The following is a 72,089-nucleotide window of genomic DNA, read 5'->3' on the forward strand; positions in this document are numbered from 1 at the left end:
AGGCAGGATATAACCCCACCCACTTTGCAAAAGCACAGCCCCCACACCACTAAAGGGATATCAACAGACCACTAACTCACTACCCTGAGACAAGGCCGAATTTAGCCCACAAAGATCTCTCCCACAACACGAGCCCGAGGACAGGAACGAAGATCACGTCAGTGACTCAACCCACTCAGGTTGAGTATAGCAGAAAAAAGCCTGGCACGACGAGATAAACCCCTCCTAGACCCCTCCTGTCTCCAGCTGTTTGCTGAGAAATTCTAGGAACAATAAGGCAGCATGCGTCTTGTGGTCATAGTGTATGTGTAGATATGTACGGCAGGACCAATCGGCGAGATAGGTAGCAGCAAGTCCATGTAATACTTTGTAGGTTAGCAGTTAAACCTTGAAATCAGCCCTAGCAATCAGCCTTAACAGGAAGCCATTGGCGAGTACTGGAGTAATATGCTCAAATTTAGTTCTAGTCAAGATTCTAGCAGCCGTATTTAGCACTAGCTGAAGTTTATGTAGTGCCTTATCTGGGTAGCCAGAGAGTAGACCATTGCAGTAGTCTAATATTGAAGTGAAAAAAAGCATGGATTAGCTTTTATGCATAATTTTGGGACAAAACGTTAAGATTTTTGCAAAGGCTGTACTTTAAATATTTTTTATATGTTCAACAAAAGAGAGATCAGGGTCCAGAGTAATGCCGAAGTCCTTCACAGTTTTTTTTGAGACGACTGTACAACCATCAAGATTCACTGTCAGATCCGACAGTAGATCGCTTCGTTTCTTGGGACCTAGAACCTCTACTTTTAAACTTGGACAAAACAAACAACTTTTTCACCATTCAGTTCCTTATATCTGAAACAAAGGCTTCCATGGTAGGCAATTTTGGGGCTTCACCATGTTTCATTGAAATGTACAGCTGTGTATTGTCTACATAGCAGTAAAAGTTTAGATTGTGTTTCCGAATGACATCACCAAGAGGTAGCATGTATAGTGAAAACAATAGTGGTTCTAGAATGGAACATTGAGGAACGCCGAAACAAACAATTGATTTATCAGAGGACAAACAATCCACAAAGATTAACTGATATCTTTCCGACAGATAAGCTCTAAACTAGGCAAGAACTTATCCGTGATGGCGCCGACGGAGATGGCAGCATCGCGACTAGCTCTTAGGAAACTTTACGTTCTAAACTATTCTACTGTATCTTAGTCCATTCTGTTCTGACGTCGCTTGTCCATATGTATATAGTCTTAATTAATTCCTACTTAGATGTGTGTGTATTAGGTATATGTTGTGTAATTTGTTAGATATTACTTGTTAGATATTACTGCACTGTTGGAGCTAGAAGCACAAGCATTTTGCTACACCCGCAATAGCATCTGCTAATCAGGAGAGGCATTATTACTGCCACTTTTAGAGAGTTTGGCACACATCCGGGGGAAAGGGAGCCATTTAATATGTTCAACATAGGAGAGTCAAGAACAGGAAGAAGCTCTTTCAGTAGTTTAATTGGAATACGGTCCAGTAGACAGTCTAGCAATCCAAAGTTTGCATGTTCAAGTTGTGTCGGGGGCAACTGTAGCATTTTAGCTAACCCACAACAGTCTAGCAATCCAAAGGTTGCATGTTCGAGTCATGTCAGGAACAACTGTAGTATTTTAGCTAGCCTGCGACAGCCTAGTAATCAAAAAGTTGCATGTTCGAGTCGTGTCGGGGCAACTGTAGCATTTTAGCTAACCCACAACAGTCTAGCAATCCAAAGGTTGCATGTTCGAGTCATGTCAGGAACAACTGTAGCATTTTAGCTAACCCGCAACAGTCAAAATCTGTGACACTTGTGAAGGATAGTTTTGTTTTCTTTTTAACAAAAATATAGGCCTTATAGAAATAGGACATGTTAATCACAAAACATAGCGTGACTGCTGAATAACAAGAAAACAGGAACTGAGCAGTGTAGTCACCGACAACTCAGCTCAAACTTCACAACAAACACTTCCGGATATCTGGATCCTGTGTGCTGTGAGGCTGGGACAAGCTTGGGCACCACCGATAGGCTAGCAAGTTTAAACCACGCTCAGCCTCTACTGTGACAGGCCAACTCTAAAGTTGGAACTACATCTGTCACAGTATAAAAGAAGATGTCTGTACAATTTCAGTCAGTTCCCTGCTTTACCCTGCGTGGTGATACAGTGAACCCGTATATACGAAAATTGCATTTACCATTCTGAGCTTATGTTAAATAAAAATACTTAAAGTATATTTGATGACTCTGAATCACATTTTATCCTGATACCAGATTCGATTGATGCGACCTTTTACACACTCAATTATTAGATAACATTATGAATGTAAAAGCGGTAGTACAATATCATACGAATTAGAGGACGTATAGTATCATATGTCTTACCTGTTCGTAAAATAGCATACGAATTGGATGAAGTAACTTATCATACATCTTGGATGTAGATTGCACGTCTTTATCTGAGAACAGGTTACTTGTTGTAACAACAAAGGAGAATTACGAGAAGAATTTACTTTACATTTGACATTATAGTCATTTAGCAGACGCTCTTATCCAGAGTGACTTACAATTAGTACATTCATCTTAAGATAGTTAGGTGAGACAACAACATATCACAATTGTATCAAGTACATTTTCCCTCAACAAAGAATTGAATCAGCGGGTTAACTAAATTGCTACGGTTGTCCTACGACACGACTCAAACATGCATTTGGATTGCTAGACTGTGGCGGATGACGCACACCCAACCCTACTTCCTTTTCTGTCTCAAGTAACTAGACCATCATACATAACAAGGTATCATGTCTTGGAGGTGCTCAGAAATACGTAAAGTACATTTTTGTATGGCTATGAGGCCAGGCTGGACAACAAGGAAAGCAAGAAGAATTTTGAACGCACTTGGGCCCCTGATACATTTGCACTGATTGTCTCTGGTCTTGCAATCTCCACTGTAACATTAGCCGTGTCCCTGTAGAGGCAGAAGGGCACACTCATTGGAATACATAGCATATGTTACAGCAAGCTTACATTGGTTGTCTAAGACACAATAGAGTCATTCCATGTCATTTCAGCAAGCCATGACACCCACCAACTCAGATTGCTCTGACATTGTTTCTGTAGTTAGAAACAGGTAAGATTGGCATTGCTGAAACATTATTTTGTTTAAATTAAATATTATCTCTGAGAAATTAAACTAATTGACTGCACCCAAATTTGCCATTACTATAGGCAAGCGCACAAACAGATATGGGACCAGGCTACTAGTTCGAATTGACAACTACTGCATGGTAAAATAACTAACCCTTACTTTACCACCCTCCACTCTTACAGACTGTGCAACCTCACTGATGCCGACAGCGAGTATGTTTACATGCACACGAATAATTCAATATTAAACTGATTATGGCAGTAGGTAGATTATGCAATAATCATGTAAACACCTTATTCTGTTTATCTTAATCGGCGTACGGTCAACATCGAAGTAAGCATACAACGATTAAAACACCTGGTTTCTGAGCAATCTATTGAATTATTAGGACTTGTAAACCAGTGTTGCCAACTCCTCAGTGAGGAAAGTAGCTATTGGCTGCCCTAAAAGTCGCTAGAAGTCGCTAAATGACATCATCACCTAATTTGCATAATTGGCCATGTGCATGTAATTATGATGGACGCTGTAGGAACGTCGTGGGAGAGACAAAAAGTGAGTAAAAAAACACCCTAAATATGTTTAGAACTACAAATGAACTTTCTTCTGTCGATTCTTGTTTTTTTTAATGTCACAATTCCAACCCTCCTCCTTTATCCGGGCTTGGGACCGACAAAAGTAACCCAAAAGTGACACTCACATTTTATTTTTTATTTTTTAAATATTTMTTTTTTTAGTTTAGTTTTCTTAATTTGGTTTGGTTTTTAACCTTATGGTCCACTTAGGAGCGTACAACAAGTCACAGTAAAACATGAACATTATTAACCATAACCTTTTTTACATTTTTTTTTTGAATACTCGCTAAATATTACCATCCTTACAGAAATCTGTCCATCGATGAGCAAATGGTGGCATCTACGGCTAAATCTTAAAAGCCTCAGTGCATGAAGAGCAATGCCGGTCAAGTGGGGCTTCAAGCCCTTTGTTTTGGCTGACTCCAGCAATTGCTACACCATTGACTTCAGTGTGTACACTGGAAAGTCCAACTCCTCCTCTGGCAACGGACAATGCTACGACGCTGTCATGAGTGTCATTCAGCCGTCCTACTTGGGCACTGGTTACCATCTCTACTGTGACAATTTCTACACAATTCCAAAACTGTTCCAGGATTTATTATCCAGGAAAATTGGTGCTTGAAGACCCTGTTCACATTGAGACAAATGCCCTGACCATGAAATCCCAGAGTGGATCCATAAGGTGGAGGAGGGAGGGCAACCTGCTGTATGTGAAGTGGAATAAAGCCAGCATTGTGTTGATGTGTGGTTGCCAACATTTAAGTAAAACATTTATTTTAATGTGTAAATGTGTTATATATGATATAGTCAGGGCAAAAGCCAGTTGTTACTTATGAGGTTCTGAAGTTGCTAAGCAAACAGGCTGGTCATTAATTATTTTGGGATGTTTTAACTCAGTCGTTCATTATATTCATTCCATGTTGCTATGCTGAACAAATCCTTGGCATGTAGCTAGCTAGCTACAGTAGCTAGCAGAGGTTCAATGATCACGAGAGACAAGAACTTAATAATATATTATAAATAATAATTTAATAAATAATGTATAAATAGGCAAAAAACTGCTGATTATCAAGTCAATAATACAACGTTAACGTTAGTTATGGAGGATAGCTCGGCTAATTACTTTACTTCTCCTTTGCTAGCCAACTACACACAATCAGATCAAGCAGCTGAAATGACAGCAAACTATGCGCATTTGTATTTGTTTTACCTGCGTTTCTATACTGAACAAAAATATAAACGCAACATGCAAACATTTCTAAGATTTTACTGAGTTACAGTTCATAGAAGGAAATCAGCCAATTGAAATAAATTAATTTGGCCCTAATCTATGTATTTCACATGACTGGGCAGGGGCACAGCCATGGGTGGGCCTGAGAGGACATAGGCCCACCCACTTGGGAGCCAGATCCACCCACTGTGGAGCCAGGCCCAACCAATCAGAATAAGTTTTTCCCCACAAAAGGGGGGATAAACAGACAGAAAAAAACAGACAGAAATACTCCTCAGGTTCATTAGCTGTTTGGGTAGCGCAGGTGAAGAAGCCGGATGTGGAGGTCCTGGGTTGGCGTGGTTACACGTGGTCTGCGGTTGTGAGGCCGCTTGGACGTACTGACAAATTCTCTCAAACGACGTTGGAGAAGGCTTATGGTAGAGAAATTAAGATTAAATTCTCTGGCAACAGCTATGTTGGACATTCCTACAGTCAGCATGCCAATTGCATGCTCCCTCAACTTGAGACATCTGTGGGATTGTGTTGTGTGACAAAACTGCACATTTTAGAGTGGCCTTTTATTGTCCCCAGCATTTTTTATTATTTTAATTTTAAATGTAACCATTATTTAACTAGGCAAGTCAGTTAAGAACAAATTCTTATTTACAATGACGGCCTGTAAGGTATTATAAAAGGGAGAAATGTACTTTTCAACAGTTTTGGAAGGTATAGCCTACCTTCCAAAACTCGAGATGACCTCAGGAGAACCGTGGGTGATGAAGATGTCCACTATCACCTTGGAGGTGGCCTCACCAGTCTCGTCCTTGATGGGTATCATACAAAATAAAAAATAAATGTCAGGTTCCAAGCATCCTTTTAAATGGATTACAGAAGGGAATTTAGAGTTAAGCACATTCTCTTCCTTTACTGACCTTGGCATTGTGCATGGTGATCTTAGGCTTGTGTGCGGCTGAGCCGTTGTTGCTTCGAGACGTTTCCGCTTCACAATAACAGCACTTACAGTTGACCGGGGCAGCTCAAGCAGGGCAGACATTTTATAAACTGACTTGTTGGAAAGGTGGCATCCTATGACAATGCCACGTTAAAAGTCACTGAGCTCTTCAGTAAGGCCATTCTACTGCCAAGTTTTGTCTATGGATATTGCATATATATCTGTCAGCAACGGGTGTGGCTGAAATAACCGAATCCACTCATATGAAGGGGTGTCCACATACCATTGTATGTACAGTGCATTCGGAAAGTATTCAGACCCCTTGACTTTTTCCACATTTTGTTAAGTTACAGCCATATTCTAAAATGTGTTAATAAATAAATAAAACATCTCAGCAATCTACACACAATACCCCATAAAGACAAAGCGAAAACAGGGTTTTACAAATGTTTGCTGATTTATTACAATGGAAAAACAGAAATACCTTATTTACATAAATATTCAGACCCTTTGCTATGAGACAAAATTGTGCTCAAATGCATCCTGTTTCCATTGATCATCCTTAAGATGTTTCTTCAACTTGATTGGAGTCTACCTGTGGTAAATTCAATTGATTGAACATGATTTGGAAAAGCACACACCGGTCTGTAAGGGGTCCTACAGTTAACAGTGTATGTCCAAGCAAAAATTCAAGCCATGAGGTCAAATGAATTGTCCGTAGAGCTCCGAGACAGGATTGTGTTGAAGCACAGATCTGGGGAAGGGTACCAAAAAATGTGTGCAGCATTGAAGGTCCCCCAAGAACACAGTGGCCTCCATCATTCTTAAATGGAAGAAGTTTGGAACCACCAAGACTCTTCCTAGAGTTGGCCGCCCGGCCAAACTTAACAATCGGGGGAGAAGGGCCTTGGTCAGGGAGGTTACCAAGAAGCTGATGGTCACTCTGACAGAGCTCCAGAGTTACTCTGTGGAGATGGGAAAACCTTCCAGAAGGACAACCATCTCTGCAGCACTCCACCAATCAGGCCTTTACGGTAGAATGGCCAGACGGAAGCCAGTCCTCAGTAAAAGGCACATGACAACCCGCTTGGAGTTTTCCAAAAGGCACCTAAAGGACTCAGACCATGACAAACAAGATTCTCTGGTCTGATGAAACCAAGAGTGAACGCTTTGGCCTTAATGCCAAGCGTCACGTCTGGAGGAATCCTGGCACCATCCATACGGTGAAGCATGGTGGTGGCAGCATCATGCTGTGGGGATGTTTTTGAGTGGCAGGGACTGGTAGACTATTCAGGATTGAGGGAAAGATGAACGGAACAAAGTACAGAGAGATCCTTAATGAAAACCTGCTCCAGAGGGCTCAGGACCTCAGACTGGGGTGAACAAGACAACGACCCTAAGCACACAGCCGAGGCAACACAGGAGTGGCTTCGGGACAAGTCTCTGAATGTTGTTGAGTGGCCCAGCCAGAGCCCGGACTTGAACCCGATCAAACATCACTGGAGAGACCTGAAAATAGCTGTGAAGCGATGCTCCCCATCCAACCTGATAGAGCTTGAGAGGAACTGCAGAGAAGAATGCGAGAAACTCCCCAAATATAGGTGTGCCAAGCTTGCAGCGTTATACCCAATAAGACTTGAGGCTGTAATTGCTGCCAAAGGTGCTTCAACAAAGTAGTGTAGTGGAGCGGGTTAAGAGTTTCAAGTTCCTTGGTGTCCACATCACCAACAATCTATTATGGTCCAAACACACCAAGACAGTTGTGAAGAGGGCACGACAACGCCTTTTCCCCCTTAGGAGACTGAAAAGATTTGGCAAAAAGTTCTACACCTGCACAATTGAGAGCATCCTGACTGGTTGCATCACCGTAAATATTTTCTTAACTCTATTTCTTGAACTGCATTGTTGTTTTAAGGGCTTGTAAGTAAGCATTACTCAAGGATGTAATCGCTGCCAATGGTGCTTCAACAAAGTACTGAGTAAAGGGTCTGAATACTTATGTCAATGTGATATTTCTATTTTTTTCTATTTAATAAATTTGCTAAAATTCCTAAACCTGTTTTTGTGTTATTATTATGGGGTGCTGTGTGTAGATTGATGAGAGAAAAAAAACTTTAAAATCCATTTCAGAATAAGGCTGTAACGTAACAATGTGGAAAAAGTCAAGGGGTCTGAATACTTTCTGAATCCACTGTATATCATGGTCGCAAGGCATATGAACTAACAGGTTAAAGAGCAAACAATGCAATTATCACAGCACATAGGTTGTAATATGGCTTTTTTTCTGGCTTGACTCTCCTAGTGATTTTACCCAAGCACCGCTACTGCTTGCTAACTGGTTGTAATTATGCACGTGCAGCGTTCAACTAATCAGCAAGTCGGAAATGTCCAAGTTTCCTAGTTCCGACTAATATGTGGACCCGGCATACATCTACGACTTGAAGTGACTTTTCATAGCAGGTTAGGAGCGCAATTTTGCTAACCCTAACCTTTTTCCTAACCTTTACTATTGATATATATTTGTTACTTTCACTTTTACTTCACTACATTCCTTACTCCACACATTTTCCCTGACACCCAAATGTACTCATAGCATTTTTTATGCTCAGGAAGACGGGAAAATGGTCCAATTCACGCACTTATCAAGAGAACATCCCTGGTCATCACTACTGCCTCTGATCTGGCAGACTCACTAAACACAAATGCTTCATTTGTAAATTATGTCTGGGTGTTGGAGTGTGCCCCTGGCTATCCCTAATTATTAATCTGGTTTGCTTAACATAAGGAATTTTAAATGATTTCTTCTTTTACTTTTGATACTTAAGTATATTTTAGCAAATACATTTTACTTTTGATACTTAAGTATATTTAAATCAAACTTTTACTCAAGTAATATTTTACTGGGTGACTTTCACTTTTACTTAAGTCATTTTCTATTAGGGTATCTTTACTTTTACTTCAGTATGACAATTGTTTACTTTTTCCAACACTGCTCTATTCCACCTAGTCAGAACCGCCTGTCTTAACACCAAAATGCCAACATTCAAAGAGTTCATTGGCTAGAGAGGGCTGATGTACCTACCAATCCCCAGATCATTCTTGTTCCAAGTGTCCGCAGTTCAACATGGCAGCGGTGGATGTCATCGTGGACAACTTTGCGGCACTGTGGAGTAAACCGTTTAATCGTGTTATATTGGCTCGGATCTGTTTTGCTATTTCAATAGTGGGATCCTTTGTAAATTGGACACAGCTCGTTCCGGAGACATATTTCAGCAACAGAAGAAATGTTGTCAATATGTAAGTAGCGGTTATCCATTAGCAAACTAGCTAGCCACAATGACAGCTCGATAATCATTGAGGCTGTAGGCTAGCTACCTAAGTTAGCTTACGAAGTGGCAAACCCTTTCGAGCACAGCCATGATTGTGTTTTTTTGTCAAATACTGTACAGCGGATAGGTGCAGACGTTAAATTTAAGTAATGAATGACAAGTGAAAATATGCATTTTTACATAAGTTTAAAATGCATATTTTCGGGACGTTGAAATCAGGTTCATTTTCGGTTCTGAATGAAAGTTGAAAATACGTATTTCCCGGATGTTGGTTCTGAATGAAAGTAGAAAAGACGTAATTGTCTATGTTTGGTCCAAATCAAGGCTGGTCCAGACCGGACAAAATCTGAACCAAACATTAACATCTATGATTTGGTCTGGACTAGACCAAAAACCAATACATGTATACACCAATAAATTGTCATACTTTTTTCATACTACCCAGCTACACAACTTCATCAGGGGTTATTGTGAGCCTATTTTGCAATGTGTTTACACAATGGGAAATGCAAAAGTATTTTGTTTTTGCTATGATCAGCTTGTCAAATATTGTCAGATACAAACTTGAACCACTGATCATGACAATGGGGTGAAATTCTTTGACAACAGTTGTGATTGTCCATTCTATATTGTCCATTTTACTTTGCACTAGAGAGGCGCGCTGGGAATGTACAAGGGACATATGTTGAGCCCCTGCCTTTGACAAAATGGGCACTGCTTATCACTGGGCGGTATCAAAGCTCACCTAAAAAGCCCTTATGCCACTGGTTGAGAGATTGTCGACTACAAAATAATAGATTCCTCAACTCCTTGCCTGTCGACTCAAGTAGCGGAATCGACTCCTAAGATTCAGTATTTTTGCAACAGAGGATACTGAGTAGTTGCTATAGGCTACTTCAGACAATACAATCTCTTACGTCTTCAACGGCAAAGAGAAGGGAGAGAGATGGGAGCGGCATAGGTAGGCAGGTCGGCCAGCAGGCCTACAGTCAGAACTGCGGTAATCAAAATATGTATAGGCTGTCAACGCTGTAGGCTCTCGCAATTTCTTGGCTTGCAATGTCTCTCAAGTTCACTAAAGTAGGGTCTATCAATGAGTAGGCTGAATATTCTACATGCAATAGACTGAACCATACACAGTACAGTATGAAGATAGGATAAAACTGCATCTCCAATAGAAAAGGAAACAGTCACCGGGTCTAGCAGTCGTCTCACGCCAAACTCTGCATATATAGGCCGTCAAATCAAAGGCACTCCTTCAATATAAAGTTGTTTTTCACGAAAATGTCAGTTTGTCGCCTTCACGAGTTTGGAGTAATAACATGTTCAACTACTTAAGACATCGGCCCGAATCTAGGTTATGCCTTTAGATTTCAAGAAAATGTACAACTAAGGCATACTTTTTACTTCTTTCATGGACTTCTCAAACCCCAAACCTCTGCCTGGCCTGTTTGGTGTGTTTCGCAAGCTTTCCCAGAGGTCTTGCGATGTTGTGCCTCTGGATTTAGAAACTCTGTGACTGAACACACTCGCATCTTTCATAGCAAAGATAAAGAGTAGGTGAGCCAGCAAGGGATATTGATAATCTGTGTCTTTCAATGTCTTGGCTTGCAATGCCTTGTAAATTCACCAAAAGTATAGCCTAATCTATAATTTAATATCAATGAGTATGGCTAAGCTACAATACATAGTGCCAAGTGAATTGAAGTTGAACATCGCCAAATGTGTCAGTTGAATTAGGCCTAAATGGACACCCTGGCTGGCTCTTGGTGTCCTAGAGCAATACATCGCAAAGCAGAGCATCCCCTCCAAACTTTTTGGAAATGGCAAGTTCACTTTCTCATCCATAAACACATCTCAAGTGCAAATACTTTTCAGCAGCTCAAATAAGCTGGATGGGTGGGGGGGGGCATGTTTATTAGGAAGGACATCTACCATTGATCGCTAAAATACCATTATGGCAATTAATATGCAGATATCGCTCCACCATTTCCTGGTTGCTAAAATTCTAATAGTTTGCCTAATTTGAGTTAATGTGACAAAACAAGCAGTAGAGTCATTGTACCATCTAAATATTTTTATATATATCCCATCAACAAAAATGTTTTTATTTTCAGTTGTTTGAAGCTGGTGTAGAAAACTAAAAGATTAAAGGAAAAAAAAAACTTAAAGGGGGGAAAAAAGCATAGAAATAGCACACAGAACAGATCTACCGCTTCTTAGACTTGCATTCAATTAGAATGACAGATGTATAACTCACATTTCTATGCGATGTGGTCAGGGTTAGTTAAATGGCAGGGTCAGTTTAATGGCCTGGGGATAGAAGCTGTTTATCAGTCTCTCGGTTGTAGCAGGGTGAACAGGTTGTGGCTCGGGTAGCTGAGGTCCTTGATCTTCTTGGCCTTCCAGTGACACTGGGTGCTGTAGATGTCCAGGAGGGCAGGCAGTGTGCCCCCTATGGTGCGTCAGCCCATTTTGCCATCTTTACATTGTCAAGAAGGAGCGACATGGGGCTAAGATCGCTAGCTACAACAACCCCTTACCAAATTCTTCTTCTAGGCTCACGTTAGACACACGTCGGCGAGAGTTTGCCTGCAGCTATGTATTTACCAATACCTGCAGTCTGGTTCTCAACTGTGTGTGACAGTGCTACCTAAATGACCACTTCCTGTATCTCTTCCAGGTATTTTGTCAAAGTTTCCTGGGGCTGGTCCTTGCTGCTGTTGACCCCGTTCATCCTCTTCACGTCATACAAGAACTTGACCTTTGCCCTCCGGCGACTGAGCTCATTGGTGGTGGCCACAGCCGTTTGGTACACCATCACCAATTTTTTTTCCTACATCAACAATGCCACAGGTACCTGTCACGTTCCTGAATCTGAAGCCATGGATCAAGTCCCTCATGATGACATCACCTCATGCAGGAATGCTGGGGGTCAATGGGACGGCATTGCCATCTCAGGACACTCGTTCATTCTGTCGTACTCTGCACTCGTCATTGCTGAAGAAATGGCACCTATGGTGCACATGGTGAAGAAGAACAGGAATACTGTTTTGGATTTGTTATATGTTTCCCTTAATTGGATAGTAATCATCTGGATATGGATGTTTGTGTGTACCTCGGTGTACTTTCATTCTTTCCCTGAGAAGCTTCTCGGGACAGTTTTGGGGATTGTGCCATGGTTTGTCACATATCGGATATGGTATTCAATGCCCTTCTCTCCTGGTCTCCCATATCAGCCAAAAGAGCAGAGACAACTAGCTTAAAACCAGCACTACTTAGCACTAGGCTAGACCTCCTACTCTCCTACTGTATTGGCTCTGTAACATGTTTGACTGCCACCTTCAAAACACTCACGTTAAAAACATTGACATTCTTCTCACGTTCCAAGTTGACTGTTGCCATTGAAAGTTTTTTTTCTTTTCTTCAGAAAGGTCATTGGACAGGGGGCCAGGGTTGGTTTGCACACGCGGGTCTCGACTCCCTGTGTGGCTGTAGCTGGTGTTCTTAAAATGACACTGATGTCATCCGAGATCAGTGCAGTGCATGGCGTTAGTGCCAAGGCCTATCCACTAGCTAGTCGTCCCCAGGGTTGGGGTCAATTTCATTTCATTTTAGGCAGTAAACAGACTTTTTTTTTAAAGAAAAAGGTGAGCACCCCAACCTAAAGAAAAATAAATTCACCACAACTCTAGGGTTGTGTTATTTTTTTGTATACTTCATCTTTTAAAAGCCAATGTTGTTGTGAAAGCTTTTGCCGTATGTGTATGTAGGGTTGGAGAGTGTCATTTTAGTGTTAGTTCATTTTCAGTTTGTTTCAATTCTCATTATTTTATTTGTGTGGAAATGTATATTGGAGAGAAATATATAAAGTAATCAATTTTAGTGGCAAATGTAGTGGGGAACACTTGAGAATGTTTACAATTAAATATAATTTGTTTGTGCTTTGCCAACTCATTTTATTGTAACACAACCCTCCAAATAGAAATGAGATCAGTTCTTATGTGGTTGTTCCACCTAGCTATCTTAAGATTAATGTAGTAACTGTAAGTCGTTCTGGATAAGATGCTATCCTAACTTTTTTTTAATTTAATTTTTATACAAATCATTAAGGACAACATGCAATTTTTTCCAGAACCAAAAGAATCTAATCATATTATGGCTACTACTAGCTGTAGGCCTATCTGTTTATTCTCAGCACTACCAAGGGAATATTCAGCATGATGTGCAAGTAAAATAAAATAGATTTTTAGTAGGTTGCCTGACAATGCATTATAACACTTCATAACCAGGAGAATTGTGTCTGTTTTGCTTGGCATTGCGAAAAAGCCATATAGTACAAAATAAGAGAAAATGCATTACATTCAATCATGTTGAAATAACAATTCTGTAAACTGCAAGTTACGTTTTTCATTTTCAGAATTTATTTTTCCTTGATGACAACTGAAAAAATTAAGGCTTATGAACAGACATCATCAAAAGCACTAAATAAATGCATATTTATAAATATAAAAATAAAAAATACTATTGTGAAATATAATGGCCACAAATGACAACTAGGATTACTCAACTTGTTGAATTCCTTGGCTCGAGAGTTATGTGAGCCATATGAAATAAATACATAATTTGCAGGAACTCAGTTTTAAGAGGCAGTGAATTATTGGTAACAATGGTGCTTGTTATAATGAAACCTAGAAAAACACTGACAATGATAGGCTAGTTATGGAAATGTAATTTCTCAATTGGTCTCTGACATTACACCCAGTGTTAGTGTTAGTTTATGTATCTTTAGTTTATGTAAGTGTTAGTTTATGTATCGGTGAAAGTCCCAGGGGAAAAAAACACAAAATAAGGTGGATTGTAGACGCACTTGATTTTAACTACTGTATGGCTAATAATGAAAGCCAGTGTATTAGTTGAGTACTAGGCTAAATGTAAAATGTGTTAACTTGCTTACTTCCAGCAACAACAAAAAAGCTCAAACTTAATATTTTCAAACCTGTGCCATTTTATGTTATTGTTGTTATACAGGCAGCTACTGGTGTCAAATGTTCTTTCCATTACATAGATCTCCAAAGCTCAACATGAAGAAAACGCCAGACAGTTATTCAGTTGTGAATGTTTTCTTCTCACCAACAAACACCCAATGTGATGAGATGAACTGTGACGTCTCAACTTCCTGTTTACAGATGAACTTGTAGGGCTGGTTTCCCAGACAAACATTAAGCCTATCCCTGGACTAAAAAGTTATGTCAATGGAGATTCTCCGTTGAACATGCTATTTAGTCCAGGACTAGCTTTAATATGTGTTCAGAAACCGGTTCCAGGTGTGTCTTGACAAGTATTCAAAGTGAAACCTTTATGTGAATCCAAAATTACACCCTATTCCCTACATAGTGCACTACTTTTGATCAGAGCCTTATGATTACACCCTATTCCCTACATAGTGCACTACTTTTGATCAGAGCCTTGTGGCCCCTCGTCAAAAGTAGTGCACTACATAGGGAATAGGGTGCCATTTAGTACTTAAACATAGATATCCCACACAGCTGACACACTGTTAATGAAACATTGGTCATTGTTTTTCAGGCATGCAGTCTGTTAATAACCATACTCACGGTTACTCTGTACACTCAAAAATCTTGCCTTTTCCTAAAATTACAAGGAAGAAAAATATTCTTTGTCAAAGTCTGCTGCCCATGACTTCACAATGAGATTTAACTGAAGATCCAAGGTTACTCTTGTCTTCTCCTTTAATGCTCTCCTGTCACCTCACTTCCCTCTGCCATTTTGAAAAGGAGGATGGGAGGAGGACATGAGGAAAGACTATTGAGAAAGAGCTATTTCAGTGGCAAACCAGAACTGGATCTTCCTGTCTTGTATGTTGTCTTGTTATGCATTGAGTGTCAAGTTACTGTATGTTGTTTTATTTTTCTACCCAGACCTTATTTAAATTGAAATAAATCCTCGTAGTTGTACAATGTAAACCCTATTGACATTCAGCTGTGTACATGCTAGCACTCCTGAACAGAGGGGAACATTGTATAGGTCAGTTAGACTCCAGAGGATTTGGGTTGCAAAATTCTGGGAACTTTCAATCAACTCCCTGGTTTTCCAGGAATCCTAGTTGGAGGATTCTGGATTTCCTGCTTATTCTCTCCTAATTCCGGGAATCCTGGAGAGAATAAGCAGGAAATCCGGAATCCTCCAACTAGGACTTCTGGAAAAACCAGGGAATGTGTTGAAAGTTCCCAGAATTTTGCAACCCAAATCCTCTGGAGTCTAACTGACCTATACAATAGTTTTCTAAGAAGAGGTTTAGTTTAAATGGCTAGTCATACAAGTCATGAAAAAAAAGCTTGGATTATTGAACTAAAACTGGTGCTGCTCAATGTTGCTAGGATCAAACCAACCATGTCAGCTATTTATGTGACTATTTAACTGAACAATGTATAATTTCATAGTCACTCTGTATGGACACTGTCAAAAGCCACTGAGTGATTCCTCGCTCAATATTGCGGACGGCTCAATTGACCCTTATAGTATTTCTCTATCAGACCCATCCTCTCTGACTTTAAAGTCAGAGATCACTTCATGATCAGCTCAAGCCTGTGGTGTGAGAAATGACAATCACATTTTATTAATGAATGAATTGATGGAGTGCATATACTCTCATAGTGCTTTAAAGGGAGTGTCTCTATATGGCTGAGAGTGTCTGTATACAGTCCCAATTCACTCCTTACCCCTTTCCTTTGGCCAGATCCTTCAATGTTTGCATATCTGAAGGGTCTGGATTGGTATAAACAGTGGTGAAACTTACAAATCTGCAAACAAGAATTATGGTCAAGGGGGAAAAGGAAAGGGAGCGAATTGGGACTGACTGGACGTCTCACTATCTTCTCATCTGGCAGTTTCTGGCAGCACAGGAAGTATCAGAAGGATTTAATAAAATAAACCAATGGCCAACAGCGGCATAAAGGGCAATAGGTGAACGCCAAAACTGTGATGAAAAACGACTTAATAAAACTATAGTGACATGCAGGGTGTGGATGAGCCCCACTTTGGATATGGCGATGCAATGTCAAAACATTGTCTGTCTCTCTCATGTGTAGGGAATATGACCCTAATGATCGTTAAAAACATACAAATAAGTGTTCCGTTAATTAAAATAACGGGATAATGCATGCCTCCAAAATGAGCTGATTAGAAAGTAATACTGTAGGTTAATAGAGATCTGATGAAGGGAGCCAGAAATTAAATAGATGAAGGCATTGGAATACCAGAAAAATGTGCTGTTAACAATTCCTTTGTGTATGGAATGTTCTTATCTTTGTTCACCTAGGTAAGTAATAGTGTTCCCTATATAGATTCATATTTTCCTCCTGTTGTAAAACATTACAGAAAAATTAAAACATCACACAAATACACAGACATTTAAGACATGGAGGGGGGGTGTTCACTACACATATTTCTTTTTTAAAAACCAATAGGCAAAGTATCCCATCCCTCCCAGAGAACCCATGAGGAAAGAGGCCCCGAAAAAAGATGGTGGCTTCTTTTTTACCATTCGGAATGCRTTRGGTAGAACTGCTGACAGWAGGGTTGTGTGGATGTCGCCCARAACYTTKCGGAAAGCGTAGCGTTTTTGCACCCGCTCGAAAAAKGACTGGAGGTTGGGTCGGCTGCCGTCCTCCCAGTATTTCTTTGAGAGTCCCAAGAACTTAAGCCTGTGCAACAAGGCTCCCAGGCAGACATCAGCTAATGTAAATTCAGGTCCACATAGCCACAACTCACACTTTTGACCTGCCAAAATAAAACATGCTACTGTAGCAGAGTGGTACAAAGTAGCATGGTCCCAGATCTGTTTGTGCTATCTTGCCAACTGCAACTCCTATGGTCATATAAGACGGGACAAACAGATCTGGGATCAGGCTAGGAAGATGAAACAGAGTCGCCATGTCCAAATACCCATACTAAATAGTATGCGGAAAAAATTTAAATAGTAAGCCGAATACGTCATCTAATGCATGATTGCGTTGACTCTCGCCATTCGTTCATTTTGGTACAGCTTGTCAATTTATCTGATTATCAGCTGTTGTCGGAAAAGAGGAGTGAATTCTACTAGATCAAATGGTTGAAATGAATGTGCAGTTTAGGTATGTCATGCGGTAGTATAGGTATTCGGACACGGCCACCATGTTTGATAATGTAATGTCTGAACTGAAGAACATAAACATCAGTAATAATCTGCACTCACCTTCATACTCGATTTTCCTCTTTTCCAACTCGGCCTCTACCTGATCTAGTACCATGGCCAACTCTCCAAGGATCTTCTTTAGGTACGTCACATTATCGTGGTCCAATATTTTTGCCTGTGAGCACAAGAACAAGCTCATGTTACATGTGTACAACCCATCAATATGTCTGTCTATGCAGTCTCGTATTGTCGCTATCCGCTCATAGGTGAAGACCACAGAAAACATTGGTGGACAACATCTGCCAAGAGACTGGTCTCAGAACAGAGCGCCTACCAGCTGTCTTGAACAACAGACAGCTATGGCATGTCTTCGTCTGGGGTAAGCAAGCATCTATATGTCCCCTTGAAATACAATAACAGAGTAAAATAAACCTATTTGTAACAGTGTAACTAATAACAATGGAAAATAAAGGTACTGACTATAGGGCCGAGCCAAGCCGTTAAAAGGAAATCATTTTGTTTTAGCCAGCAGATTGGCCCTGGCAATGACAGCTATCCATGTTGATTCATTATGGGTCGATACAGAACTAGCACAGACCCTGACACAAGCAATTAGGGTCATTTTGAAATATCTATCCTACATCACACTGAAACATTATAAATAACAACCACGTTGGAATTGCTCTGCTTAGTAATAACTTACTCAATAACTCATATTGCTTGATGTTTGTGTATAGTATGTGACAATATGAGTCGGACCATTATCAGGTCATCTTAACAATCTTGTGAGGCCATTTCATTTAATGAAATCCTAATATGCCTCTAACATACAGAAACACATGCACACATGTAACAGTATAACTTTAGTACGTCCCCTCGCCCCGACACGGGCGCGAACCAGGGACCCTCTGCACACATCAACAACTGACACCCACGAAGCGTCGTTACCCATCGCTCCACAAAAGCCGCGGCCCTTGCAGAGCAAGGGGAAACCCTACTTCAGGTCTCAGAGCAAGTGACGTAACCGATTGAAATGCTATTARCGCGTACCGGCTAACTAGCTAGCCATTTCACATCCGTTACACACACATAAATGGTATATAGGGCGACTGGAAAAGTCTATTGTTGCTATTGCATTATATCAATCATTGTTTCGCTCTTTTTACGCTTCTCGTGCGGTGTGGTGCCATGCTAACCCTAACCCTGTCTAGGGTCATGCTAACCCTAACCCTTCTTGTGCAGTGTGGTGCCATGCTATCAGTCTCACCATGAGTTTCTTCTGCTTGGAGAGGTATGGCTCTGTCAGCGTGGGTTCCTCGTGGTCCAGCTTCATCAGCTCAGACGCAGCATTGGCTAAGTGTCCTGAGGACAGAGAGATAGAGACATTAATGACTCCTGGATGAAATACTGCTCTGAGGTAAGAGACAATAGTCAGTGACTATCGGAGGAAATAGTCATTTGAAACCCTTCTGTGGTCTAAAGTAGTACCAAAACAGAGAGTGGATGTTCAATAACAACAAATTATAACTAGTGTATACTTTCCTACATACAAGAATATAATGTGTTAGAAATACACAATTTACAAATGCGCAGAGACCCCATAGACTATTCTGTTTTCCTGCTAAATCTTCATTTGCCAGCGACAACCAATTTCAGTTAGAAAATGTGAGAGATAAATCAATAAAGTGTTGTTCATGAAAACACATGAATGACTGATTAAAAATATTAACATCGGTGAACTTCCTCAAACAAATAAACAACAAATAAAGCATCAATATGATTTAACAGACAACACACTGGGCAGGGGGATCTCTGGTTAATTGATTCCACTGCAGGGTTTAGGCCGGACCAGCCTTTTTCTTGATTTACACAAACACGTCCATGAAGGAGCAATGCAGTGCCTGCAGACTCAATTACCCAATATCTCCTACAGGGAATTAATGACATTGCTTCCAAGAACTTTGCTGTGATAAGGATTTTAATTTTAAACAAGGTCAAATTGGACAGCATGATTTGGTTGAGACACAACCTGTTAATCGGAAAATGTTGTGAGAATGCTGAGTAGTGCATTATTAATGGAAAATTGCAGATACTATCAATCAAATTTATATTAAATAATTATATGCAATATTATATTGAATGTTATTTACATGTGTGTTTTCATGTCCTGCATATTCTACAGCAATATTTCTCATGAATTGTGAATGGGGTGTTCCCACTGTCAAACACAGAATTCTGACTTGACTTACTACGTATTTCAGCGGTGGCGTACTTTGGGATCATGGAGTCTGTGGTGAGCTCTGGGTGCAGGATACAGCCGTGTGTGTAAGCATCCATGGGCAGGCCGTCCAGCAGCTTACGGTACTGCTGCACACACTCGTGGACAGGAGAGCCAGCATCGGGAATCAGCTGGGCCACCGTTTCTACAAGGACACCAGGTTCAAACAGACAGAGGTGTGTACAGCACTGTGACATAATTACACATATAGGAGCGTACAGCATTCTAACATATTAGGTCTGTAAAGATACAGCACTGTATACCAACTTCAGCCTTTACTTTATGTGCAACAGTCCACTTAACATATCACAAAGGATAACAATGGTGCATTAGGGGTATTTTCCTGTGAATGGAGTACACTCAGCTACAAAACTGTTTCTGAGAATGGGATCCATAGGCCAATAGACAGAAATAGAAGCAAACATTCCACCATATTAACAGATAGCTCTGTGTTTTTACTTTAAGTTAGGACACCATAAAGGTAGGCTATGGGCTGGAGAAGGCTTACTGATGATGACTGATGATTTGGAGTGGGGACACAGGAAAGGCCCAGGGATATTCCAGTCTGTGCTGTTTCTCCGGTTGCATGGCTCTAGGGTGGAGGACGATGCCCGGGGCTGCACCTGGCGGAGGGCCAGACTACTGACTAATCAGTCAATCACTAACATGTTGACCTGGGCATGGGTGTGGCTGTACGTGCCCTGGCCCTGGAAATCTGCTGGTGCTCTCTGCTGCAGCGCTAAGCAGTACAGGGGTGTGAATATCAGAGCAGGCTCCTTAAATCAGTTCTTAGCACAAACAGGGGGCATGGCCTTGGCTTGGGTACACAATACTGCTGGACCGACATGGTGATGGTGCACAATGAAATGTCACACAGGAGAGAACCCAATGATCTCTGACTGTGTTACTGCTCAGTCACATTTACACTCTTAGAAAAAAGGTGTTCCAAAGGGTTCTTCGGCTGTCCCCATAGGAGGACCCTTTTTGGTTCCAGATATAACTATTTTAGGTTCCATGTAGAACCCTCTGTGGAAAGGTTTCTACATGGAACCCAAAAAGGGTTCTACCTGGTACCAAAAAGGGTTATTCAAAGGGTTCTCCAATGGGGACAACCAAATAACCCTTTTAGGTTCTAGATAGCACCTTTTTTTCTAAGAATGTATCAAGCAAATGGGCTACAGCTGACAAAATACCAAAACAAGATTCTCCCTGAGAAAGCATAAGGAGAGCATACGGAAGGCTTAAGGCTCTTAGCTATCATAAAAGACTATGTGATTTGGCAGTGGATTACACCTTGCTGGAGGTAGGATTTCACCTGGGTCCACTACACTATAGGGTAACTTGAGTTGCCTTGGCAGGAGATTCTGTCCACTATAATAGGATTTTCTCTGCTGCACCATCTGCACTTCCTAGGCAAGCTCCATCCCCTTTGGCAGGGTGCATTAGAAATTACACAGAGTTGAGAAAATATCTGTAAATCAAGCTGCTGAATGACAAAATATCCTCTTTAGAATGAGCATGAGGTCTGAGTCATGTTCATTAGGCAGAAAGCGTTTTCCAACGAAGTGAAACGGTGAGGTATACCACTGTGTGAACTTGTCAAATAAGCAAATGCTAAACGCTTTGCTACACTGTACCCTGCTGAACACGAATCTGTTATTAAATTCGTTCATTAAAAATATCAACTGAAAATAATGGAGATGTCATAAAAATAGCTACATTTGTTTAAAGTAAATGGGCTTCAAAGTAGCAAACGGACATTAATGACAAGAGCTGGGTTAGGATATTGAGCAACCATTGAACAATAGCCTATCCGTTGCCTCTGAAATCTGAAATCATTGTACAGTAGTTGGTAGCTATAGCACCAAGCTTCTCTGTCATGGGGGGTGAGCATGCAGTATCTCCATCTGAACTGAGAAGTCGTCCTTCATCCATAGGCCATGTTCAATATCCCCTCCAGCCTTCCTGGGGTCATCCTTTCAGGTCATTACATAACGACCCACAATCACCAGCACCTAAAATGACCCATAGGACCATGATAGGACAAACGACATACATACTTGAATTACACTTCCCTGATGAAAAACAGCAACATTTTACCAATGTTTATAAACCTTAAAATAGCAACGTTAGGCTCAATAGAAACCTTAAAATATTCCTAATCTTTGCTATGCAGCCGCCAGCCAGTCACTAACTTCATGGACGATCATTGATCCTTGAGCTGCAATGAACCATATAATTGGCCAGTTAGATGTATCTCTGACATGTTCATAACTGCACCTAATATGAAAAAATGGTTGATAGAGATCAGTATTCTTAAAATGTGCATACTGTTTCCTATGCAGTCCATCACTGACTAACATCATCAACAAAAGAGATCAAGTTAGTCTGAAAAGCAATACTTCTCCCAAAGTAACCGTGAAGACGGTATACTGTTTTACTATGCAGTCACTCACTAAACATCATGGACACCGGAAGAGATGAGTAGTCTGAAAAGCAATACCCCCTCCCAAAGTAGACTCTATTTACTCAATGATCTGGTTGTAATAGCAAACTTAAAAAGACATAAAAAAAACTATGAAAATAGATCAATAGTAATGTCAAAAGCAATACCTCCCCCAAATTCAGTCTCTAAGTAGTCAATAACCTGGTAGATACTGTTACAGTCACTAATAAAGATACGAGTAGTCTGAAAAGCAATACCTCCAAAGTAGACTTGGCCAGGGTTCTACATGGAACCCAAAAGAGCTCTACCTGGAACCAAAAGGTTTCTACCTGGAACCAAAAAGGATTATTCAAAGGGTTCTCCTATGAGGACAGCCAAATAACCCTTTTAGGTTGTAGATAGCACCTTTTTTTACAAGAGTCTATACTCTATTATCTGATTGTATACTGTATGCTATTCAGTCACTACTGTAACATCATGGATGAAAAGAGATGAGTAGTCTGAAAGGCAATACCTCTCCTAAATTAACCTTAAAAAGAGCATGTGCAGTCACTCGCATCAGATCACACTGCAGTCACTCGCATCAGATCACACTGCAGTCACTAACATCAGATCACACTGCAGTCACTCGCATCAGATCACACTGCAGTCACTCGCATCAGATCACACTGCAGTCACTATCATAAGGTAAAACTGCAGTCACTCGCATCAGATCACACTGCAGTCACTATCATAATGGAAAGAAATCAAGTAGTCTAAAAGGCAATACCTCCCCCAAAGTTAGCCTCTAGGTACTCTATGATTTGGTTGTAGTCTGAGACGATGGTATCTCCGTGGATGAAAACAGGCACCTCCTCCCCCAGGTTGAGCCTCATAAACCAGGGCTCATTGTGCTCGGCTATAGGGAGACTCACATCCCTCTCTTCACACAGCAGACCCTTCTCATTGATCACCAGACGCACCTAGAGGAAGATTAACACAGAGAAACACGGCGAACAGAGACACAAGTTACATCTTCGTCTCATAGCTTGACTCTTGTTTGTATGTGTTTTTGTGTTTTAGTACAATCAGTACTCTAATGGTCTATGTTATTAAAATTTTATAACACATAAATGTGCTTGGCAAGTTACTCTGATAGAGAAACTCATTCAGGTCTACAAAGGTTAATATTCAAAAGCAAATTGTAATTTGCTTTTCGTAATTTGGCTTATTGCTGCTACTTGTAGTCTACAATGTTTTGTTGAAGAACAATTAAAAAAGAAAACAATGATATCTCTATTTCTAACCAACTGCACACCTTAGAGCAGGGAACCCTGCTCTACCTACACAAGTACAGGCATAAAACAGGCCGTTAAAAGGCCTTAGAAGAAGTAACAGTCATGCATCATTGCCAGACATAGGCCCTACATCTTTTGTTTTCCTATCCCCAGGCAAAATAATGTTTTGTTGAGCTCAATATGAAACAAAAATGGCTTCTGTGAGGCAGACAATATCCATTTACAGTGTCTATTTAAAGCCATGGAGATGCATGGAGGGTTATTTGTAGAAATAAGATGAATGAATGTACAGTCAGCGCTTGACTTTGGCAGGAGCTCACCGGAACTGAGTACCGGCAGCTCAAATTTTCTACAGTTCGAGTTCCTGTTACTCTCATATAATATTAGCTCAAAAGTATTGTGGAGCTCCTGCACCTAAATGTAAACAGTACCGGCACTCATCTATTTCAGTCCAAGTCAAGCACTGTGTACAGTAGATCACACTATGGAGGTGAGGGGGCCATGGAGTGAGAAACATTGGACTTTTGTTGTAAACTTGTAACAAAACATCACAAAGTGTGAGTGCACCGACTGAGTAAACAGTTAGTATAGGAATTGTTACCACTCCCGTCTAGTACAGGATAACCTTGCGCAAGACAGAACAGGAAGACCTTGTAGCTCGATCAATTTACTGTATAATTATTATTTTTCCAAGAATACTGCAACAATTCCCATCACTGATTACGTATGTATTAGCATGAAACCTCAACTTTAACAGTGACTGGAGTAGATGACTATAGAGAAGGATTAGGGGATACAATCAACCAGACCAAGTGATTCAACAATGACAAATATTTCTCAATCATATTTATCTCTTAATAAATGACATCATCTCTGGTTGCAGCAATTGTATCAATATAATTGCTAACCAGACAATTAATGACACCCTAACATTAACTCGTCATCATAAACTGACATGGATCCACTGACAACCTCTGACATCTGAGCTTGAACCACCAGAGCCACAGATAGTTATAGAGATCTCTATATCTTACTCAGAGAACTTCTGACACCCGAGTTGGACTCACTGTCATCTGAGTTGCTGACTGACAACTGAGTGTTGACTACTGTATAGATCTAGCAGTAGAGACCTACAGGCTCTGAGTTATACTATCGTGACGAAAGTGTAAATCTCCAACCTGCTGCAGCAGTTTAGAATGACAGTGGAGTATTGATCTTCAATGGCTTCCAAATATGCGGTTACATTAAGTTATCAAACTCCCGCTACAGTCATTCCTCTTGTGTGCACCAATCCATAATTTACTGTATGACAGATGGATCAGTGATCAAAGGAACTACTGTATGAGATAACTATTCAGAAGTAGTTTAGATATCTTGATGCATTTCTAAAGACAGCAAGAAAAACAGGTTTGTACAGGGTAGTGCAATGACACAGCCATTTTCTGTCTGTCTCAGCTATATTTGCAGCATATTGGACATCCGCCTTAGTCCTCCTTAGATAAAGAATCCATATGGATCATGTGAATTGTGCAGGGACATACGCTACATGACCAAAACTATGTGGACACCTGCTCATCGAACATCTCATTACAAAATCATTGGCATTAATATGGAGTTGGTCCCCCCCCTTTGCTGCTTTAACAGCCTCCAATCTTCTGGGAAGGCTTTCCACTAGATGTTGGAACATTGCTGCAGGGACTTGCTTCCGTTCAGCCACAAGAGCATTAGTGAGGTAGGGCACAGATGTTGGGCGATTAGGCCTGGCTTGCAGTTGGCGTTCCAATTCATCCCCAAAGTGTTTGATGGGGTTGAGATCAGGGCTCTGTGCAGGCCAGTCAAGTTCTTCCACACTGATCTCGACAAACCATTTCTGTATGGACCTCACTTTCTGCAAGGTCGCATTGTCATGCTGAAAGAGGAAAGGGCCTTCCCCAAACTGTTGCCACAAAGTTGGAAGCACAGAATTGTCTAGAATGTCATTATATGCTGTAGCGTTAAGATTTCCCTTCACTGGAACTAAGGAGCCTGAACCATGAAAAACAGCCCCAGCTCATTATTCCTCCTCCACAAAACTTTACAGTTGGCACTAGCGTTCTCCTGGCATCCGCCAAACCCAGATTCGACCGTTGGACTGCCAGATGGTGAAGTGTGATTCATCACTCCAGAGAAAGCATTTCCACTACTCCAGAGTCCAATGGTAGTGAGCTTTACACCACTCCAGCCGACGCTTGAAGCAGCATTCCCCAAGAGAGGATGGCTTTCACTTCAGCAGTAATAAATTCATGAACTTCTTTGAGGAAAAGATCATGATCATTAGAAAGCAAATTACGGACTCCTCTTTAAATCTGCATATTCCTTCAAAGCTCAGTTGTCCTGAGTCTGCACAACTCTGCCAGGACCTAGGATCAAGGGAGACACTCAGGTGTTTTAGTACTATATCTCTTGACGCAATGATGAAAATAATCATGGCCTCTAAACCTTCAAGCTGCATACTGGACCCTATTCCAACTAAACTACTGAAATAACTGCTTCCTGTGCTTGGCGCTCCTATGTTGAACATAATAAATGGCTCTCTATCCACCGGATGTGTACCAAACTCACTAAAAGTGGCAGTAATAAAGCCTCTCTTGAAAAAGCCAAACATTGACCCAGAAAATATTAAAAACTATCGGCCTATATCGAATCTTCCATTCCTCTCAAAAAAAAATGAAAAAGCTGTTGCACAGCAACTCACTGCCTTCCTGAAGACAATGTATACGAAATGCTTCAGTCTGGTTTTAGACCCCATCATAGCACTGAGACTGCACTTGTGAAGGTGGTAAATGACCTTTTAATGGCGTCAGACCGAGGCTCTGCATCTGTCCTCGTGCTCCTGGACCTTAGTGCTGCTTTTGATACCATCGATCACCACATTCTTTTGGAGAGATTGGAAACCCAAATTGGTCTACACGGACAAGTTCTGGCCTGGTTTAGATCTTATCTGTCGGAAAGATATCAGTTTGTCTCTGTGAATGGTTTGTCCTCTGACAAATCAACTGTAAATTTCGGTGTTCCTCAAGGTTCCGTTTTAGGACCACTATTGTTTTCACTATATATTTTACCTCTTGGGGATGTCATTCGAAAACATAACATTAACTTTCACTGCTATGCGGATGACACACAGCTGTACATTTCAATGAAACATGGTGAAGCCCCAAATTGCCCTCGCTAGAAGCCTGTGTTTCAGACATAAGGAAGTGGATGGCTGCAAACTTTCTACTTTTAAACTCGTACAACACAGAGATGCTTGTTCTAGGTCCCAAGAAACACAGAGATCTTCTGTTGAATCTGTCAATTAATCTTGATGGTGGTACAGTCGTCTCAAATAAAACTGTGAAGGACCTCGGCGTTACTCTGGACCCTGATCTCTCTTTTGACGAACATATCAAGACTGTTTCAACGACAGCTTTTTTCCATCTACGTAACATTGCAAAAATCTGAAACTTTCTGGTCAAAAATTGATGCTTTTGTTACTTCCAGGTTAGACTACTGCAATGCTCTACTTTCCCGGCTACCCGGATAAAGCACTAAATAAACTGCAGTTAGTGCTAAATACGGCTGCTAGAATGCTGACTAGAACCAAAACATTTGATCATATTACTCCAGTGCTAGCCTCCCTACACTGGCTTCCTGTTAAGGCAAGGGCTGATTTCAAGGTTTTACTGCTAACTTACAAAGCATTACATGGGCTTGCTCCTACCTATCTTTCCGATTTGGTCCTGCCTTACATACCTACACGTACGCTACGGTCACAAGACGCAGGCCTCCTAATTGTCCCTTGAATTTCTAAGCAAACAGCTGGAAGCAGTGCTTTCTCCTACAGAGCTCAATTTTTATGGAATGGTCTGCCTACCCATGTGAGAGACGCAGACTCGGTCTCAACCTTTAAGTCTTTACTGAAAACTCATCTCTTCAGTAGGTTATATGATTGAGTGTAATCTGGTCCAGGAGGTGTGAAGGTGAACGGAAAGGCACTGGAGCAACGAACCGCCCTTGCTGTCTCTGCCTGGCCGGTTCCCCTTTCTCCACTGGGATTCTCTGCCTCTAACCCTATTACAGGGGCTGAGTCACTGGCTTACTGGTGCTCTTCCATGCGTCCCTAGGAGGGGTGCGTCACTTGAGTGTGTTGAGTCACTGACGCGGTCTTCCTGTCTGGGTTGGCGCCCTTGGGTTGTGCCGTGGCGGAGATCTTTGTGGGCTATACTCGGCCTTGTCTCAGGATGGTAAGTTGGGTTGAAGTATCCCTCTAGTGGTGTGGGGGCTGTGCTTTGGCCAAGTGGGTGGGGTTATATCCTGCCTGTTTGGCCCTGTCCGGGGTATCATCGGATGGGGCCACAGTGTCTCCTGACCCCTCCTGTCTCAGCCTCCAGTATTTATGCTGCAGTAGTTTTATGTGTCGGGGGGCTAGGGTCAGTCTGTTGTATCTGGAGTATTTCTCCTGTCTTATCTGGTGTCCTGTGTGAATTTAAGTATGCTCTCTCTAATTCTCTCTTTCTTTCTTTCTCTCTCTCGGAGGACCTGAGCCCTAGGACCATGCCTCAGGACTACCTGCATGATGACTCCTTGCTGTCCCCAGTCCACCTGGCCGTGCTGCTGCTCCAGTTTCAACTGTTCTGCCTGCGGCTATGGAACACTGACCTGTTCACCGGACGTGCTACATGTCCCAGACCTGCTGTTTTCAACTCTCGAGAGACAGCAGGAGTGGTAGAGATATGCTCAATGATCGGCTATGAAAAGCCAACTGACATTTACTCCTGAGGTGCTGACTTGTTGCACCCTATACAACCACTGTGGTTATTATTATTTGACCATGCTGGTCATTTATGAACATTTGAACATCTTGGCCATGTTCTGTTATAATCTCCATCTGGCATAGCCAGAAGAGGACTGGCCACCCCTCATAGCCTGGTTCCTCTCTAGGTTTCTTCCTAGGTTTTGGCCTTTCTAGGGAGTTTTTCCTAGCCACCGTGCTTCTACACCTGCATTGCTTGCTGTTTGGGGATTTAGGCTGGGTTTCTGTACAGCACTTTGATATATCAGCTGATGTAAGAAGGGCTATATAAATACATTTGATTTGATTTGGCATTGTGCATGGTGATCTTAGGCTTGTGTGCGGCTGCTCGGCCATGGAAACCTATTTCATAAAGCTCCCGACGAACAGTTAATGTGCTGACGTTGCTTCCAGATGCAGTTTGGAACTCGTAGTGAGTGTTGCAACCAAGGACAGGCGATTTTTACGCACTACGTAAAAATTCCCATTCTGTGAGTTTGTGTGGCCTACCACTTCGCGGCTGAGCCGTTGTTGTGCCTAGACGTTTCCACTTCACAATAACAGCACTTACAGTTGACTGGGACAGCTCTAGCACGGCAGACATTTCCATGTAGAACCATCTGTGGAAAGGGTTTTACCTGGAAGTAAAAAGGGTTCTACCTGGAACCAAAAAGGGTTCTCCTATGGGGACAGCCGAAGAACCCTTTTGGAACCCTTTTTCTAAGATTGTAAGTATAAAATATACTCTATTTGCCTGTCTACAGGCCACATATACAGCTGCTGAGAGGACAGAGTAACCAGGGGATCCTAACATTCCTTGTTCATTATCTCAACATGAATGCCCCATAACTATCATTAAACCAACCTCAATGAGAAGACGGTAGACTTTGGCTAATATCAAATAAAATCAAATGTTATTTGTCACATACACATGGTTAGCAGATGTTAATGCGAGTGTAGCGAAATGCTTGTGCTTCTAGTTCCGACAATCCAGTAATAACCAACGAGTAATCTAACCGAACAATTTCACAACAACTACCTTATACACACAAGTGTAAAGGGATGAAGAATATGTACATAAAAATATATGAATGAGTGATGGTACAGAACGGCATAGGCAAGATACAGTAGATGGTATAGAGTACAGTATATACATATGAGATGAGTAATGTGGGGTATGTAAACATTATATTAAGTGGCATTGTTTAAAGTGGCTAGTGATACATTTTTTACATCATTTTTTACATTATTGATGTGGCTGGAGTTGAGTCAGTATGTTGGCAGCAGCCACTCAATGTTAGTGATGGCTGTTTAACAGTCTGATGGCCTTGAGATAGAAGCTGATTTTCGGTCTCTCGGTCCCTGCTTTGATGCACCTGTACTGACCTCGCCTTCTGGATGATAGCGGGGTGAACAGGCAGTGGCTCGGGTGGTTGTTGTCCTTGATGATCTTTATGGCCTTCCTGTGACATCGGGTGATGTAGGTGTCCTGGAGGGCAGGTAGTTTGCCCCCGGTGATGCGTTGTGCAGACCTCACTACCCTCTGGAGAGCCTTACGGTTGTGGGTGGAGCAGTTGCCGTACCAGGTGGTGATAAAGCCCGACAGGATGCTCTCGATTGTGCATCTGTAAAAGTTTGTGAGTGCTTTTGGTGACAAGCCAAATTTCTTCAGCCTCCTGAGGTTGAAGAGGCGCTGCTGCGCCTTCTTCACCACGCTGTCTGTGTGGGTGGACCAATTCAATTTGTCCGTGATATGTACGCCAAGGAACTTAAAACTTTCTACCCTCTCCACTACTGTCCCGTCGATGTGGATAGGGGGGTGCTCCCTCTGCTGTTTCCTGAAGTCCACAATCATCTCCTTTGTTTTGTTGACGTTGAGTGTGAGGTTATTTTCCTGACACCACACTCCGAGGGCCCTTACCTCCTCCCTGTAGGCCGTCTCGTTGTTGTTGGTAATCAAGCCTACCACTGTTGTGTCGTCTGCAAACTTGATGATTGAGTTGGAGGCGTGCATGGCCACGCAGTCATGGGTGAACAGGGAGTACAGGAGAGGGCTCAGAAACGCACCCTTGTGGGGCCCCAGTGTTGAGGATCAGCGGGGTGGAGATGTCGTTACCTACCCTCACCACCTGGGGGCGGCCCATCAGGAAGTCCAGTACCCAGTTGCACAGGGCGGGGTCGAGACCCAGGGTCTCGAGCTTGATGACGAGTTTGGAGGGTACTATGGTGTTAAATGCTGAGCTGTAGTCGATGAACAGCATTCTCACATAGGTATTCCTCTTGTCCAGATGGGTTAGGGCAGTGTGCAGTGTGGTTGCGATTGCGTCGTCTGTGGACCTATTGGGGCGGTAAGCAAATTGGAGTGGGTCTAGGGTATCAGGTAGGGTGGAGGTGATATGGTCCTTGACTAGTCTCTCAAAGCACTTCATGATGAGGGAAGTGAATGCAACGGGGTCGGTAGTCGTTTAGCTCAGTTACCTTAGCTTTCTTGGGAACAGGAACAATGGTGGCCCTCTTGAAGCATGTGGGAACAGCAGACTGGGATAAGGATTGATTGAATATGTCCGTAAACACACCAGCCAGCTGGTCTGCGCATGCTCGGCTGGGGATGCCGTCTGGTCCTGCAGCCTTGCGAGGGTTAACACGTTTAAATGTTTTACTCACGTCGGCTGCAGTGAAGGAGAGTCCGCAGGTTTTGGTAGCGGGCCGTGTCAGTGGCACTGTATTGTCCTCAAAGCGAGCAAAGAAGTTGTTTAGTCTGTCTGGGAGCAAGACATCCTGGTCCGCGACGGGGCTGGTTTTCTTTTTGTAATCCGTGATTGACTGTAGACCCTGCCACATACCTCTTGTGTCTGAGCCGTTGAATTGCGACTCTACTTTGTTTCTATACTGACACTTAGCTTGTTTGATTGCCTTGCGGAGGGAATAGCTACACTGTTTTTATTCGGTCATGTTTCCGGTCACCTTGCCCTAGTTAAAAGCAGTGGTTCGTGCTTTCAGTTTCACGCGAATGCTGCCATCAATCCACGGTTTCTGGTTTGGGAATGTTTTAATAGTTGCTGTGGGTACGACATCGCCGATGCACTTGATAATAAACTCGCTCACCGAATCAGCGTATTCGCCAATGTTGTTGTTTGACGCAATACGCAACATATCCCAATCCACGTGATCGAAGCAATCTTGAAGCGTGGAATCAGATTGGTCGGACCAGCGTTGAACAGACCTGAGCGCGGGAGCTTCCTGTTTTAGTCTCTGTCTATAGGCTGGGAGCAACAAAATGGAGTCGTGGTCAGCTTTTCCGAAAGGAGGGCGGGGGAGGGCCTTATATGCGTCGCGGAAGTTAGAATAACAATGATCCAGGGTTTTACCAGCCCTGGTAGCACAATCGATATGCTGATAGAATTTAGGGAGTCTTGTTTTCAGATTAGCTTGGTTAAAATCCCCAGCTACAATGAATGCAGTCTCAGGATATGTGGTTTCCAGTTTACATAGAGTCAAATAAAGTTCGTTCAGGGCCATCGATGTGTCTGCTTTGGGGGGAATATATGCGGCTGTGATTTATAATCGAAGAGAATTCTCTTGGTAGATAATGCGGCCGACATTTGATTGTGAGGAATTCTAAGTCAGGTGAACAGAAGGACTTGAGTTCCTGTATGTTGTTATGATCACACCACGTCTCGTTAATCATAAGGCATACCCCCCCGCCCCTCTTCTTACCAGAAAGATGCTTGTTTCTGTCGGCGTGATGCGTGAAGAAACCAGCTGGCTGTACCGACTCCGATAGCATGTCTCGAGTGATCCATGTTTCCGTGAAGCAAAGAACGTTACAGTCTCTTATGTCTCTCTGGAATGCTACCCTTGCTCGGATTTCCTCAACCTTGTTGTCAAGAGACTGGACATTGGCGAGTAGTATGCTCGGGAGCGGTGCGCGATGTGCCTGTCTTCGGAGCCTGACCAGAAGACCACTTCGCATTGTTTAACTTAAATGAATGCAGCATCTCTAATGCCTGTATTGAGTGGAACCACGACAATGAGCCTCATGTTTTACTAGTACTGTTGAGTGACAACAGGCAGATCAGCAGTAGCTTCCAGAGAGGCTCGTAGCCAATATCCTAATGGTTGACAGACTAAATCACACATCTTTGCCACATGGGGAGTGGAGCAAAGCTAGCTGAGCACAGTCCAAACAGCTGTGAGAGTGGATGTCTCATCAGGTGCAGAGCAACACTGGCCCATGTCTGCATTGCATGATATTGCACAATGATTAGTAACTTACCATATCATGGCATATTGGTGCTAGGTGTCAATCCTGGTTTCACTATAATTGTATGTCGGGAAAGGTAAAAAATTCTGTCTCTACATTCAAAATGCGTAATATAGATTTGGTCTACACCTTTCATTGCCAATTTACATGTCCTTCGGGGCTGGAAATGTAAGCATTATGCCCGAGTATCGAAACATACTGTAGGCCTATCTATTACATATTCTGTACATTGAAAAGCACATGCAAAGAGGATAGAATAAGATCAAAATGAGGTGGACATTATTTTTTCACAGAAAATGTTAGATGAGGCAATAATCTCAGACTTTGTCATCCGCCTGTTGGTTAAATTGACAGTTAACTCCTAATCTGGAAAGCTGTTGATAATAATGAAAGGAGATTGAAGCTCTGTTATAATACAACATCTCTAACAGAGGCCCCACGGCTGTAGGGGTTTAAGTGGCACTAACTCAAAACGCTGAGATGTCAAGGCATTGATTGAGCTATGGTGGTCTGCAGACAACATGAATAAGATCATGCTCTACACATCTGAAGGGAAAGATCTCTGTTTCATAAAGACTCATGTGGGGTTCTACATACCATTTGAATAAAAATGGCCAAGTCTATTGATATATTTCAGAATAACTTACAAGCGCTGCCCTGAGAGAAAGCCACAAGGAGGGTTGAAATGTTGCCTTTCCTTTGTTTTTCACAGAGATACCTAATTTTACATCAATTATTTAGATTTGTCACGTCGGACCACATATGCGGTGTAGACTGATTTCTCATCGATGAGGGAAAAACTGTCAAAACAGACGTCCTGTTAGAATTAGACACCATCTTCTTCTCGCTGAATCATCCATTGTTATATAATATTGATCACCTATCCAGCTATAGCCTATCTATCTCGTATAAACCAATGTCAAGGAAAATGTCCACACATGCTGCAGACGTTTCATAACGTCTCGTATTGGAAATATTGCCAGAATTAAATAATTTCTAACACAGACCTATAACATTATATTTCAAATAATTCTTATCGAATAACACATTTACCTCCTATAGCAGATATGACATGTAAGAGAGAGACACCCCCATTTCGTTTTCATGATGTCTGTGTGTTACCTTTTGAGAGATGAAAGACTGCGTCCAGTGATACAAAACAAGCTTGTCTTTAGAGAAATTTGGTTTCGACTCGATAGCTGGCTCTTCGCTTTTCTCTCCGTCTGTCATTTCACCGTCTTCATCCAAGGCTGAGATGGGCCACCAGCTACAGTTGGTGGGGGTAACATTGTTGGAAGACGCCATGACAGAGGGGTTTGTGCGTATGAGAGAGAACCAAGGGAGGGGGAGATGGAGGAGGGAGGGAGGGACAGAGAGGAAAGGAAAGAGCGAAAGCGCAAAGGATGTCAGCACCACGAACTGAGCATCATCAATTCAACGCGATGTGGTATAATCAGTTTCGGACAGCGCCCGGTTCTGAAATCTAGATCTCTTTCGATAAAGGTAGCTTGCAAAAATGGTACCGCGTAATCCACAGAACGCTAACCCTTAATAACTCAAATATGTAAATACGTTTACGATTAAATCAATGTGTAGACTATCACACACGCACAAACATGCGCGGTGGAACCCCTTGCTAGTGATGGGAGGAGGGTGCATTTGACAAGAAGGTCAAAGTGCTCTCTATTAGAACAGGGTGTCGGAGAGCAGTTAATTAAAGACCTTAATTAAAGAAAATATTTTTGAAACAATAAATAATAGTTTCCAACATTGATAGTTGCATTAAAACTCACCCAAATGAAAATGTGTTTAGGTGGAAATAAGATACAGCCCAATCCCGCGAATGATAGCCCAAAAATCTCCATTGAATTCGTTGCAGTTCATGTGTTAATTCCACATACAAACCCCCCAGAATGAATGCACATGTATAAAGCAATTTTTATGTTTTTTGTGTTTTTGAACCGCAAATATTGCAATGATTGATCGGTGCCAGTAGAGGGGGCGACATAACATGTTTGGGCTGAGCAATCAGGATCTGAGTCACTGGACTATAGTGCCAAAAGATATCCCAAGCAAGCCTCAAGGCGGCGTAAAGCTAAGTGTGCAAATCAAGTGAACGAAGGGTTGTGCAGAATATGAAATGTTTCAATAGAAATTCGGCCACTGTAAATGGCAGAAATTCAAGTTTTAAGATGCGTCAAATGAATAAGCAGTAAGGCTGTGGTTGCAGCTAAGTTTTAGTACAATTTGGTTGATTATTTGTAGCTTACTTATTTCCCATCCAAGTCGTTGTCTATTGGTCCCAGTAAGGGGAATACTTACTGTATTTTAGCAGTGCTACTATTTAGCAATTACTACGCTATTACGCCATCTTTTTAATATTTCGACATTTTACTTTCACCATACGTTGTTGGTGGTGCACAATTGGTTGACGCGTTAAATAGAAGATTGGGGCCTATTTTAAATGCACTAGATTAGAGTATGTGACTGTAGATAGACCATATGCACGCCCAACCCCGAAGTGGCAAGTGATCTGGCATCACTCCTTGCAGCAGCGTAAGGATTGGGTTGTATTTTTGGAACAGTGTGTGTGGATCTGGTCGCCTTGTTAGGTCTGCTAAAACATTTCCAATAGCACCAACTGTTTGGTGATAGCAGCGCCAGTGAGGGGAGGCAGGGACAGGGAAAGGGGCTTTTCTATGGCCACCTTGGAAAGCCATGCAAGATCCCTGGCTCAACCAGAAAAAAGAAGACATCCAAAAACAGTTCAACTAAATAATCGCATATTAGTTTTACCTCTGGGGGGAAAACAACCGTAACAAATCTTACTCAGTCAGCACAGAGCCTTTATGAAGTTCATGACTCTGAAATCGAACAGCGATCAACAGAAGAAGAGTACTGAAATAATCAAAGGGAATAAGAGATAATTAAGTAGACTAAAATGCGCGCCTGAAACAAATTGATTTGAAGTGTCTATAGAGTGCAAGGCTACATGGAAAATACCCCCAAAATATTCAAGAACAATACAAAGAACATATTCTAAACACAGTGTCAAGGATCTCTTAAATCGTTTTATATGACAGGTGAAGGCGGATCCATTCTGACAGAAGATATTTTATCTTGACCAAGATTTTCAAAAAGTCATTGATTTGACTCCGCCTTTAAAACTCTTTTTTTTTTGTCTGCAGTCACAGAAGGGAAGGTATGAGTGGAGGTCGTTTTGAATTTGATGATGGTGGAGCTTATTGTGGTGGTTGGGAAGGTGGCAAAGCCCATGGGCATGGGATCTGCACCGGACCTAAAGGACAGGGCGAGTTCTCCGGCTCCTGGAATTACGGGTTTGAGGTGGTTGGAGTCTACACCTGGCCAAGCGGAAACGCCTATGAAGGCTTCTGGTCGCAAGGGAAGCGCCATGGTCTAGGAGTTGAGACTAAAGGACATTGGGTTTACAAGGGAGAATGGACTCATGGCTTCAAGGGGAGATATGGCTTGAGGCTGAGTGTTGGTAGTGGGGCGAAGTATGAAGGAACGTGGAATAACGGATTGCAAGATGGATATGGCACAGAGACCTATGCTGATGGTGGTATGTTTTTTATTCCTTTATTTATATGTTGTCCTGAATCTGGTGGAGTACTTCCTACACACATCATGTACTTCCTAGACACATCATGTACTTCCTAGACACAACATGGGAATGTTGCATTTGTAATATGTAATAACTGTGTAATAACAATAGCACATCTATTAGCCTCATTGACATTTGTCATACCTGACATTTAACATTTGAAGAAGGTAAAGGGTAGTGGTAGTTAATTACGTAGGACAGGTATGCAATTTTGGTTTATGCTGATATATCCAGGTGCAGCTGAGAATATAAGAGCAGGAATATGAGTGATTATCAACAAAGCACAGTGTGCTATACACTACAGTACAATACTAATGTTCCATTTGGGTGTTTTATGAGAGAATGAGTGACTCAAGCTTGCAGCAGTGAACCAAGAAGAGGAACCCAAGTGTTGCTGCAGATGGTCTATTGGGATCTTGCCCATTCCTAAGGGCCTCTTGCCAAACGATAGTGGCAGCGGATGGCACATTAGCAGTGTGTGTCCATACAAAAGTGTGTGCTATGTTGTGGGTAGTTAAGCTGTGTTTTTATGTGGAAGTTATTGTTTCAATTGCTGTCACACAAACGAACACCCCTTCAAACACACACACAAGAAGTCATGGGCCTAGAGTAAAAGTGCTGATCTAGAATCAGGTCCCCCACTGTCTATGTAATTGTATTCATTATGAGCTAAAAGGAAAAACTGCACTCCTAATCTGAGACATTTAATGGGCCCCAAAGAACCGGTGAGAGTAAATGAAAGGAACAGGAGGAGAAACACTGATTGCTCTACTGTTGAATGAACTAATAGTCAGAGGAGTTGGCAAACACACATACAGTAGAGATCTAGGACCAAGCTATATTGTCCTCATACTGGCACTACACTTGAACCTGCTGAGAGATCACACCAATGATATTGGTGGCATTGCTGTCTGTTTCAAGCCCCTGATGCCCTCAGTAGCTGACTCATCAGTTTTGGGCCCTTTTGATTGGATGATTGAGAGGTTCTGACACCATGTGTCAGGAAGTAATAATAGCCCAGCAGACGGCCTAGCTATAGCTACAGCCGATGGCATCCAGACACATGTCTGATTTTGCATGAGAGACCCATGATTAGTTTGAGTCACATTAATAACTTTAGTTGAACTACAGACTTTCCAACTACCCTGAACAAAAATATAAACACAACATGCAACAATTTCAAAGATTTTACTGAGATACAGTTCATATAAGGAAATCAGTCAATTGAAATAAATTCATGAGGCCCTAATCTATGGATTTGTTGGTCGCAGATATCTTTAAAAAAAAAAGGTACGTGTGTGGATCAGACAACCAGTCAGTATCTGATGTGACCACCTCATGCAGCGCAACACATCTCCTTCGCATAGAGTTGATCAGTCTGTTGATTGTGGCCTGTGGAATGTTGTCCCACTCCTCTTCAACGGCTGTGCAAAGTTACTGGATATTGGCGGGAACTGGAACAGGATGTCGTACATGTTGATCCAGAGCATCCCAAACATGCTCAATGTGTGACATTTCTGGTGAGTATGCAGGCCATGGAAGAACTGGGACATTTCCAACTTCCAGGAATTGTGTACAGATCCTTGTGACATGGGGCCATGCATTATCATGATAAAACATGAGGTGATGGCGGCAGATGAATGGCACGACAATGGGCCTCAGAATCTTGTCACGGTATCTCTGTGCATTTAAATTGCTATAGATAAAATGCAGTTGTGGTTGTTGTCTGTAGCTTATGCCTGCCCATACTATAACCCCACCACTACCATGGGGCAGTCTGTTCACAACATTGACATCAGCAAGCCGCTCGCCCACACAACGCCATACACGTGGTCTGCCGTTGTGAGGCCACTTGGACATACTGCCAAATTCTCTAAAACGATATTGGAGGCGGTTTATGGTAGAAATTAACATTAAATTATCTGGCAACAGCTCTGGTGGGCATTCCTGCTGTCAGCATGCCAATTGCATGCTCCCTCAAAACTTGAGACATCTGTGGCATTGTGTTGTGTGACAAAACTGCACATTTTAGAGTGTGCTTTTATTGTCCCCAGCACAAGGTGCTGTGTAATGATCATGCTGTTTAATCAGCTTCTTGATATGCCACATCTGTCAGGTGGGTGAATTATCTTGTCAAAAGAGAAATGCTCACTAACAGGGATGTAAACAAATGCGTGCACAAAATTTGAAGAAAAATGTGTGCATATGGAACATTTCTGGGATCTTTTATTTCAGCTCATGAAACACTTTACATGTGTTTATATTTTAGTTCAGTGTATGATACCTACTGTGTCAAACCGTATAGGCTGACTATGCCAATGCACTTCACAGTGCAGGAAAAAGTTCTGGTTACTTTATTTTACTTTCAAAACAAAACCACTCATCTTGTCTCACTGTTGAAGTGCTTGCAATTATATAAGGGTGATCATTTGGTGTGAGTTAAACAGCTAGCCCAAACATTTTCAATCAAATCAGAGGACGGCAAAGCTTAATATTTTATTGGCTATTTCTCCAGATGTTAACATATCTATCAATTCCCTCTCTTGTCTTTCCAGGCACATTTCAGGGCCAATTTACTGGCGGCATGCGACACGGGTACGGAGTACGTCAGAGCGTGCCTTACGGCATGGCGGCGGTGGTTCGCTCCCCTCTCCGCACTTCCCTCACATCCCTCCGCAGTGAGCAAAGTAATGGCACTCTGCTCCAGCAGGACGTCCCCGTCATCATTGCCACCAACGCCGCCGGCCAGGAGGCCCGAGTCACCACACCCACCCAGCTGGGACCCTCCCGGGGTGGCTTCGCCCTCACGCTCCAGGTGGACCCAGACGCCGTCAAGCCCAAGAAGAAGGGCCTGTTCCGAAGGGGGTCTCTCCTGGGGAAACTGAAGAAGTCTGACTCCCGTACTTCCTTATCCAGCGTGAGGAGTAAGCTAAGCTTCCTGGGAGCGAGGAGCGAGTCAGCGTTGAGTTCAGCAGCCAGCGATGTGGCCAGCGATGCCAACTCCACCATCAGTCTGGGAGATGAGAGCCTAGCCGGGGCAGAGGATTTCCCCCCTGTGGAGGCCGACATCGATGCCACCACCACAGAGGTATACATGGGGGAGTGGAAGAACGACAAGCGTTCAGGCTATGGAATAAGCGAACGTTCCAGTGGGCTAAAGTATGAAGGCGAATGGCTGGACAACCAGCGACACGGCTATGGATGCACCACCTTTGCGGAAGGAGGGAAGGAGGAAGGAAAGTATATGAACAACATGCTGGTGAAGGCCATGAAGAAGAGGGTTATCCAACTGAAGGGCAGCAAGATCAGGCAGAAAGTGGAGCGCAGTGTGGAGGGAGCTCAGCGGGCGGCGGCCATCGCCAAACAGAAAGCAGAGATCGCTGCCTCCAGGTATGGAAAAGACCATGCATATTCATTACTGGGATAGACTAGGTGATCATGATCAGACACATTTTCAGTAACACTTCAGTAGCACCAAAATAACAATCACACTTATTCAACCCATTGTATTATAAATATTTATTGTCTATGTATAATCACTTTCCTTCTTAAAAAAGAATACTTTTAAAATCCTTCAAGTACACCACATTTCTTCTCTATAACAACTCACCCTATGCCTTTCCTCCCACTATTCCTTTTAGCAATTCACCAAGAAATGCACCCACAAGAGCAAGGCTCTGCTTCAATGTCAATGTTCAATGTTTTAGACACTGATGCCTACCTCTGCATAACAGTACATGGACAGGAGGGCTACTGTATGGCACTGAATGGTAAAAATAGGTTGATGATGGCAAATAAACACGCCATTGAGTTAGATCAGGTTCAGCAGTTGCAGGTGTTGTTCCTGTGATTTCTCTGGCTGTGGTCACAATAGGAGTCATAGAAGACAGAGAGAAAAAAGTTACTTCTTCTGTGTGGAGTCATTATATACAGCTTGTAACAGACTGAAGAGAAAAGGACAATGTCTGTGTGCCACCCTGTCTCATCTAGTCTTATTTGAAAGTCTTCTGCAGCAATTTTTTCTGCTTCTCTTGTGTGCTATACAGAGGGCAACCGTTGTAGTAGAAGGTTGTTCCTTGACAAATTGGCACCACTGTTCGTTGACAGCACAGTGCCTCAAACCACGAAGGCCATTCTCTTCCTGCAGTGTATGGGGCAAAGTCAGCCATGTCACACAGAAATCAATGTCAAGTTCGACAGCGCAAGCAATGCCGTGGTTCCAGTTTATTGTGCAGCCCCCTTGGCAAGGTAAGGGGGATCTCAGGGAACCAAACATACTTTTTAGAGAAATGCCCACGTCACCATTACACCAAAGTCTGATTGATTATGTGACATCCCTCTTACCTCTGTCATTTGTGTGTGACGTTAGGCATTGTGGCAGGAAATCATTATCTGCAGTGCACTTCAATTTATATTGATACAGTACACTTTTGAGAGAGGGTGTTGGTTGAGACTCCCCTATTTTCTTAAACTGATAGGGAAGGAAATCTCTGAGACGTCTCTTTACAATTAAGTTTTGATATCAGAATAGGATTTTGTTCTTTGTTTACTGTAGGCCGGCTAGACCTAATTTGTCCATACATGCTTAGGCTACCAACACAGAGAAACCCAGTCGCTGACTTTCAAGATGACAGAGGTTTCTTTCGTGCCTCACCATAGAAGGCAGCAGCTTTTAGATCTACTGTAAGCCACAGCAGCACCTGAAATAAGCCCTGTGTTTACAACAGTAGGTTTACATCCCAAATGTCACCCTATTGCCTTTATAGTGCACTACTTTTCACCAGGGCCCATAGGGCTCTGGTCAAAATTAGTGCACTTACATTGGGAATAGGTTGCCATTTGAGACACATACTCAGGCTGATGAACTGCAGATCCTGTGCTGACTCCTAGACAGATGGAAATCTAAATATTTTACCACAGAGACAAGCAGTATTACAAGAATTATGGGCCAAACGTGTTTTGTATTGTTTTAAGGCTCAGCTACATTATCTTCTAGACAGGCCTAGTCCCGAAGACTCCATGAATAGACATCTGAAACAACCAGAAGCCTTTTGAGGACTTACTGTGGAAACCGACACTTAGTGGATTAAGGACACCACAGTGGTTATAACCTGTCTGGTCTCTTGACTTTTTCATCAATGGATGAGGTCAAATCTGATTGTCCCATACATCCAGCTCATTTTAGTGGTACCCAGAATCTCCAACAGCCAGTAATGCAATAGTGATTAAAAAAATTATAATTCTACTTAATCATATTGCTACTCTGGAAACAGTCATGAGAAGATTGTCACTTGTATTCTAGAAATAGAACCGGGAAGTGATTGAATCACCCGTATATCCAGAGGAGTTTTCCATTGAAGCATTCTGCTCTGTTGTTGTGGGGTGGAGAACAGGGCAGGGCAGCTAGCCAGGATGGTATCCTTTTGCATGACGTGAACCATGTCCCTGACAGCAGAGCAGCAGTGCTCCCTGTCCACTGCACAGGCAACAGCCAAGGTGCCAGAGGCCAAACAACCAGCAGCCATTGTGATTAAGTCAGGGGTTTATAAATACAACCTATTTATTCAGCCTGGTCTCATAGTATAGACGTATCATAGTAAATGTAAATCCGGGACAGTCAAATTACTAAGATATGTTACGTTTGGTATGGTTACATAAGACAGCAGTTTACTTAAGGCAAAAATGAGTGTGGTTGGTCGGAGTGGATGGGTGGGCGTATAATGCGAACGGCTAGCAACCCAAAGGTTGGGTGTTCGAATCTCTTCACAGACAACTTTTGTATTTTAGCTCATTTGCAACTTTTGAACTACTTACTACTTCTTAGCTACTTTACAACTACTTAGCATGTTAGCTAACCCTAATCCTAACCTTAACCCTTTCAGCTAACCCTTCCCCTAACCTTAACCCTTTAACCTAACTCCTAACATTAACCCTAACCTTAACCCTAAGCCCTAGCCTAGCTAGCTAGATGGCTAATGTTAGCATTAGCCATCTAGCTAATGTTAGTCACAACAAATTGGAATTCGTAACATATCATACGTTTTGCAAATTTGTAACAAATTGTACGTTTGCAAATTCGTAACATATTGTGCAAATTGCAATTCGTAACATATTATACAAATTGAAATTTCAGAACATATCATACGAAATGGATGATGGACATTCACAAATTAATACATACCATACGAAATGTAACATATCATACTAAATGGAGTGTCTGGAATTTACGTACAGATTTATAAGAAATGCTTTGAGACGTGGTTGGTTTGAGACACTCAGCCGCCCGCAGGTTAGGTTAGTTAATGCTCCCTCTCTGCCCCCATGCCTCCCTGCCCTGACTTTTAGTTAATATTTTGAGTTGTCCCTGGTATTGTGTGTGCGCACATGTGTGTGTCTGATGTGGGCTGAGTCTCTTCAGAGTATCTGAAGGTAGAAGAGGCCACGGCTGTCTGGGACTGTCTGGGTGTAAATGACGCACAGAGAAAGAAAGGCCTAGTGTCAGTACTCAGTACAAATTGGAGCCCTGACTGGCTGGCTAAATAAGGGCAGGCACACACTGTTGCTGTATCACAATCACAAGGGAATGCAGGCAACAGCTGATTGCTGTTGCTCTCCCGTCTTCCTTCATCTTTCCTGCCCAGTCACAGTCAGCCACAGCCAAAGGATGTTTTCTCTGCTAAATAGTCTACGCTCTGTCTGACACGGTAGACTAGTAACGTCACATCATAGTTTACTGTAGAAGTAGTACATCTGTAAAACAGCTCATCAATGAATTAAACAACCAAGTCTTGCTTACTTGAATGACTACAGGCTTGCTTCTTAAGACCTAAAAATGTACTATGTTTATGGTGTTAGTATCCTCAACTAAACCTGAAGACAACTTTGTGGTCTGTTGGAACAGTTTGCTAACCAGTCCCCATGCAGTGACAAGGCTTTCAAATAGGTTTTAGAACTTATTGACTGGTATCTAGCAGACAAGAAACCAGACCTGGGTTTAAATAGTATTTGACATAATTTCAAGTACTGTAGCTGGGCTTAAATGAGCTTGCCTGGCGCAATACAAACCTCACCTATCTGACATTGCAGGCAGGCTAAAGCAATCAATAAAAGTATTTTAACAATTTCAAATAGTGTTTAAACCCAGGTCTGCAAGCAACACATCATGGACACTACAGCAGTTAGTAGCCTGGCGGACAGGCAACACATCATGGATACTAGAGCAGTCAGTAGCCGAGCAACACATCATGGATACTAGAGCAGTCAGTAAGCTGCAAGCAACACATCATGATACTAGACAGTCAGTAGCCGAGCAACACATCATGGATACTAGAGCAGTCAGTAAGCCGAGCAACCACATCATGGATACTAGAGCAGTCAGTAGCCGAGCAAACACATCATGGATACTAGAGCAGTCGTAGCCGAGCAACAATCATGGATACTAGAGCAGTCAGTAGCCGAGCAACACATCATGGATACTAGAGCAGTCAGTAGCCGAGCAACACATCATGGATACTAGAGGCAGTCGTAGCCAAGCAACACATCATGGATACTAGAGCAGTCAGTAGCCTAGCAACACATCATGGATACTAGGGCAGTCAGTAGCCTACGCGGACAGGCGACACTTCATGGATAACTCCGGCAGTCAGTAGCCTAGCAACACATCATGTGTACTAGAGCAGTCAGTAGCCTAGCAACACATCATGGATACTAGAGCAGTCAGTAGCCTAGCAACACATCATGGATACGAGAGCAGTCAGTAGCCTAGCGGACAGGCGACACGTCATGGATGCTAGGACAGTCAGTAGCCTAGCAACACATCATGTATACTAGAGCAGTCAGCAGCCTAGCGGACAGGCGACACATCATGGAAATTAGAGCAGTCAGTAGCCTAGCAACACATCATGGATACTAGGGCAGTCAGTAGCCTAGCGGACAGGCGACACATCATGGATGCTAGGTCAGTCAGTAGCCTAGCAACACATCATGTATACTAGAGCAGTCAGCAGCCTAGCGGACAGGCGACACATCATGTAAATTAGAGCAGTCAGTAGCCTAGCAACATATCATGGATACTAGGGCCGTCAGTAGCCTAGCAACACATCATGGATACTGGGACAGTCAGTAGCCTAGCCGACAGGCGACAGATCATGGATACTAGGACAGTCAATAGCCTAGCAACACATCATGGATTCTAGAGCGAGCAGTCAGTAGCCTAGCGGACAGGCAACACATCATGGATACTAGGGCAGTCAGTAGCCTAGCAACACCTCATGGATACTAGAGCAGTGGAGGTAAGAGTTTGGCATGTACATTCCCACTGTTGAATCAACATTGTTTCTATGTCATTTAATCCAAATAATTCACCGTGATGATATTGAATCAAGTGGGAAACTGATTGTTTTTGTAAAAAAATCTTCAACGTAAGGGCATTTCGTATTTTTTTCACTTTTAAACATCATCTAATGACATGGTGACATTTTCCACATGTGCCCAGTGGGTTTTGCCTCAATGCAGCCAATCATATGATTAGTAAATATGAGTGTTTGGGATAACACTGTCTATTCTAACCGTTGTACTGTATGTACACTCCCTCAAAACCCATTTAGAGTACATTGAATGTCTATTGTCAGAATTAATGTGATGCTGAAAACTGTAAAGTAATGAGACAAACTTTTACCTGACTACATTGTCAGCAGTTCTCATGTTCACATTGTTTCAAATCAGAAGAGGTAATGAAAGTCTAATGTTGGTGTCCTTTCACCCAGAACAACAAACAGATACTGTATCGCTTGACTGCTCAGTCAACTAGCACATCCATACTGCTAGTAGTACTATAAAACCCTCCCACTGGCATAAGTTCAGGACCTCACTCATCTGCAGAGCTCCAGTGACAGGCACAATGACAGAGTATCTGTGACTGTCGTGTGAAGTCTGAGCTGTATCATGACGAAAAGCAGACTGACCTAAATGTAATGTCCAGGGATAGTCATGGCTAATGAAGGCTTTTTAAGGAAAATTACATTAGCTATTATTTTTCAAATGAATGTCAAGCTAGCTTTATGTGAATGTTTAAAAATATATACTGAACAAAAATGTAAACGCAACATGTGAAGTGTTGGTCCCATGTTTCATTAGCTGAAATAAAAGATACCTGAAATTTTCCATACACACAAAAAGCTTATTTCTCTCAAATGTTGTGCACAAATTTGTTTACATCCCTGTTAGTGATCTCCTTTCCCAAAATAATCCATCCACCTGACAGGTGTGGCATACCAAGAAGCTGATTAAACAGCACGATCATTACACAGGCACACCTTGTGCTGGGGGAAATTAAAGGCCACACTAAAATGTGCAGTTTTGCCACAGATGTCACAGATGTATCACAATGCCACAGATGTATCAAGTTTTGAGGGAGTGTGCAATTGGCATGCTGACTACAGGAATGTCCAACAGAGCTTTTGCCAGGGAACAGGCCTCACAATCGCAGACCACGCCAGCCCAGGACCTCCACATCCGGCGTCTTCACCTGCAGGATCGTCTGAGGATGGGGGGGAGGTGCTGAGGAATATTTCTGTCTATGACAAGTTTGTGACGACCGACTCAGTGTCTTGCTTTCACTGGCCTCTTGCCCTCAGAATAGTGCATAGGTATTTAGGTTGCAGCTTCACATAGACTTTGTTCAACAAACTTTTTGAAGTGAACCAATGAGTAGAGGACCACTATGTGTGGTAAAACTGCCTTGGTTCAGGAGCAGTGAGCACTGATAATTCTGTAGCCTGGGCCCAGATCTGTTTGTGCTGTCTTGCCAACTCCTATGGTCATTGTCGTGCAATAGGAGCTGGCTATACAGCACAAACAGATCTGTGACAAGGCTACGTAAAACCACCAGTGCAGGCTGGTCCCAGAACTGTTTGTGCTGTCTTTCTTGCCAATTCCTATGGTTATTACCGAACCATAGGAGTTGGCTAAATAGCACAAACAGATCTGGAACAAGGCTACCATCAGTAGTTCAGAAGCAATATACTAGCATTGGTGGCCCTCTCCTCGTCGGTTCACTTCACACAAACAGATCTGGGATCAGGGCCTACACTGATGGTTTACTTTACAAGCTATCTAAGAGGACTGTGAGGAGTACTGCAGGTAGTCAAGAAGCACCATCTGTCATGACACTCCTCCCACAGAAAGGCACAGCAATGCCTGGCAACCCAACAGAACGGCCATTTTAGGAACCTCTAAACACTACACACCAGGTCGTGTTTGTTATGTATTCCTTGAAGGAGCCTGTCGTATCTGTCAACTGTTTACATTTTAGGTATATACTGTATGTTCATTGAAGTCCCACTACACTCACTATACTGTTATAACGCTACACTGCTATAACTGCCATTCTAGTCTAGAAGAATTGAATTTGTTTAAGTATTCATTTTGAGTTTTAGTGTTCAAGAGTTTGTTTTATATTAAGATACGTCATATCCTAGTTCATAAACTTGTAAACTGCAGATGGGCTTGTCAGCTGTTCAACCGAACAAACTCTCTGCCTCTCTGTTTGCCGTTTTATCAAGACTTCAGCGTGTCTGAGACTACTGTATAAGAAACAGTGAAGAAGCCCTTAAAAGAGGGATTGTTGACTTAAGAGCAGACAGTTGTTGATCTACTGTACTATATAAAGACAGGGATTCTCAGCCTCCTCAATGTAATTATTCTGTTGGGGAAGTGCTTCCACATAATTAGGAATTAGAATACTAGAATTTTTGGACCATTCTGGAACTTTGAGGGTTTATGACATAGACCCTCTAGTAATTTAATAGGATCTCTCAACCTGGTCTCATAGACTAGATGTAACATAGTAAAGTCAATCCAGGACACTCAAATTTGAATGTTGTGTTTGGTATGGTTAAGGGTGGTTGGTCGGCTTGGATGGGTGAGGGTATAGCGCAAATGTCTAACAACCCAAAGGTTGCGTGTTCGAATCTCATCACGGACAACTTTAGCATTTTAGCTACTTTGCAACTACTTACTACTTTTAAGCTACTTTGCAACTACTTACCATGTTAGCTAACCCTTCCCCTTTAACCTAACCCTAATATGAACTGTAACCTTCACTGTAACTTTAACCCCTAACCCTAACTCCTAGCCTTGCTAATGTTAGCCACCTAGCTAACATAAGCCATCTAGCCACCTAGCTATTAGCCACAAGAAATTGGAATTGTTTTGCAAATTCGTAACATATTGTACTAATTGCAATTCGTAACATATAATATAATACAAGTTGTAATTTGTATTAAACATTTCATATGAAATGGATGATGGACAGCCACCAATTAATACATACCAAATGAAAAGTGAAATATCAGACTAATTGTAATGTCCTGGATTTACATTTACTATGTTACATCTACCCCTGAGTCCAGGTTGGATCTCTATGGTGCTGCCTACCCCTCAAAGTCTTCAAGTGGATGGATCTATTTAAAGTCCCAGTGTAACGTTACAGTATGTCAAGTATTCACGGAGTCATCACAATCAGTAAGCCTGGGGTAGATATCAGTAGCATTGAACCCCGAACACACTCACTCCTTCACTAGGGTTTATAATAACATACTCACTCCTTCACTAGGGTTTATAATAACACACTCACTCCTTCACGAGTGGTTTATAATAACCCTGTGAGGTAACCAGAGAAAAATAGAAGAGAAAGTGTTGGGCAGGAGGAGGAGTCTCTGTAGATTATGTTTAAATACAGTATACATCTTGAAGTGCTGTCAAGGTCCAACATTTGATATACATTTATTTAATGCAATATTATGTAGCCATTATGCCACACAGACACATTGTGCAGACACGATATACTGTATATGCATTTTATTTATTTTTAAAGTAGTACACAGCAAATAGGTCAACTTTTTTAATGGAGTACCAGCAGACTGGGAATGTTAATTTATTGCATTTGCCTCTTATACAGTATTCTAATTAAGAAATAACTTAATTAATAAATTCACATGATAAACTAATACTTCTGTGAATATAACATACAGGATAACGTCCCCTGGCGGTATCTCGTTGTCTGGGTTGAGGTGTTAAAGAGTCATTTATTTCTGTTCCAGTTCTCCAACGGCAGAATAGGACACCCTCTCCAGCTAATACTAATAATAAACCATGCAACCAACTCAACTCCACACAACAGCCCTATAAAATATGTTTTTAAAGATGAAATATTGTAAACAATAATCTCTGTAGTATTTTGGTCCATCTGAGTCTGGTTTTGGATTGTTACAGTAACGTTGGTTCTTACAGCACAACCCCTGAGTTTTTGGTTCGTATCAGTATTCATCTCTTGGACTAAAGGGCTAGCTGGCTATAAGGCATGGGAACAGACTTAAGTGTTGGGGATGTTCTCTTTGCTTTTTATAGTCCAGCCAAAGTATCTTTGCAAATAAATAGGAGGGGAATGAGGTCTATGGGGTGCTTGGGTTTGCAATGGCAACAGTGATCACCTAAAACCTAGTGAAAGGGTAGCAGAATATCCCAATCATTTTCACAGACAATTGTCATGATCAATGATCAAAATCTGATTAACAATATTTCAGCTTTTAGGTCAGATCTGTTTATTTGAACATTTTAATATTTGATCACGATGACGTAAGTAGCTACAGATTTAGCCATTGTAAAGTTTAACAGACAGGGTTCACTAAAGATGCACTTTTGTGGTCCTTTGCTCCGCTAGGAGCTATAACCTCTTGAGACCCAGCAATACATTTTTGTCCTGTCTAGGGGACATTTGTTTTTGGTCCATAACTCTAAAGCCACACATGCCACTGTGTACCTTTTAGAGAGGATATTCTGGTCTTTTCAAAGATATTTCATATGTGGGGTGTCACCGTGTGTAATTATTAATTTTGTGAGTAAAATTGTTTCTAATGGGTAAATATCTCAGGAATAGTTTGGTGAGTTTTTAGAGAAGTGTAATAATTTTTTCACATTAAATAAGAGCTTAATAAAAGCTTGTTAATACATGTCCTCTGTAGTGGAAATCAGGATGCTCTAACTATGTTTTATACCCACTGTCCCCATTTACTGTAATACTAAATGTTTCATAATTACCATCAACTGAGTCCTAATGGCCAATACAGTGCACATACAATAAAAAGTAATTACAAATATTTGTTCAATGTATTTTTCTTTGTAACATGTTGTTTTTCACCCCAAACATTTATGTGATGTAAAAAAAAAAAAGTATATATACAGTGCATTCGGAAAGTATTCAGACCCCACATTTTGTTACGTTTACAGCCTTATTATAAAATGGATTTTATTTTTTAAATCTCATCAATCTACACACAATACCCCAGAATTACAAAGAAAAAAAAAATCTTTAGAAATTGTGCAAATGTATTACAAATAAAAAATGGAAATATCACATTTACAGAAGTATTCAGAACCTTAACTCAGTACTATGTTGATGTACCTTTGGCAGTGATTACAGGCTCGAGTTTTCTTGGGTATGACGCCACAAGCTTGGCACACCTGTATTTGGGGGAGTTTCTCCCATTCTTCTTTGCAGTTCCTCTCAAGCTCTGTCAAGTTGGATGGGGAGTATCACTGCACAGCTATTTTCAGGTCTCTCCAGAGATATTGATTGGGTTCAAGTCTGGGCTCTGGCTGGGCCAGTCAAGGACATTCAGAGACACTCCTGCATTGTCTTGGCTGTGTGCTTAGGGTCGTTGTCCTGTTGGAAGGTTAACCTTCGCCCCAGTCTGAGGTCCTGAGCGCTCTAGAGCAGGTTTTCATCAATGATCTCTCTGTACTTTGCTCCATTCATCTTTGCCTCGATCCTAACTAGTCTCCCCATCTCTGCTGCTGAAAAACATCCCCACAGCATGATGCTGCCACCACCATGCTTCACCGTAGGGATGGTGCCAGGTTTCCTCCACACGTGATGCTTGCCATTCAGGCCAAAGACTTCAATCTTGGTTTCATCAGACCAGAGAATCTTGTTTCTCATGGTCTAAGAGTGCTTTAGGTACCTTTTGGCAAACTCCAAGCTGAGGACTGGCTTCCATAAAGGCCTGATTGGTGGAGTGCTGCAGAGATGGGTGTCATTCTGGAAGGTTCTCCCATCTCCACAGAGGATCTCTGGAGCTCTGTCAGAGTGACCATTGGGTTCATGGTCACCTCCCTGACCAAGGCCTTTCTCCCCCGATTGCGCAGTTTGGCCAGGCGGCCAGGTCTAGGAAGAGTCTTGGTGGTTCCAAACTTTTCAATGTTTTGAAATGTTTCGGTACCCTTCCCCAGGTCTGTGACTTGACACAATCCTGTCTCGGAGCTCTACGGACAATTCCTTCGACCTCATGGTTGGTTTTTGCTTTGACATGCACTGTCAACTGTGGGACCTTATGTAGACAGGTGTGTGCCTTTCCAAATCATGTCCAAGCATTTGAATTTACAACAGGTGCACTCCAATCAAGTTGTAGAAACATCTTAAGGATGACCAGTGGAAACAGGGTACACCTGAGCTCATTCGAGTCTCATAGCAAAGGGTCTGAATACTTATGTAAATAAAGTATTTCTGTTTGTTTTTTGTAATACATTTGCAAAAATGTATGGGGTGTTCTATTGGGGCTCCCGAGTGGCGCAGTGGTCTAAGGCACTGCATCTCACTACAGACACCCTGGTTCGAATCCAGGCTGTATCACAACCGGCAATGATTGGGAGTCCCATAGGGCGGCGCACAATTGGCCCAGCGTCATCCGGGTTTGGCTGGTGTAGGCTGTCATTGTAAATACTAATTTGTTCTTAATTAACTGACTTGCCTAGTTAAATAAAAGTTAAATACAAAAATACAACAATTGTGTGTAGTTTGATGAGGGAAAACATTTATTTAATCCATTTTAGAATAAGTCTGTAGTGTAACAAAATATGGAAAAAATCTAGGGGTCTGAATACTTTCCGAATGCACTGTATATAGTATATCAGGAGTATAAGAAATAAGTAAAGTAAGTCATTATTAGGTTGGGTTTGTGGATATTGAGTAAATTAGGCTTTGTTTGTTTCCCTGCAGGACGACCCATGCTAAGGCCAAGTCAGATGCTGCCGATCAGGCTTCCCAGGCCTCCAACCAGGAGTCCAGCGTCGCCAGGGTGGTGGCCAGGGAACTGTCCCCTTCCTTTTATCAGCCAGGTATGTGAAGTGGACTTCTCAACTGTATGATCCAGGGCATGATACTGACAAGAGATACAGTACCCAAGAACCTGGATATCCAGGCTTTCTCACATACCTTCCAATAGCCAAGTGCTGTACAAGACTTGGAAGAACAGTAAAGCAATACTTTCAAGAACAGTATTGAAAAGTGAATTGAACGATATTACAATATTTTAAAAGCGAAGTAAAGTCCTGTTCAAGGTATCTAGCATCTTGCTGTACAGACCGATAGAAAGATCTGTCTTGCTGCTGTTTCTGTTCTTTGCTTGGCTGAGGTAGGCTCTCTGCAAGGGTAGTCGCCTTTGAAGGTCTAAAAAAAGAAGCGTCTTACTTGGGTAGAGGGATCATATCAGTTTCCTTACAGGTCTGTCAGTGGCCTAGGGCCACACAGTGTGCCCCTGCATTTCTTTCTCCTCTCAGTCACTCTCTACCCACACAGGACACCGTGGAGTGCTTAGCAGATCTAAAAAGACACTGATAACAAGTTGTCACTGACTGTTGAGTGCCTGCCTGAAATGTCTGTGTCTTATGGTACAAATGGGCATACCCCACTGTGAATTCCACCATCAACTATCACTCACACAAAGCTGACAGGGAGAAACATTGCTAGAGGATATAATATTTCCCAGATTCTACCTGCAAGAATTTTCCTGGATCTTCTTGAATGAAAAATTGGGAGCTAAACAACAGTATGTGATCGATCTTTTCTCACTCCATCTATTAGTCTTTTTGTCTGGGTCCGTGTTTGCTTGCCTGCACTTTAGGTCAGATAGTAAGTAGTTACATCAGAGCCTGTAAATAGAAGGCTCTTACAAGTCAGTATTTCAAATCCTACCATGCAGAATTATGTTATAGGTTGTACATCAAGAACCAGCTAGCAGTTCATATTTCATTAGGCCTATATTACAGACTCAACTTGTTTGGATTGGCATATTGCAATTCAGCTGTCCACTAAAGTACCATGTTTTTTTATCAGACTGTGAAAATGAGAACTATGAATAATCAATCTTTATGGGATCTTTAATGGGATCAGCAGTTGCTCTGTTTTCTCAGTTCAGCTGTAGTCACCCCACATGAGGTTTTCTAGCAAGACATTCCTTGGGTGACTGGAACTGGACTGTGTTACAAGCAGACAGAGTAGCTACAAATACAAATAGAGACCTTGGTGATACCCCTCAAATAGAGACCTTGGTGATACCCCTCAAATAGAGACCTTGTGATACCCCTCAAATGAGAGCCTTGTGATACCCCTCAAATAGGAGCCTTGGTGATACCCCTCAAATAGAGACCTTGGTGATACCCTCAAATAGAGAACCTTGGTGATACCCCTCAAATAAGGACCTTGTGATACCCTCAAATAGAGACCTTGGTGATACCCCTCAAATAGAGACCTTGTGATACCCCTCAAATAGAGACCTTGGTGATACCCTCAAATAGAGACCTTGGTGATACCCTCAAATAGAGACCTTGGTGATCCCTCCAATAGAGACTTGTGATACCCCTCAAATAGAGACCTTGGTGATACCCCTCAAATAGAGACCTTGTGATACCCCTCAATAGAGACCTTGTGATACCCCTCAAATAGAGACCTTGGTGATACCCCTCAAATAGAGACCTGGTGTATACCCCTCAAATAGAGACCTTGTGATACCCTCAAATAGAGACCTTGTGATACCCCTCAAATAGAGACCTTGTGATACCCTCAAATAGAGACCTTGGTGATACCCTCAAATAGAGACCTTGGTGATCCCCTCAAATAGAGACCTTGTGATACCCTTCAAATAGAGACCTTGTGATACCCCTCAAATAGAAACCTTGTGATACCCCTCAAATAGAGACCTTGTGTACCCCTCAAATAGAGACCTTGTGATACCCTTCAAATAAGAGACCTTGTGATACCCCTCAAATAGAGACACCTTGGTGATACCCCTCAAATAGAGACCTTGTGATACCCCTCAAATAGAGACCTTTGGTGATACCCCTCAAATAGAGACCTTGGTGATACCCTTCAAATAGAGACCCTTGTGATACCCTCAAATAGAGCCTTGTGATACCCCTCAAATAGAGACCTTGTGATACCCTCAAATAGAGACCTGTGGTACCCTCAAATAGAGACCTTGTGATACCCCTCAAATAGAGCCCTTGTGATTACCCCTCAAATAGAGACCTTGTGATACCCCTCAAATAGAGACCTTGGTGATACCCCTCAAATAGAGACCTTGGTGATACCCCTCAAATAGAGACCTTGGTGATACCACGGAAAATCCATCCTTCACTGTCTCCACTTAGCTAAACAAATTAGTCTGATCTTTATCTAGTCTGATCTAGTCTTACATATTGGCCAAACTGGCACAGCGCGTGCACCATCGTGCGCATGTTGATTTTGTGTGTCCCCACCAGACGCTTTCATGGCACGAAGGTTAAAATACCAAAAACAACTGTGAACCAACTATATTAATTTGGGGAAAGGTCGAAACACACATGAAACATTCATGGATGTTTAGCTAGCTTGCTGTTGCTAGCTAATTTGTCCTGGGAGATTTGGTTTGTTATTTTACCTGAAATGTATATGGTCCTTTTTTTCTGGATCTTTGTAGAATTTTGACCCATTTTGAGTCCAAAAAAATCTTGTGCTCTCTACTCTGACAATCCACAGATAAAAGAGGAAACTTCGTTTGTTTTTCTTCAATTAATCTCTCCTCGTTTATCTTTCAATCACCCATGTGGGTTAGTATGCTCGTGAAAACCAATAAGTAGATGGAAGAGGCGGGACTTGCAGCTCATCAAGCGTCTCAAATAGAACCAAGTTCCATTTTCGCTCCTGGCTACGTAAACGCCCGTGAGCAGTTTTGATAATTTGATTGAATAACACGTATGTGTACATTTATCTTGCAACGCTCGCCGCTCACACAACGTGGCCAGTCTAGTCAGGGTGTTAGCTTGTTGTTGAGATTAGTCTCATCAACCTTAACATTTATGCATGTTGTTCCACAGGCCCAGAGTACATGAAAAAGAGAGCATTACAGGAGATCTCAGAGGCCAATGAGCACACAGACCCTATAATGCATGAGCAACTGTTAGCAGAGCAGCCACTGACACCTGCTGAAAGCCCAATGCTGCACGACAGGCCTGGCTCCACTCCAGCCTGCACACCCTCCCCCAGCCCGGCCATCACCCCTCCAGCATCCAGGCACTCCAAACAGGGCAGCATCAGCAAAGAGGACTCCCATCTGCTCGGCCCTGCTGGCTGGAACGGGGACAAAGGTGGTGGAAGTCGGGGGAGCAGCCGTCCCAACAGCAGAACCAACAGCCGACCCACCACCCCCTCGTCCAATGTGGCCACCACCACTTCCGCCCCTGCCACTGCTCCCCCTGAAGAGTGCCCCACTTCTGCCCCCATTAGCAGCCGGGGGAACTCCCGCGCCTCCAGCCGCCTGAGCAACAAGATAGAGCAGGGCTCCGACCTGGAGATCAAGCCCCTGGAGAAGACGATCTCTGATGCCAAAGTGTCCGACGCTACTCCCTTGGTAAGGACCAGTGTCACCTACTCAGAAGGACCAGTGTCCTTGGTAAGGACCAGTGTCACCTACTCAGAAGAAGAAGTCCCACCCCCTCATCCCGCCTCCAAAGAGTCTTCCAAAGCTGCCGTCACCCCCGAGCTTAATGAGGCAGAGCCCAAACAAAGAACAGAGTCGGTCAATGAACGACCAGTGTCCACTGTATCTGAGAGCAAACCAGGGTCCAGCACTCAGTCTGTTAATAAAGTGTCACCCAAGCCATCGCCGTCACCCAAGCCATCGCCAAAACGAGAGGCCAGTCCGGCTTCCAAACCTGCCACACCTGCACCCAAACCAGCACCTAAGGTTGAACCCAAAGCGGAGGCCAAGCTGATGAAGAACATGGTAAAGAGCCCAGGTGCAAGTGAAGTTACAGAGCTAGATGAATTTGAGCAGGTAAGGCAATTCAAGCAATTAATATCTCATGTAATGAACAGTTTTGAGAACAAATTCAGTCAAATGAAGACTCTTCTTACATGTTCTGTAGTACATTCTCCCATGACCTGAGTTCTAAAAGTAGACTCATAGCATACAGTAGGTCCTCTCTCTCCTCTAAGTGCAAATTTGTAACATGATGTTACTCTGGAGACTGTTTACTGCCATTGGTGCTGGTCCTTCAAACCAGACTAATCAGACTCCCTATCTCAGTAACCTCCCCTCCTCCTCTACTCCGTTATGTTAATAATTACCCCTCTAGTTATGTTTGTACATATTCTAAACAGCATTTATTTTTTGACTAACACAATCAAGACAATTCTCCCATTTCTGGTTGGGAGCGTACAAGTGAAATTATGAACAGATTACATGACAAACATTTTCCTCCAGCAACCAACAGCTACCATCAGTAGCTCTGAGTAGCTAAGAAAATTCCTATTTTGTCATCCAGATGACCAATTCCCATCAATGAAAATATGTAAATAAACATAGGTGACTGTTACATAGGTGTTTACAGAAGCAACAGTTGTTTGTTCGGAATTATTATGTAGATTTTAGATGCTGTGCAGACTAGGGGTTTGACTGGTATGTGAGCCCTAAGCAGTCTGCCCTATAAGGCATGTATTCTAGGGGAGGTTTTCCAATAGCCCTGTGTTGAAAGGGGCTTACTGCATATGAGAACCTACCAGTCGGCCACAGCTGATGTAGACAGATTGTGTTCCTTATAATGCAGCAGCTTCTCTCCCCGTCACCACATTTAAAAAATGTTCTTACTAGAGTCATTACAGAATTGCTACACAGGAATAGATGCAGCTTCATTGTAAAATGCTACCATAAGGATCATTGAGATTTTTGTTCATCCCATTCATATTGCTGATGTTTTATAGATCTATAGGAGTTTAAAAGTACTTTACCGGCATATTCATTGTTCTAACAACATCTGCTGCTATCTTGACTGCTACTATCTTGAACAGGTCTGTCTTGCAGAATTTATCACAACATGATAAACCTGTGTAAATAAAGGTTAAATAAAACATTAAATATATCTACTCTCTCTTTTGCAGGGTCCGAACACCATCATGATAACCATGGTGATTCTGCTCAACATTGGCCTGGCCATTCTCTTCGTACACATCTTGTCATGAAACTCTGTCGACCCAGGTAACTAACACAGCTCTCTGACTGTCCTGCCAGTTACAGATATACACTGAAGGCACCTGTTGCTTTTGTTTCAAGCAGTCAAAACACAATGGCGCTCAACTTCTTACCCTTGCAACATGTAAGGAAATGTCTGTTTGATCTGATTACACCAAAAGTTACTGTTTTGACTCTGAGGTACTTCAATGTGATAATGTTGATGAGACATATTAACTTGTCTTCAAATTTGTTTTGTCTGCTTGAACTTTTCCCCACAGGTCACCAGCTTGCATTGGTGTTGAGGTAAGATTGCCCACATTTTTAAGCAAGGATCATCCAGAACAAAGAGTCTACCAAGAAATTCAAGCCTTATATGGAAGGAAACTGACAACAGCTTCTCCACACACAGCCTCTTGTGACTGTGTTGAGGCTCTTTGAGGCCAAACTGATTTTCAGTCTTGGAATATCTGGAGCCGAATTGAAGGACATATGAATCCATATGAATCGAGACTACAGGACATCAATGAATCTGAATGTCAGGAAGAGGGTCTGAATGGACACTGTGCTTGTAAAGGGGGGATCCACTGGTGAGTTTCAGTATCTACACTGGAGATGTTGTTGCATGTTATACACAAGTTAAGTCTACGCTATCAAACGGCTTAACACCGACAGATTAGAGTGGTTGTTGACTGGACAGGTGAGGTTGTGTTCACACAGTTAGCCCAATTCTGATATTTTTTCCTCTAATTGGTCTTTTGACCAATCAAATCAGATCTTTTCACATCAGATCTTTTTTTTTTTTTTTAGATGATCTGATTGGTCAAGAGACCAATTAGTGAAAAAAATATCAGAATTGGGCTGTCTGCCTAAACGCAGCCTAAGTGTCATTAAATAATTAGTTATGTAATTAGATATTCATTTAACTGATGTCTTGTCTATAGAAATGTAATCTCTTGGAAAATCTCAAATAAACTGAATATCCATCACTAATTCTTTCCTTGAAATTTAGTTTGATAGATCAGCGTTTCCCAAACTTGGTCCTCGGGACACCAAGGGGTGCACGTTTTGGTTTTTGCCCTAGCACTACACAGCTGTTTCAAATAATCAACTAATCATCATTTGAATCAGCTGTATAGTGTTAGGGCATAAAACCGAAACTTGCACCCCTTGGTGTCCCGAGGACCGAGTTTGGGAAACGCTGAGATAGATGAAGACAGTAAAGATTAGCTGTTTGGGAGGGGGGGGTAATACTCAGTGTTCCAATTTGTTTAGAAAAAATATATATTATGCCAACATTAGATTATCTGTTTTCTTTTTTTGCCATATTCTCAACTTTCTTCAGTAGACATCAGTAAAGACATCTCACAGTCTCTTTGACGCAGTCTCTTTGACATCACAGGGCTCTTGTAAGACATGAAATACAGAATATTGATTCGGCAATGCCTGAGAATCAGTGATTTTTTTAATGGCAACACAACCCACCACAGCAGTGCAATGTCATGTACGGTTATGTTTTCACATCAATTATTCGCTTTCCAAGGCAAATGTTTGAGTGTGTCACACTGCACTTGTGTTTAAAACAATATCTGTAACGGGAGTGGTACTGCACTAATAAAAGGCGTTGTATAATTCAGTAAGAGGTTTTCAAATGACACAGAATAGAGGATACATTTTAGGACTTTAACCAGTGTGTGTGGTATTGAATTTCTGGTGTAATGTCTACTGTATGTAAACTGTTTTCTGTTTGTCTGATCAAAAGTAAGGTAAAGCACCCTATTTTATGGTTTGATTTCAATAAAAGCATGACTAAATGAAGTCACAGTGACAAATGTGGGTGGGTGGGGGGTCAATTCTGTCAAAACAATTGGGGAACATTTTGTGAAGATTTTGAGAGGGTAATTATTTGAACAAATGGGTTTGCTTTGTTAGAATGTAATTGTGAGCAGTTGTTTAGGGATTTTGTTGGTCTGTATGTTTGAGTAGGTCACACTATTTAAAATGCATTTCATTCAGAACAAACAGTTTGCGCTTCAAAATCAATTAAGCAGATTTTCCTCCCAACTTTTGTAAGCATCTGGGCACTGTTTGTTTGTGTGTGTGTTTTTGTACCTTTTTGAAGTACACATATTTTAATCTACGAAAGTATTCTGTTGTTGCATTTTTGAGTAATATCCAATCCCACATATATATATTTTTGTTGTTGTAGAGTCAATGAGATTATACCTCATGTTTGGGGGAGAGAGGAAAATGTAGCGTATTTTAATGGAGATCACTCTGAGATTGTGCACTCTCTAAATCATTATTCCTAGCTTTATTTTACCTATTGTCCCAAAAGGTTGTCTTCGCCTCAAAAGATGATTGATAAATAAGTGGGAAAAGATATTTGAAATAAGGTACTCTTGCCAGTTTCCTGGTAATGTAAAAGAGGACTCTATTTCTATAGATCTATTTCCTTACTGTTTCAACTCCCCGCTATGGACAATGCACTTTCATTATATCATGGTCATAACTACATAAGACTCCCTACCAGTTTCCTTACTCTCCATGACATTATTTTGTAAAACATCAAAAGTTTCTGTAACATATTTCATTGCAATAATACACTAAAGAGGCCCACAATCAGAAGTGGCTTTAGTTTGACCCAGGAGCCAACATGTATTTATTTAAAAAGCTCTTAGATGTAATGTCCCCTGTTTAGTGCACCTGCGTGGTTCTGGTACCGGTTTCGACTGCCATTTTCACTTATAAATCAATCTGTGGACACCATAGATTGAAATGGCTTGCATTGAGTGATAGCCCTGGTTCCCACGGACACCGTATTAGATTTTCTGAGTGTGTGTGACGAAAGATATGAAATCTGAAACCACTTGAATCTGGGATGCCCCTCCTTCCATTTAATGCGCTCTCTCGACTGTCCATCAACTCCTGGCTGAACCTTATGTCAAAGCAACTGACAAAGCACATGCCTGCAATCCTTACATCATAGCACACCAGGAGAGTGGTTTCATCACTGTAGCATATTCAGAGATCGATTTATAGCCATTCATCTAAAATTATTCATGGATTTTAAACAAAAAAACACTTTCTCTTTGTCATAGACAAATACTAATATGAGAAGAAATATTAACAAGTTCAGGAAGCAAAGCTAGAGCTCTGTGAGACGTTCACTGTGATGAGGGCAGATGTTTGATCAAGAGAGACCTATAGAAAACTTGCACATTTTCTCTAACACTAAACATAAAAATACTGTACACTGCATGACCAAAAATATGTGGAAACCTGCTCGTCAAACATCTATTTCCAAAATCATGGTCATTTATATGGAGATGGTCCCCCCTTTGCTGCTATAACAGCCTACACTCTTCTGGGAAGGCATTCCACTAGATGTTGGAACATTTCTGCAGAGACTTGCTTCCATTCAGCCACAAAAGCATTAGTGAGGTCAGGCACTGATGTTGGGCGATTAGGCTTGGCTCGGAGTTGGCGTTACAATTCATCCCAAAGGTGTTCAATGGGTTTGAGGTCAGGCCTCTGTTCAGGCCAGTCAAGTTCTTCCACACTGATCGTGACAAACCATTTCTGTATAGAACTCACTTTGTGCACTGGGGCATTGCCATGCTGAGACAGGAAAGGGCCTTCCCCAACGTTGGAAGCACAGAATCAGAGTGTCATTGTATGCTGTAGAGTTAAGATTTTCCTTCACTGGAACTAAGGGGCCTAGACCGAACCATGAAAAACAGCCCCATACCATTATTCCTCCTCCACCAAACTTTACAGTTGGCACTGTGCATTGAGGAAGGTAGCGTTTTCCTGGCTTCCACCAAACCCAGATTCGTTTCAACTGCTCCAGTCCAATGGAGGTGAGCTTTACACCACACCAGTCAATGCTTGGAATTGCACATGGTGATTTAGGCTTGTGTGCGGCTGCTTGGCCATGGAAACCCATTTCATGAAGCTCCTGACAAACAGTTCTTGTGCTGATGTTGCTTCCAGAGGCAGTTTGGAACTCGGTACTGAGTGTTGCAACCGAGGACAGGCGATTTTTACGCGCTTCAGCGCTTCATGGTCCCATTCGGTGAGCTTGTGTGGCCAACCACTTCGACAACAATTGTTGCTCCAAGACGTTTCCACTTCACAATAACAGTACTTACAGTTGACTAGCGTAGCTCTAGCAGGGCAGAAATTTGACCAACTGACTTGTTGGAAAGGTGACGTCATATGACAGTGCCACAATGAAAGTCACTGAGCTCTTCAGGATAGGCCATTCTACTGCCAATGTTTGTCTATGGAGATTGCATGGCTGTGTGCACGATTTTATACACCTGTCAGCAACGGGTGTGGCTGAAATAGCCAAATCCACTAATTAGAAGGGATGTCCACATACCTTTGTATATATAGTGTATACTAATGTTTTATTTTTTGTTAATTGAAATAAAATAAAAATATTACAGAGTATTTTGTGTAGATAAAAACAGACAAATCAATTTTAATCAATGTTTGTAATATTTTCTGTAGACATTCGGAAACTTTTCAGACCCCATGACTTTTTCCACATTTTGTTACGTTACAGCCTTATTCTAAAATTGATTAAATAAACGTTTTCCTTATCAATCTACACACAATATCCCATAATGACAAAGTGAAAACAGGTTTTCAGAAATGTTTGCAAATTAAAGCAGAAATACCTTATTTACATAAGTATTCAGACCCTTTGCTATGAGACTCGAAATTGAGCTCAGGTGCATCCTGTTTCCATTGATCATCCTTGAGATGTTTCTACAACTTGATTGGAGTCTACCTGTGGTAAATTCAATTGATTGGACATGATTTGGAAAGGTACAGACCTGTCTATATGAGGTCCCACAGTTGACAGTGCATGTCAGAGCAAAAACCAAGCCATGAGGTCGACGGAATTGTCTGTAAAGCTCCAACACAGGATTGTGTCGAGGCACAGATCTGGGGAAGGGTACCAACAAATTTCTGCAGCATTGAAGGTCCCCAAGAACACAGTGGCGTCCATCATTCTTAAATGGAAGAAATTTGGAACCCCCAAGACTCATCCTCTTCCAAACTGAGCAATCGGGGGAGAAGGGCCTTGGTCAGGGAGGTGACCAAGAACCTGATGGTCACTCTGACAGAGCTTCAGAGTTACTCTGTGGAGATGGGAGAACCTTCCAGAAGGACAACCATCTCTGTAGCATTCCACCAATCAGGTCTTTATGGTAGAGTGGCCAGACGGAAGCCACTCCTCAGTAAAAGGCACATGACAGCCCGCTTGGAGTTTGCCAAAAGGCACCTAAAGACTCTCAGTCCATGAGAAACAAATTTTCTGGTCTGATGAAACCAAGATTGAACTCTTTGGCCTGAATGCCAAGCATCACGTCTGAAGGAAACCTGGGACCATTCCTACTGTGAATCATGGTGGTGGCAGCATCATGCTGTGGGGATGTTTTTCAGCTGCAGGGACTGGGAGACTAGTCAGGATCGAGGGAAAGATGAAAGCAGCAAAGTTCATTGATGAAAACCTTCATTTTTTATACATTTGTAAAAAAAAATCTAAAACCTGTTTTTGCATTGTCATTATGGGGTATTGCGTGTAGATTGATGAGGGGGGGGACAACTTCATCCATTTTAGAATAAGGCTGTAACATAACAAAATGTGGAAAAAGTCAAGGGATCTGAAAACTTTCCGCTTGCACTCTATATGTTATTTTCTTCACGGGGCACGTACTTGCACATGACTAATGATCTACAGTATATATTGTTGTTTGCATCCTTCTGGTCTCATGACATCAGACCCACGTGAAGCCCCTTGCTCATATATGTCTATTTTATCAAAATCGGGGGATAGCTTTGACCGGGACCTGTACACAGGTCCAAGCAACTGTCAAGCCAACACCTTAACCGTTACGCCACAAGGTTCAAACCTCTTGAAGAGGTTGCTAGGCAGGTAAGAACAATATAATTGTAAACGAGCCTATATCATGTTTTGCATCTGCAGTCGTCCAGTTTAGGTCCAATCTAGACACATTGGGAACAGTATTTTTAAACCCCACCTGTCCTGTCCAACAGCTTGACAGATCTCCCCCATGACAGGGCAGGGTATGAATACCAGGACCTATTTTAGATCAGGGCTGTGAACTGGGACTGGGCTCTTCTCAGGCCTAGCTGGCTTTCACATTGGTAAATTGGAGAGTACATTTCACAGTTCACATTTCCAATTCACAATGAATGTAGATAACATAGAATGTAATATTCTGCATGTATTATTCGTTAGCATTCTGAGGGTGAAAAAATGCAGAGTCTATGTCTACCCTCTATGCAGTTATGGCTGTGATTGTCTGAGTGTGTTGTTTTAATACTACCTTTGTGATATTTTGTAGCATTCAGGAAAGTATTGATCTGTTGGGGTATGTATTGGGAATTGTTACACGTTCATGTTCACAGAAGGAAATGGACATGTATTTATTGCACAACACTGCCCTCTAGACATGAAAGTGGTTAAGTAGCAAAGCAAACTAACAAACACAAGCACCACTCTTTTAAAGATAAGGTCTCATGACAAAGTTTAATACTGAAATTATTTCAACTTTAAGTTAGTAGTTAAAAAAAATAGTTTATAGATTATTATGAATCCATAATAGACAGCGGCGCTGAGGGAGGACAGCTCATAATAATGTCTGGAATGGAGTGAATGGAATGGTATCAAGCACGTGGTTTCCATGTGGTTGATACCATTCCATTGACTCCATTCCATCCATTATTATGAGCTGTCCTCCCCTCAGCAGCCTCCACTGATAGACATTATTTGAAATTGTGTGATTGTTAACAGTGTTCCTAGAATCCAATGAATTTGTCTAAGCCACCAATACAAGAATACACATAAGGGAGAGGATTATAAACTAAAGGTATGAACACCTCTAAAGGGGAACCTGAAAATTACGACAAGTAAACATGTAGTTTTCCATACAATGTACATTTCTTGTCAAAATTAAAGTGCTTTTTGACTGAGGTTAGAAGTGTAATGGATGGAAATAATAGAAAAGGTGGATCTATGGAAAGGCAGAATGAAAGGATAAAGGTGGATCTATGGAAAGGCAGAATGAAAAGATAAAGGTGAATCTATGGAAAGGCAGAATGAAAAGATAAAGGTGGATCTATGGAAAGGCAGAATTAAAAGATAAAGGTGGATCTATGGAAAGGGAGAATGAAAAGATAAAGGTGGATCTATGGAAAGGCAGAATGAAAAGATAAAGGTGGATCTATGGAAAGGCAGAATGAAAAGATAAAGGTGGATCTATGGAAAGGGAGAATGAAAAGATAAAGGTGGATCTATGGAAAGGGAGAATGAAAAGATAAAGGTGGATCTATGGAAAAGAGAAATGAAAGAAGAGGGTGATAAAGAGTTTGAAAGACAGCCATTTCTAATACTCTTCCCCGTCCTCATCTCCTTCACCGCTGTCACGTCCCACCTCTTCATAATCCTTCTCCAGGGCTGCCATGTCCTCTCTGGCCTCAGCAAACTCTCCCTCCTCCATACCTTCACCCACATACCAGTGCACAAAGGCACGTTTGGCGTACATCAGGTCAAACTTGTGGTCAAGCCGAGCCCAGGCCTCTGCCACAGCGGTGGTGTTGCTCAGCATGCACACAGCCCTCTGGACTTTGGCCAGGTCTCCACCAGGGACCACAGTGGGAGGCTGATAGTTGATGCCAATCTTGAAACCAGTTGGACACCAGTCAACAAACTGAATGGAACGTTTGGTCTTGATGGTGGCAATGGCAGCATTGACATCTTTGGGTACCACGTCACCACGGTACAGAAGGCAGCATGACATGTACTTTCCGTGACGAGGGTCACATTTCACCATCTGGTTGGCTGGTTCAAAGCAGGCGTTGGTGATCTCAGAGACAGTTAACTGCTCATGGTAAGCCTTCTCTGCAGAAATAACTGGTGCGTAGGTGGCCAGAGGGAAATGGATACGGGGATAGGGCACCAAGTTGGTCTGGAACTCTGTCAGATCAACATTGAGGGCACCATCAAATCGAAGGGAAGCAGTGATGGAGGAAACGATCTGGCTAATGAGCCTGTTGAGGTTGGTGTAGGTAGGACGCTCAATGTCGAGGTTCCTACGGCAGATGTCATAGATAGCCTCATTATCCACCATGAAGGCACAGTCAGAGTGCTCTAGGGTGGTGTGGGTGGTCAGGATGGAGTTGTAGGGCTCCACCACAGCTGTGGACACCTGGGGAGCTGGGTAGATGGAGAACTCCAGCTTGGACTTCTTGCCGTAGTCAACTGACAGGCGCTCCATCAGCAGGGAGGTGAAACCAGAGCCGGTGCCACCTCCAAAGCTGTGGAAAACCAGGAAGCCCTGAAGGCCTGTGCACTGGTCAGCCTAAGGAGAAAGAGAAACACATTAAAAAAAAGGATAACACAAGATCCATAATATAATAATTTTGTTAATTAAAAAAATGCTGTAATACACTTGTTCATTAAACTCACCAGTTTGCGGATCCTGTCCAGCACCAGGTCGATGATCTCTTTGCCAATAGTGTAGTGTCCACGAGCGTAGTTGTTGGCAGCATCCTCTTTGCCAGTGATGAGCTGTTCAGGATGGAATAACTGACGATAGGTCCCAGTTCGCACCTCATCTGAGGAGAGAAAATGAGCAGCTCATTAAGGAGCTCAATACCAGAAAAGCAAAAGATCCTATCTAACAAACACCTTTGACTCAATGTAGGAAACATAAAGCTTACCAATAACTGTGGGTTCCAGGTCCACAAACACAGCCCTGGGGACATGCTTTCCAGCCCCAGTCTCACTGAAAAAGGTATTGAAGGAGTCATCTCCTCCGCCGATGGTTTTGTCGCTGGGCATCTGTCCGTCCGGCTGGATCCCATGCTCCAGGCAGTAGAGCTCCCAGCAGGCATTGCCAATCTGGACTCCAGCCTGACCCACGTGGACCGAGATGCACTCACGCTGGGGAAAGAGAGTTGTTTACGACTTTCTCAAACCAATAACTACTTTTAATTTGAAAATCGATCAAATATGAACTATACACATAAGTCTAGTTATAGTCAAAAGTTCTAATGTACAATCTTCTGAAAGAACAACTGAGCATAGATGTCAATTCAACACCTATCCCAAGTTGTTTCAACGTAATTACATTGAAATGGAAACGTGGAAACAACGTTGATTCAACCAGTGTGTGCCCAGTGGGCAAACTGTTATATCTGAGTACATCTTTGGGCACAATAGACAATTGTACCAAAACATTCATCTAAAACTGGAATAGCAACAACAATATTTAATTTGTTCAAAAATGCCAATAGGATTGTTTGTTCTACATTATTCTTAGCAACTCTGTAGGGGAGGATAGGGAGGAGAGGTGTGGGCACGGGGCATGACAGAAAATGCTTTCATTGTAGAAGAAGATAGGCTACCGGCTTAAACCAGAACACATGGGGACGCATCACCTGACTGAAGAAACAAGTGATCAGCTGTTGAACAGACAAACAGACAGTGTTTTTGAAGCCAAATGTCCGACATAGTTTACTGTGGGTGGTTCATTTGACAAATCATTCTCATCTGACCAACACAATGCATTTTACTTCAAATGTATTTAGTAGACCTTTAATGCTAACCAAATCTATTTTAATATGCAATGTTAAATCAAGGTATTTAATATTGCACTAAAAAATGTAATAGCATATCAGCAAAGCAGTTTGAACTTTGATATCATCAGAAATTCAGAAATATCTCATGAAATATTTGAGTTCTAAATACATTTTACAGGATAGACTTGCCTACTCATTACTTATAGCCTAGTTCATAAACGAGGCAATTATTTGAATATATTATGAGTGTCAATGACCGAGTTTACATTTACCTCTACAATAAGTCATCTTCCCTGGGTCATTTCTAATGTAGACAATCCAGACATCAAAGCAGAGAGAAATGTCACTGACAAATATGTCACTAAGCAGAGACATCCATTTTGACATCAAGTTTTGTTAGAGTAGTTGACTGGAATTATCAAAATAATTGTGACTGTTTATAATTTTGGTTTGGGTTAGGCTACAAAACGAAATCTGTGTAAGAGTATGACTTTAAAAATCGTTTTAGTCGAATTGACGAATTGTGTTGAAGAAATAAAATAGAAACAGCCTTCATCCGAACACTGATACAAAATTATTGAAAGCAACAATAATAGTATTTGTTTTATACTCACCATGTTTAAGCTGAGAAGATTCAATATGTGGTGCGGAGAAAATGAATCTTCTTTTAGTTCAACACTTACAGGCAGACCTTTAGGAGTCTGTAGTAAGAAGTCAGTGTGATACCAAATTCAGTGGGTGGGGCCATTTATAGTTCCACGATACAGTGGACAGACAGGCTTTGTCGAAACTGATTGGAAGATCTTATGATATGCCTTGTCCCAATTGGCTATCAGAGTAGAATACTACACAGTATCTCATAGGCATGTTGAAACTCTGCATGAGGGTTTTTCTCTGATATAAGTGTAAGCATCTTCAGAGCCTACTTGTGCAAGTTGAAGTAACACTGTATAACTGCAGTTATATGTCCAAAATATTCCCATTCACTGTAGTATGCTGTAACCATTGATTTTGCAGTTCAACTGCAGTACTACAATTTCAGAATTCATATGTCACCAAATTATTAAGATTTTACTACATTGTAACTGCAGTATATTTTTTAGTTGCTCTTATCCAGTGCAGCTTAAAGGAATAACTAGGGTTAAGTGCCTTGCTCAAGGGCACAATGATAAATTTTTCACCTAGTCAGCTCTAGGATTCAAACCAGCAATCTTTCACTTAGTGGCCCAACGCTCATTTAACCGCTAGGCTATCTGCCACCAAGGTCTATTGAATACAGATTCCTCTACTTCTGGTGAATATGTTGGTTTTGAAAACATAGATAAGTAATTTATGAAATAGTATACAACAAAACATATACATGGAAATCAATTTCAACACATTTTATTGGTGAATCTTCAATGAGACACTCGTTTTTTCCCCTGTGACTGTCACTATGACAGGCCAGTTGTGTTTTAAACCTAAACAAGCAACAATAAAATATGAAACCGTAAAAAAAAATGCATTGCTTTTTTTTATTGTGCTTTTATAAGATATGGGAGCCAGRGGCATCCTTGCATCACCCGCGCCAGAGTCAACCCCTACCTCTTCATAATCCTTCTCCAGGGCAGACATGTCCTCTCTGGCCTCAGAGAACTCTCCCTCCTCCATGCCCTCACCCACATACCAGTGCACAAAGGCACGTTTGGCGTACATCAGGTCAAACTTGTGGTCAAGCCGAGCCCAGGCCTCTGCCACAGCAGTGGTGTTGCTCTCATGCACACAGCCCTCTGGACTTTGCCAGGTCTCCACCAGGGACACAGCGGGAGGCTGGTAGTTGATGCCAACCTTGAACCAGTTGGGCACCAATCAACAAACTGAATGCAACGTTTGGTTTTGATTGTTGCAAATAGCCGCATTGACATCTTTGGCACCACATCGCCACGGTACAGAAGGCAACATGCATGTACTTGCCGTGGCGAGGGTCACATTTCACCATCTGATTAGCCTGCTCAAAGCAGGCATTGGTGATTTCTGCCACAGATAGCTGCTCATGGTAAGCCTTCTCTGCAGAAATAACTGGTGCATAGGTGGCCAGAGGGAAATGGATACGGGGTAGGCACAAGTTGGTCTGGAACTCTGTCAGATCAACATTGAGGGCACCATCAAATCGAAGGGAAGCAGTGATGGAGGAAACATCTGGCTAATGAGCCTGTTGAGGTTGGTGTAGGTAGGACGCTCAATGTCGAGGTTCCTACGGCAGATGTCATAGATAGCCTCATTATCCACCATGAAGGCACAGTCAGAGTCTCTAGGGGTGTGTGGGTGGTCAGGATGGAGTTGTAGGGCTCCACCACAGCTGTGGACACCTGGGGAGCTGGGTAGATGGAGAACTCCAGCTTGGACTTCTTGCCGTAGTCAACTGACAGGCGCTCCATCAGCAGGGAGGTGAAACCAGAGCCGGTGCCACCTCCAAAGCTGTGGAAAACCAGGAAGCCCTGAAGGCCGTGCACTGGTCAGCCTAAGGAGAAAGAGAAACACATTAAAAAAAGGATAACACAAGATCCATAATATAATAATTTTGTTAATTAAAAAAATGCTGTAATACACTTGTTCATTAAACTCACCAGTTTGCGGATCCTGTCCAGCACCAGGTCCGATGATCTCTTTGCCAATAGTGTAGTGTCCACGAGCGTAGTTGTTGGCAGCATCCTCTTTGCCAGTGATGAGCTGTTCAGGATGGAATAACTGGTGGTAGGTCCCAGTGCGCACCTCATCTGAGGAGAGAAAAACAGCAGCTCATGAGAAGCAGAACACTCAGAGAAAGGGGTGTTCTAAAATAGTTATTCTATAGGGACGAGGGTTCTACATGGAACCTTTTTCATCTGAGGAGAGCAGCAGATTAATAAGGGGCTCAATGGCAAGAAAGCAATAAATAATTTCTACCACACCACTTTGACTCAATTCATATTCGATGAGAAACAGAAATCTTACCGATAACTGTGGGCTCCAGGTCCACAAACACAGCCCTGGGAACATGCTTTCCAGCCCCAGTCTCACTGAAGAAGGTGTTGAAGGAGTAGTCTCCTCCTCCGATGGTCTTGTCACTGGGCATCTGTCCATCTGGCTGGATCCCATGCTCCAGGCAGTAGAGCCCCCAGCAGGCATTGCCCATCTGGACTCCAGCCTGACCCACATGAACTGAGATACACTCACGCTGTGGAGAAAACATAGGCCTATTTTGTCTGGACAACTTTTCTATACATTCAGAACATCTTGAAAATAAATCACCCAGAGGTGTAATGTTCTCAAAATAAGTTGTAAGAGAGTTAAGTATGTTTTAATGTAGGTTTGTTTTGAAAGAAATGCAACGCCTTAGGAATTTCTCTGTGGTAGGCATTCATGTATCAGTGTAGACTTTATATGGTAGTTACGTTCTAACAGCATTCCCAGTATCAGAATCTCTCAAATAATAATAATAGCTCTATAATAATAATATGCTACATTATCCAGAATCATTTCTCTCCTGGTGGGTATCCTGATCCTCTATCACCGGCAACATGCATTTTTGATGACTATGATGCATGCTGTCAGTGCATTTCAGCAAAAGAGGATAATGTTTCTTTGGGCGTAAGCCATTTGATGAAATAAGAACACTGTGCATCCTGCATTTCGATCTATTGAGCTAAATTATCCCACTGCAGTCGGGGATGAGAAAGGAAGCGGTGAACATATCGAAGATCKTGCTATTTTATTTACAAAAACACCGGGACAAAACGGGACCGGTTGGCACCGTAGAGATACATTAAGTTGTTCTAGCCTATTTAATTATATTGTTGGCACCCCTAGTGGTTGGCACATTCTACGGAATTCCATTCCCATCACAACCTTCCTAACCCCGGTTTTGTCTGGGACATTACGCCATTATTGTAACATGCGCTCGAATCTGGTATTTCATGTTATATCAGGCGCAGACATAATTTGAGCAGAACAGAAGTCTGCCTTGGATATCTATTTAATACTAATGCTATAATTAAAATGTCATATAGAATCAAATGAAACACTTAACAAATATATATATATATATATATAATAACAATAATAGCTGTTTAGGCATAAACGGTTCTAAATCAGGTTCTTATTAAAGAGTTTGATATAAATGTCACATTTTTCAAATATACAATTTCAAATTATTCAGTAAATAAATGTAAATACAATAAAAACAATCTTACCATATTTATTTTATTTCGGCTACTCGATAGGGCGTCTTACAATATGACTGCAAGGAAGTCGATGTAAAATTCTATGCAAATGACTACGTACAGCTCAATATATATACAAGTCTTGGCCTAACGACTTCGTCTCCTTTATCGCTACTGGGCAAGTCGTGGTAAATCTGCCCAGTAAAGAAAACTCTGCATTTTTCCATTGGATAAACGGGAGCATCGTCAAAAAGCACCTCCCCCTAACATCACCCAGCTGTTATAAATGAAAGAGCCTGATTATCTTCTCACCACCTCCAAGCTGCTTCAAAGAAACACATCTAATGGAGATGCCTAGCATTTTACAGAAAAATGTGTTTGGTTTCTATAGTTGTGCTTTGCTTTTCGAGTATTGATGTGAATATTGATGTGAATATTGATGTGTATATTTATGTGTGCAGAGTGTGTTGATGTGTAATGATGTGTATACAGGGCTCATCTGCTCACCTTGGTCTCAGCATGACCCACTGTCAAAATAAATATATATTTTTAAATAGAGCACACCATATGATCCTTGTGACAAATGTGAAATCTAGAATACTTCTATTTGTATTTATTAATAAGGATCCCCATCCTGGGATCCAGCAAAATTAAATCAGTTATACATTTTTAAAAACATTACAATACATTCACAACAGATTTCTCCAACAGATTTCACAACATATTAAGTGTATTCTTGGGATAGGATAACCTTGCAGAATGCAGGCATCCCGGTCCTATCCACTGAGAGGGATCCACTGACATCGTCGTGGATTGTTAGTGAAATGTAGACCTATGTAGTACATGAGTGTCATAGTGATGATTTATATCCATTTCAAGCTATGAAGATATTTGTTTTAATGTTTACTGTCCGTTGCAGCATGACCATATCCAGCTGTAAAAAATTATATTAAAAAAGAAACATTCTTCAAATGGGGTAGATTTCCCGTAACGATCCCATAACCAATTCCATATCAAATCATAGTGCCTGCGCCCAAGAACACTAATTTAACCTGCCTAAATGACTACCGACCCGTAGCACTCACTTCTGTAGCCATGAAGTGCATTGAAAGGCTGGTTATGGCTCACATCAACATCATTATCCCAGAAACCCTAGACCCACTCCAATTTGCATACCGCCCCAACAGATCCACAAATGATGCAATCTCTATTGCACTCCACACTGCCCTTTCCCACCTGGACAAAAGGAACACCTATGTGAGAATGCTATTAATTGACTACAGCTCAGCATTCAACACCATAGTGCCCTCAAAGCTCATCACTAAGCTAAGGACCCTGGGACTAAACACCTCTCTCTGCAACTGGGTCCTGGACTTCCTGACGGGCCTCACCCAGGTGGTAAGGGTAGGTAGCAACACATCCGCCACGCTGATCCTCAACACGGGGGCCCCTCAGGGGTGCGTCTTCAGTCCCATCCTGTACTCCCTGTTCACTCATGACTGTATGGCCAGGCACGACTCCAACACCATCATTAAGTTTGCCGAAGACACAACAGTTGTAGGCCTGATCACCGACAACGACGAGATAAGTTATAGGGAGGAGGTTAGAGACCTGGCCGTGGGTTGCCAGGACAACAACCTCTCCCTCAACTTGATCAAGACAAAGGAGATGATTGTGGACACAGGAAAAGAAGGACCGAGCACGCCCCCATTCTCATCGACGGGCTGTAGTGAGCAGGTTGAGAGCTTCAAGTTCCTTGGTGTCCACATCACCAACAAACTAACATGGTCCAAGCACACCAAGACAGTCGTGAAGAGGCACGACAAAACCATTCC

General features: G+C 42.1%; 4 protein-coding genes and 1 pseudogene across 4 annotated transcripts; 2 read left to right on the plus strand and 3 right to left on the minus strand.

The window, feature by feature from the left end:
• The first annotated feature begins 9,026 nt into the window (after window positions 1–9,026).
• LOC111966769 (acyl-coenzyme A diphosphatase FITM2) lies at window positions 9,027–13,175 on the plus strand. The gene is made up of 2 exons (XM_023991688.2): window positions 9,027–9,199; window positions 11,915–13,175. The coding sequence occupies exons 1-2, from the start codon at window positions 9,027–9,029 to the stop codon at window positions 12,495–12,497; spliced, it is 756 nt and encodes a 251-aa protein (XP_023847456.1). The 3' UTR covers window positions 12,498–13,175.
• Window positions 13,176–13,668: 493 nt separating this feature from the next.
• Window positions 13,669–34,133, minus strand: LOC111966768 (ganglioside-induced differentiation-associated protein 1-like 1). The gene is made up of 6 exons (XM_023991687.2): window positions 33,626–34,133; window positions 22,922–23,114; window positions 19,678–19,851; window positions 18,696–18,790; window positions 17,489–17,603; window positions 13,669–17,034 (listed from the first exon to the last, which is right to left on the minus strand). Exons 1-6 carry the CDS (start codon window positions 33,806–33,808, stop codon window positions 16,691–16,693), a joined length of 1,104 nt encoding a protein of 367 aa, XP_023847455.1. The 5' UTR covers window positions 33,809–34,133; the 3' UTR covers window positions 13,669–16,690.
• A 991-nt stretch (window positions 34,134–35,124) lies between these two features.
• On the plus strand, window positions 35,125–58,922 carry LOC111966770 (junctophilin-2-like). Its single transcript, XM_023991689.2, has 6 exons — window positions 35,125–36,086; window positions 38,684–39,518; window positions 51,184–51,302; window positions 54,318–55,276; window positions 56,380–56,476; window positions 56,731–58,922. Exons 1-5 carry the CDS (start codon window positions 35,708–35,710, stop codon window positions 56,458–56,460), a joined length of 2,373 nt encoding a protein of 790 aa, XP_023847457.1. The 5' UTR covers window positions 35,125–35,707; the 3' UTR covers window positions 56,461–56,476; window positions 56,731–58,922.
• A 4,079-nt stretch (window positions 58,923–63,001) lies between these two features.
• On the minus strand, window positions 63,002–66,782 carry LOC111966772 (tubulin alpha-1C chain). The gene is made up of 4 exons (XM_023991690.3): window positions 66,688–66,782; window positions 65,213–65,435; window positions 64,959–65,107; window positions 63,002–64,851 (listed from the first exon to the last, which is right to left on the minus strand). Exons 1-4 carry the CDS (start codon window positions 66,688–66,690, stop codon window positions 63,877–63,879), a joined length of 1,350 nt encoding a protein of 449 aa, XP_023847458.2. The 5' UTR covers window positions 66,691–66,782; the 3' UTR covers window positions 63,002–63,876.
• Window positions 66,783–67,441: 659 nt separating this feature from the next.
• Window positions 67,442–70,720, minus strand: LOC111966773 (tubulin alpha-1C chain-like; annotated as a pseudogene).
• Window positions 70,721–72,089: the final 1,369 nt, after the last annotated feature.

Source organism: Salvelinus sp. IW2-2015, linkage group LG7 (genome assembly GCF_002910315.2).
Source record: "Salvelinus sp. IW2-2015 linkage group LG7, ASM291031v2, whole genome shotgun sequence".
Taxonomy (NCBI): Eukaryota; Metazoa; Chordata; class Actinopteri; order Salmoniformes; family Salmonidae; genus Salvelinus; species Salvelinus sp. IW2-2015.

Coding starts and splice junctions, on each gene's coding strand:
- LOC111966772 (XM_023991690.3), bottom strand. Junction 65,108..65,212: donor CCTGGAACCCACAGTTATTG/GTAAGCTTTATG, acceptor TTCTCTCCTCAG/ATGAGGTGCGAACTGGGACC. Junction 64,852..64,958: donor TGGACAGGATCCGCAAACTG/GTGAGTTTAATG, acceptor CTTTCTCCTTAG/GCTGACCAGTGCACAGGCCT.
- LOC111966769 (XM_023991688.2), top strand. CDS start 9,027: ATGGCAGCGGTGGATGTCATCGTGGACAACTTTGCGGCACTGTGGAGT. Junction 9,200..11,914: donor AGAAGAAATGTTGTCAATAT/GTAAGTAGCGGT, acceptor TATCTCTTCCAG/GTATTTTGTCAAAGTTTCCT.
- LOC111966770 (XM_023991689.2), top strand. CDS start 35,708: ATGAGTGGAGGTCGTTTTGAATTTGATGATGGTGGAGCTTATTGTGGT. Junction 39,519..51,183: donor GCAGAGATCGCTGCCTCCAG/GTATGGAAAAGA, acceptor GTTTCCCTGCAG/GACGACCCATGCTAAGGCCA. Junction 51,303..54,317: donor CCCTTCCTTTTATCAGCCAG/GTATGTGAAGTG, acceptor GTTGTTCCACAG/GCCCAGAGTACATGAAAAAG.